Source organism: Pezoporus flaviventris, unplaced genomic scaffold, assembly GCF_033815535.1.
Source record: "Pezoporus flaviventris isolate CSIRO_AGI_PZ_B2104156 unplaced genomic scaffold, CSIRO_AGI_Pfla_v1 ptg000193l, whole genome shotgun sequence".
Classification (NCBI taxonomy): domain Eukaryota; kingdom Metazoa; phylum Chordata; class Aves; order Psittaciformes; family Psittacidae; genus Pezoporus; species Pezoporus flaviventris.
This window is the reverse complement of record NW_026892741.1, coordinates 419,974-492,062: the sequence shown is the minus strand read 5'-3', so window position 1 is coordinate 492,062 and position 72,089 is coordinate 419,974. Positions and strand designations below refer to the sequence as shown.

The window sequence follows — 72,089 nt, the reverse complement described above, 5'->3', positions numbered from 1 at the left end:
TGCATCTCTGCCCTGATGGCCTGAAGTGCCATGGGCCCACCAGGCTTAAAATAATTCACTGTCCCCTCCAGCAATTTCTGCAGCTTGTTGCTGGGGACTCCATACAGCTGCCTTCCATCTCTGATGCTTCTAAAGCACTGGAGGGGCCCAGTGGACTAGATACTTGCCCATACTGTCCCACACACCCTGCCACTCATGACTGTCCAGCCTTGGAGAAAATCTCTTGGTCCTCCTATATCGTCCTCTAACCCCAGACAAGACCCAAACCTGACTCTGCTTAACTTTTGAGATCAGACAAAATGGTCGTGGGTAAAACACAGTCTATTTGTGTGCCAACATGCTGATCCCCATCACAACCAGCAGGCAGGTCCCAAGGATACCCAAAGGCCATTCAAAACCTTCAGAACTCTCAAACGATGCTGCTGTACTTGTCACTGGGGCTGGTGTAGCTGCTGTGCTTGCCGGCTCTCCCACCACCAGCTTCTCTTTTCCTGAGTCCAGCTCTTCCTCCTCTGCCTTGCTGGGAAATGCTGCGTGGTCTCCTGCATCCTCCTGGGGCTCGGCGGGCGGCTGCCGGGGAATGCTCTCGACCGTCACGGGGCTGGGCTCGGCCGCGGGGCTCGGCTCCTCCGCCCCCTTCTCCCGCTGCTCGGCAGCCGCCTCCTTCCTCTCCTCGACCGCCCCGACCTCCTCCACCGGCAGCCGTCCCCTCGCGGCCTCTGGCCCCGCTCCCGCCGCCGGTTACTCCCCGGGGCCGCTCTCCCAGGCCGGTTCGGCTGCCGCCGGCTCCCGGGGCCGCTCCCCCTCGGCTCCCCGCAGCCTCACGAAGATGGAGAGTAGGGCGAGGGCCAGGACGGTGAAGAGCAGCCGGACGGCCAGATTCAAGTCCACGGCCACGTCCGTCCCGCCCTGCTGCTGGAGCCCACCCGTATTACAAGCCATTGCCATAAAGCACAGTGAGACAAGAAGCTTAGCCCAAGCCCCACACTTGATAAACACTAACACAGCAAATACCGGCTCTAAGTAAGTTACAACATTCTGAAGCTGTGAGATCAACAAGAACAACTCTGAGAGCCAATAAATCAGCATTGTGACAAGTGACTATTAATCCAGTCAAATCTGTCGTTATCTCAACCCTTCGTGCCCCACGTTGGGCGCCAAAAAGAACTGTCGTGGTTATACCCAGTCAGGTAACTCGTTCACTCACTCCCCCCCTTCTTTCCCTCCCCCTACTCCCAGAGGGACAGAGAGGAGAATCAAAAAGAATGCAACTCCCACAGGTTGAGATAAGAACAGTTTAGTAACTAAGGTGTAACACAGATCACTACTGCTACCACCAATGATAATAATGATAAAGGAAATAACAAGGGAAGAGAATACAACACCTCAGCACCAGCTGACCGATAACTCGCCCCCCAAGCCCGAGCAAGCTCCAACCAATACCTCCTCCAAGTAAAAGCAGTCCCCCAGCCCTTCCAGCTAACTCCCAGTTACATCCCAGGCATGACGTGCTGTGGTATGGAATACCTCTTTGGTCAGTTTGGGTCAGGTGTCCTGTCTCTGCTTCCTCCCAGCTTCCCCTCCTCCCTGGCAGAGCATGAGGCTCACAAAGTCCTTGGCCAAACCAAAACATCGCTATCAGCTCTGTTCCCAGGCCGAAAGTCAAAACACAGCACTGCACCAGCTACCAAGAAGGAGAAACATGACAGCTACTGCTGAACCCAGGACAGGGGCCCAAGGAAGCTTAAGCAAGCAAGATAAGAAGAAGCTGGAATTCACTGAGTTAATGAGAACTGTGGACTGTTGGCAAGCTTTCAAGGTCAAGTTCTCACACCTGTGCTTAACGAATTATATGCTAGTTGCAAAGGGTCTTCAGGACATGTATCCAATCATAATATGCCAAATCACTGTAAGTGCACGTAAGAAATAGTATATAAGGAGTTAAGGCTTTGTAATAAATTTGGCAATCGCTTGATCACATTGATCTTTTCTGCGTTGTTCATGACTCCCTTGTCAACAACTCAAGATATGCATTCGGGGTTGTACATGCACATGGAGCCGTTTAGAAAGAAAGAGGACTGTTGAACTCACAAGGAAAAAACGTGAAACATTCACGGGAAATAATGCGACTGTTGGAAGCGGTCCAACTACCTGAGAAGGTAGCAATAAAGGCACACCAGAAGGTGAGCTCAGAATTGGAGGAGGGAAATGAGCTGGCGGACAGAGAGGCAAAAGAGTAGCAAAAGGTGAGATAACAATAGAAGGGGCCCTAATTCCAGATGGGACAATTTCCCTGGAAGGTAAGCCAAATTATGATAAGGAAGATCAGAATTTGATTACAGATCAAGGCGGAACCTTCAATGAGGAAGGGTGGGCTAGCACAGCACAGGGAAAAATAATAGTCCCCTCTTCCCTGTTATGGTCCCTAATAAGGAATGAACATCAAAAAACGCATTGGGGGGTGGATGCCCTACATAAATATCTAATAAGAAAAATTATGGCTAGAAACCTGTATACCACTATCCAACAAGTAACTCATCAATGTGATCTTTGCCTCCAAACAAATTCCAAAAACAACCATAGGCCAAAAGTAGGCCAAATTGGGAGAGGTAATGGACCAGGACAACAATAGCAGATTGACTTCACGGAACTGCCAAGAACAAGGGGGTATAGATATTTGTTGGTGTTAACAGATACCTTTTCAGGTTGGCCAGAAGCCTTTCCAACTAGAACTGCAAAGGCCCAAGAAGTAACAAAAGCACTGTTACCAGAAATAATACCACGCTTCGGAGTCCCAGCCACTATGTCTTCTGACAGGGGACCACACTTTCATTTCAAAGCGGTATAACAAATTAGTAAGCATTTGGGTATTGATTGGCAACTTCATACTCCTTACTACCCCCAATCAAGTGGTCAAGTGGAGAAAATGAATCATCTAATTAAACAGCAAATTGTAAAATTAGGCCAGGAAGCCAGCCTACCCTGGCCCCAGATGCTCCCACTCGCCTTATTAAGGATTAGAACTAAACTAAAAACATGAGAAGGGTTGAGTCCCTTCGAAATTCTATATGGAAGACCATATGGGATTCAGCAAGGAACATCTCCCCAGATGGGGGAGGAAATCATGAATACCTATATAATAGAATTAGGAAAACAACTCAGAAAGATTGAAAAACATGTGGCTGGAACACGGAGCAGGGGACTGGATAGCCCAGTACATAACATACAACCTGGAGATTATGTATATATAAAATCCTTCAAACCTGCAGGCAAAGAAGATCTTGAACCAAGGTGGAAAGGACCGTTTCAGGTATTACTTACGACTGTCACTGCTGTTAAAATCAAAGAACAGAACACCTGGATTCATCATACTCAAGAAAGCTTCGAAGGCCCCTTGGAAAGTGACACCGGGCGGTAATAAGTTAAAACTAAAATTTATTCGAACAAGATATATAGAAATGCTAAAAATTGTTTTATATGTAATCATTATATGCCAAGGGGGGGGGAGGGATCTGATCTGTGGGGCCAAGCCCTCCCTGGATATACTGGATATATGGGATCGCAATTAAGTATTCAGCATCTAACCCTGTCTGTAATAGTTTTACATGGTAATCAAATGGACTACACATCTCCTCCTAAACCGGAAGATCAAAGAATAATTCAAGGGACTGTGGGAGAGACAATCAGGGTAGGATGTCGATTGTAAGAAAGAGGATATAGTATGTAGAACACTAAAAGGCAAGAATAAAATTACCTATAGGAAACCAACTCAAATTAGTATAACTACCCCGACTAATAAACAGGTAACGATTTGTAACCAAATAAATAAAACAGATTGCTGGCATAATTTTACATTAACACAGAATGTCGAGGTAGTTTGTCTCTGGGCTCAAAAGACAAGAGGAATATCATTTAAATTTAAAATACATGTTAACTCAAGCACTACCACTACAATGCCAATTAAAGTAGTTACTACTACTATTCAAACTCCAAAAATTAGCACCTGAGTCCCAGTTAAGTTTGAACCCAAAATCTATGAAATAGGCACATATGTAGGAAGGAATACAGGCCAACAACAAATATTGTTTAACCCAGAATGGTCCCTTAAGCGTGTTGAGTTAACAACGCAAATCAATATCTCCAAAATCCAGGTTGTTTGCCTTTCATAAAGACGTCCTCTGAAGGCTGGACAACATGGTTACAAAAGCAAGCACCTTTCAAGGATAGGGTACGAAGAGATCTAACTGGAATACTAGGAACAGGTTTAGGGGTCCTAAATGGGATTGATTCAGAAATACTAATGAATAAACTGGCCACTGCAACTAGCGAATTAACAAAATTAAGGCAGTCCCGGCAGTCTTCCTTATTGGCATTAGGAACTAGCCAATGGCAGATCTCAGAAGTACTACCAAAATGGAAAAGAACTGAGGAACAGGACCATAAATTAATTCTAGACGCACTTGGGATAGCTCAGGATAATATATCCTTAGCTCTTAATTGTATACAAGCACAACTGTGGATGCAGTCTATAGCTGCCTTAATTATCAGGGAAGGGAGTGAGGGCATTTTTCCTATTGAATTTCGAAAAGTTGTCTGGGATAATGCTAATGATTTGGAAAGAAAGCTTCAATCTTGGTGGACCCTGGTAAATTTCACCTATAACCCCACTACAAACATAGCTATGGCTTTTGTGCTCACTATACGAAATGCCACTATCTATGTTATTTACCCCATTATTGCATTAGGATTAAACCATGAAGAAGCAGTTCTTTACCCCTTCGAGCATAGAATGTGGGCTCGAATGGTAGGTAAGAAATGGCAGACTATAAATTTAGAGTCTTGTATTACGCGAGAATAACAAGGGTTTATTTGTGAAGGTAACACAATTGATGCTGAGGACATATGCCTTGATGTGGAGCAAGGCATCTGTCATTTTGAAGCTCATCTAGATATTACTCAAAAAACTGTAATTATATACATTGGCCAAGGCTGCGTATGCCTAAGAACTGCTTGTACTTTTATAAGGATAGATAATAATAATATAACTGCTAAAAATCATTCCAATATTTGCATTTTTTAACTTTGTTAAAATTATTGGATGTGACTTGACGTATTTAGCACCAGTTGTATCCCACCAGTTACTAAAATCTAATTATACTATGTATCACAAATTATCGGCTACACCCATTGGGATGGACCTCACATTAGTAAGACAACTAATAAAACACCAGAACTTGATTGATATTTTAAAAGAGGTCCAAGAAAGTGGAAAGAAAATCTTAATTACTGTTCATCATGATACAGAGAGAATAAATAAGGTTCTTCTAAGGATAAGGCAAGACACAAATCATCACTGGTGGGATGTACTTTTTGGATGGTCACCCACCACAACTGGTGTTCTAAATACGTTACTTCGCCCTATCATTGTTCTTTTAATATTAGTTGGTATAAGCTTCATATTCTCTATTGTGTTATTTGTTTGGAATTGGAGAATGTTGCAACGAGTAACAGCTCTGACTTCGTTGTCAAAGGCATATAGTAAAGTGCTAAGAGATACCTTTCATATAAGCTCCCTAGGAGAAAAATCTATGTATTAGTAAAAGAATTTACTAACTTTATAGAAAAGGAGGGACTGATACAAAGGGTTAACAAATGTACAGTGGGGTTAGGGTTGAGCCACTTGCTTAACAATGTTACTGCTTGCTCATGCTTACCGTACATGGCATTTGCAATGCACAAAGGGATAGGTCAAACCACTTACTTAACAATGCTACTGCTTGCTCATGCTTATCGTACTTGCAATGTACAAGGGAACAGATCAGGATGCTTGCTTAACAATATCATTGCTCACTCATGATTATGCTAGGACAAGATATAAGGACATATTGTCAAGAAGTAGGGACTGTGTCTTGATTCCTGTCCTTTGGATGCCTCCGTGTATGCTAGAACTAGACATAAGGACATAGCTATTGTCAAGAAGTAGGGACCGTGACTTGATTCCAGTCCTTTGGACACCTGGGCCAGCTGAAATTGGCTCTGCACTTTGGACAAAGACCAAGCCTCCAGGGAGCATGCGTAACCACCAGAGGTGAAAATTTCAGGCTCAAGGAAGACTCATTTACTTCATCTCCAGACCCTCGTTCATGACCACTAGGAGACACTGCGCAGGTGCAAAGGATTTCTTAGCTCATTATAATATGAAGCAGGAATAGGGCATGAATATGTATAGGCGTGCTGTGCAACCTCATGCATATGTATAACTTTAGAGGATAAATGTAAAGGGGAAACAACGCTGAGGCGCGCATGCTTTTGGAGGAGTTATCCCCCATGCGCCTCAGCGCTGAATAAAAAGCATGCCTACTTTACAACTTTAACGAGTTGTGGAGTCTACCCGCGCATCAATTACAGCTAATGGAAAATTTCAGAGGCCCCCATGTTCACTATCAAAACACTACTCAGACATTTAATTGGCTTGGTTCTCATGTATCTGATATCTCGTTTTTTTCTTCTGGAGTGCATCAGGCCTGTATCTACAGATAGAAACTTGGATGTGCTTCTCTGTCTCTGTCCACCAGCCACGAGAAGAGGGATGAAGCTTTGCACAAATTAAGCAGTGCAGGAGAATTGTGGTGAGAAACAGGTCTGACTTGGGAAGCTGTATCATTTCAGTCTCCATGTTCCCCCAGTTCTTCATGAGTTCAACTCTAGAACTACCAAACAGCCATATGCTTACAGCACCAAAAATACTGAGAGTTAAACACAGGGATGAAAATTGTATCTGGTGATGAAACCAAAGGGTGGGTTTGGTGCTTTGGCAGCCATTGCAGGTAAAATTGCCTTCTCTCTCACACATGGGATCATTTTAAACAAACAGGTGGTTTTTCACCCAAAACAATTGGCTAACTGTGGGTGACCCAGTGCCACATTTATATTTTACGTGGAATTACAGTATTGCCCTCACGTCTCCGTGCCTCCCAAGTTGCTGCTGCTGCCAGACACCAGCACAGGACCTGGTAAGCCCTACAGAGCTTAAGAAGACTGAATCCAATCTGCCTTCAAAGCAAATTTGAGACCAGAAGATGGGAAAGAAGCAAGTTCAACACAGGGGAGGTGAGCTCTTCCCTTCTCTTTGCTGGTAGTGCAGAGATGGGGCCAGGAAGGCCAAGGTGTAGTTTCTCTTCAGATGCTTTAGCTCTCTTTTAGTATGCTGCCGTTTGCCTTTGAGAAGTACAAATGACCCTTTCAAAGTCAGGATTTGATGCTGATGATGACAATTTGATAACACTAATTTTTTCATGTTTGAAGCACTTTTCATTCAGAGGGTTCTCAAATTGATTTTCAAAATCATACAGCTTCCCTTCATCCACCACCAAAACAAACCCACCTTGAAGGTGGAACACAAGTCAATCTGGCAGAATACATATCCTGAATGAGAGCCTAGACAAAACATCATTGCCAGGACTTGCATGCTCCGACTCATGAGGGAAAGTGCCACAGGATCATTACTCACTAGAAAAGGTCAGAGCCCTAAGTTTTATTTCACTTGATGTTACAGGGGAAGGGCCCATTGTTAAAGCACACATTCAGAACTGTCTCAAAAGAAAAAATAATAATAAAAAAGTCTATTTGATGACTTCCATTTCTGATCTGAAGCCTTTCCTGAAAAAAAAAGGCATTATGAGCTTTCTGCCCCCTGCCCCCTGCCCCCCCCCGTTAGAAAGGAAAGGCTCTATTGAACTTCAGTCTACACAGTGCTACACTTTACAGGAAGCACAACCCATTTTGAAATTAATATGAACTGCAAGAGGAGGCAGCAAGGTGAGAAACTCCTGAAGTGAGTACAAGACTATTCATAAAATAAGTGAGAAAAGGAAATAGGTAATAATAAAAAGTCAGTAGAAATATCATCTTCTCAATGGCACTGTCTGTAGGGAAGTGTAACCCACTGCAACACAAAACTATTACAGCTAAACTTGTAAAGGACAACCATAATCTCGATCTATCTCTTCTGTTTGGAAGCTTACATTTAGGAAGCTTATTTCATAACATCATGCCTCCAAAAATTACACAAGTCCAAAGAATAGGGATTTATCCACCCAATTTCCATTTCACAACTACTATTACTTTAATTCCAACCAACAGATGAATGAAAATAAAACAAACAAAATTCCCAGCCACCAGAACACAGATGCTTAACACTAGATTCAGCAATTACCAGAGTACAACTGCTATGAAATTGGGAGGTCCAGAGAAAAGGCAGCTGATGAGTCCCTCGGTAAAATACTGCTTGTCTCCAATCAGATCCCACTGAGAGCAAGAGATTTCGAGCTTGGAAAAAAAAAGAAAAAAAGAAAATTTTCTGACACGGCAAGCTGTGGGCAATCCAAGAGACTCCTGGAGTGCATTGAGGAAAACTTATTAAGCCAGGGAATAGCCAGCCCTACCAAGAGGAATGCAATACTAGACCTGATGGTCACCAATGCAAGCAAGCTAATCAGTGATGTCTAAATTGGAGGCAGCCTGGGCTACAGTGATCATGCACTTGTGGAGTTCACAGTCCTGAGGGAGGTGGGACAGGCAAAGAGTATAGACAAGACCCTGAATTTTAGGAAAGCCCACTTCCATCTCTTCAAGGAGTTAGTCAATAGGACCCCCTGGGAAACTGCCCTCAGTGACAAGGAAGCAGAACAAAGCTAATAGATCTTTAAGGATGCTTTACCATAAAGCATAAGAGCTCACGATTCCCAGGTGTAAGAAATCAGGTGAGGAAGGCAAAAGGCTGGCATGGCTGAGTTCAGACCTGCTGGTCAAACTAAAGAGCAAGAAGGCAGTGGAAGTAAGGACAGGTATCCTAGGAAGAGTATAGAGACACAGTATATAAATTGCTGAGGTGAGCAACTTGAGAGAGGACGCCTTCAACACCTGAGCGGGGGGAGGCTCAGCGTCCAGGAACCTCAACTCAGAGCAGCAAGAGCCACCGAGGGAGCTTCAGGTCCTCGACAGGACTCGCCCAGGAGCCCGCAGCTCAGCTGACGCGAGCAGCTGACTCACAGAGGGCGGAGCCAGGAGCAGCGGCACCAGCCCTGACTGGTTAAAAACCCGGAGTGTGATTAAAAACCCCGGGAGTGCGGTGAGCTGGATGGTTAGTACTTGCTCTATAACTAGGGCCCGGTCTGGGAGGTCTGCCCGGGTGGTGGACAACGTAGGTACCCAGAAAGAGCCGTTGAGAGGAGAGACTGCAGTGCAGAGCTCGGAGTAGAGTGCCTGCATTGATCTTGTGAAGGAAGAGTGCACAATGGGCAGGGCTCCCACCCTGGTGGGAGGTTTTCCTGCAGCAGGGGCTGAGCTGCAGGATACTATTAATAGGCTGCAAGATGTCAGGGAACCTGAGAGGAAGTAAGACTGCTTGCTCCAGGCTCAAATTGTGCGGCAACCTCAAGAGTCCCCTGTATTTCATGGAGGAAAGAAGGAGGCCGTTAACCTAGGAAGCTGGGAACAGCAACAACAAAAAAAAAGCAGGAAGAGGACAATTAAAAGCAAGGGGCTTCCTCCTAAATCTGTTGTCCCTACCCGGAACTGCTTTGCTGTCTTGCAGGAAACTGATGAGGAAACACACTCACACCAGAAACAACCAGCTGGTGCACTGCTAAAGAAAATCTCTACTGGTACTGCCAGGAAAAAGCAGTGGGTCATAGTAGTAGGGGACTCTACTGTTAAAAGCACAGAGGCACCCATCTGTTGTCCTGACCCAGGCTCAAGGGATGTGTTTTGCCTACCAGGGGCACAGATCAGGGATGTTGCAGAGAGGCTGCCTGCTCTAGTAAGTCCTGCTGACTATTACCCAGTTCTAGTGATCCATGTGGGTGGTAGTGATATAGGTAGCAGTAGCCTGGAGAACATAAAGAAGGATTACAGAGGCCTGGGACAGGTGGCTAGGGGCTCTGGAGCTCAGATTGTCTTTTTGACAATTATCCAGGATACAGGGGAGGACCCTAAAAGGGCTAGGAGGATTGGCCAGGTTAATAAATGGTTACAACAGTGGTGCCATAGTCAGGGGTTTGGGCATCTTGAACATGGGACCCAAATTAGTAGGCCAGGTCTACTGGAGGCTGGTGGAGCTGGCCTGACAAGGGGAAGAACAGTTTTGGTAGGAGGCTTGCCAGACTAGTCAAGGATGCTTTAAATTAGATGTGTTGGGGGAGGGGGGCATCATTCCATCCCAACACACCCAGTCAGTTGCCAGCACCTATAATAAATGCTTGGAGCAATGTAGAGATATTCCAGCTGCTCCAGCCAATGAGCCGGCTTCATTTGGTGCTCAGCTCAGATGCCTCTATACAAATGCCCGTAGCATGGGGAACAAAGAAGAGGAATTAGAGATGTGTGCACCTCTATGGGGATACGATATAAACAGAAACATGGTGGGATGGCTCCTGTGACTGGAGTGTTGGAATGGAAGTGTTGGAAAAGGGCAAAAGCCTTTATGATAAAACAATTATATAAAATAGTAGAAATGATTATGTTTGAGAAATTTATAAATCAATAGTGGGGTTTTGTATATTAGAAAATGTTGTAACTTTGCAATTTTGTATCATGGCTATTCTGTAACCAGTGTTGCAATGATAGTCTTAGTAGCAAAAACCTATGCGTATGGGTGGATTTAGAAAGGTATGTACTGGAGACTATACCCAAGTATAACCTATGCATAAGGTAGCCAGAAGAGCATACCAGAAGCTGATAAGAAAATGCTAGCGTCCACACAAGGGTTGGGATATATCCAAGTAAGGAAAAGGTGAAGAGGACAACCTGAGGAAGACTTCTTACTTCATCGGAACGACCACCAGAGGGGGCTGCGCAAGCGTAGAAGAGGCTGATGTCGTAACATTCCTGATGTGGCAATCCTTAATGCATATGCATTAGCTAATGTTGTAATCCGTGCTAAATGTGTATAAATTGTGAACGCGATGTGACGAGGTTGGAACCAGATTTGGGTGTGTACTCCTGGTTTCCCAGCGCTGCAATAAAGCACCTCATATAACCATTCTGGTGGTTATGGATTTGTTCCCATGCTAACAGGTTACAGGCTCTTTAGAAAACACTGGCCCAACAGACTGGGAGGGGGAGTGTTGTGATTTAAACTTTGTCAGCCATGTAGCCTCCCTCGCTCATTCCCCCCCATCTTCCCCCCACTCCCGGAGGGATGGGGAGGAGAATTGAAAGAATGTAACTACCACGGGATGAGAACAGTCCAGTAACTAAGGTATAACACAAATCACTACTGCTACCACCAGTAATAATAATGATAAGGGAAACAACAAGGGAAGAGAATACGATACCACCCGCCAACCAATAATACCCAGTCCGACCGAGCAGTGAACCAGCCCTTCTGGGTAACTCCCAGTTACATCCTGGGCATGACGTGCTGTGGTATGGAATACCTCTTTTGTCTAGTTTGGGTCAGGTGTCCTGTCTTTGTTTCCTCCCGGCTTCCCTTCCTCCCTGGCAGAGGATGAGACTCAAAAAGTCCTTGGTCAGAGTGAACATATGAGCAGTAACTAAAAACACTGGTGTTGTCAGTGCTGCTCCCAGGCTGAAAGTCAAAACCACAGCACTGCACCAGCTACTAAGGAGAAAAAATGACTGCAACTGTTGAACCCAGGACAGGGAGTTGCTATTTATGTTAGGGATAGGCTGGATAGTATGGAACTCTGCTGGGGACAGGTGAGCAGTCAACAGAGAGTTTGTGGGTCAGGGTTGAAGGGAGAACAGCTATGGGGGACATTATTGTGGGGATCTGTCATAGACCGCCTGATCAAGAGAACTCTGTGGATGAAGCACTCTACAGACAGATAGGAACAGCCTCATGCTCGCAGGCCCTTGTCGTCATGGGGGACTTTAACCACCTTGATATCCATTCGAGGGACGGTATGGCAATCTAGGAGGATCCTCGACTGTGTAAGACAACTTCCTTCTGCAAGTAATAGAAGAACCGACAAGGAGAGGTGCCATGCTTGACCTTGTGCTCACCAACAGGGAAGGGCTGGTTGGAAACGCCCCAGGGCAGCCTTGGTTGCAGCGATCACAAGATGGTCAAATTCGAGATCCTCAGAACAGTGAGAAGAGCGTGCAGCAAGCTCACTGCCCTGGACTTAAAGAGAGCAGACTTTGGCCTCTTCAGGAACCTGCTTAGTAAGGTTCCATGGGATACAGCCCTAGAGGCAGGGGGGCCGAAGACTGTTGGTTGATATTCAAGGATCACCTACTACAAGCTCAGGAGTGTTGCATCCCAACTAGAAGGAAGTGCAGCAGAAGGGCCAGGAGACCTCCTTGGATGGATAAGGAGCTGCTGAGGAAAATGCAAAGGAAAAAAGAGGGTTATAAAAGGTGGAAGCAAGGACAGGTAGCCTGGGAAGAATACAGGAATGTTGTCCGGGAAGCTAAGGACCAGGTTAGGAAAGCTGAGGTCCTGTTAGAATTAAACATGGCTAGGGATGTTAAGGATAATAGGAACGGATTTTATAGGTATGTAGGGAATAAAACACAGACTAGGGACAACGTAGGCCTCCTCCGGAAGCTATCAGGAGAACAGGTTACCCTGGATTTGGAGAAGGCTGAGATTCTTAATGACTTCTTTGCCTCGGTCTTCACTGGCAAAGGCTCTGACAAAACCACCCAAGTCTTGGAAGGCAGACACAGGGACTGTGAGAATGAAGACCTTGAGCCCACTGTAGGAGAGGATCTGGTTCGAGACCATCTTAAGAACCTGAACGTACACAAGTCCATGGGACCTGATGAAATCCATCTGCAGGTCCTGAAGGAGCTGGCAAATGAAGTTGCTAAGCCACTATCCATCATATTTGAGAAATCTTGGCAGTCTGGTGAAGTTCCCGATGACTGGAAAAAGGGAAATATAACCCCCATTTTCAAGAAGGGGAAAATGGATGACCCGGGGAATTACTGACCAGTCAGTCTCACTTCAGTGCCTGGCAAAATCTTGGAGCAGATTCTCCTGGAAGGCATGCTAAGGCACATGAAAAACAACAAGGTGCTTGGTGACAGCCAGCATGGCTTTACTAAGGGGAAATCCTGCTTGACCGATTTGGTGGCCTTCTATGATGGGGCTACAGAACTGATGGACAGGGGTAGAGCAGTTGATGTCATCTACCTGGACTTATGCAAAGTGTTCGACACTGTCCTACATGACATCCTTGTCTCTAAATTGGAGAGACATCAATTTGATAGGTGGACCACTCAGTGGATAAAGAACTGGCTGGATGGCTGCACCCAAAGAGTTGTGGTCAGTGTCACACAACCAGAGTGTGAGGTGTCCCTGCCCATGGCAGGGGGCTGGAACTAGATGATTTTAATGTCCCTTCCAACCCTAACTGTTCTATGATTCTTCCTTCCTCCACTCCCGGAGGAATGGGGAGGAAAATCAAAAGAATGTAACTCACACAGGTTGAGATAAGAACAGTCCAGTAACTAAGGTATAACACAAACCACTTCTGCTACCACCAGTAATAATAATGATAAGGGAAATAACAAGGGGAGAGAATACAACCACTCGCCACCCACCACTGCCTGACCCAAGCAGCGATCTGGGCCTTCCGGGTAACTCCCCAGAGTTTATATACTGGGCACGATGTGTTTTGGTATGGAATACTCCTTTGGCCAGTTTGGGTCAGGTGTCCTGTCTCTGCTTTCTCCCGGCTTCTCCTTCTCCCTGGCAGAGAATGAGACTGAGAAAGTCCTTCTTCAGAGTAAGTATTACTTAGGAACAAATAAAAGCCTCAGTTTTATCAGCGTTGTTCCCAGGCTGAAAGTCAAAAAGACAGCACTGCACCAGCTTCAAAGAAGGAGAAAAAATGACTGCTACTGCTGAACCAAGGACAGGTCTGTATTGGGAGACCAGTACTGTTTAATATCTTCATCAATAACACAGTGGGATTGAGTGTGTTATCAGAAAGTTTGCAGATAACATGAAGCTGAGTGGTGCATTTGATACGCTTGAGGGATGGGATGCTATCTAGTGGGACTTAAATTGTTTGAGAGGTAGCCCCATATGAACCTCATGAGTTTCAATGGAGCCAAGTATAGGGTCCTGCATCTGGTGCCGGAACAACTCCTGGTATCAATACAGGCGGGGGGATGAAGGGATTGAGTACACCTGAGGAGGACTTGGGTGTAGTGGTTGATGAAAGATTGGGTATGAGCTGGGAATGTGCACTTGCAGCCCAGAAGGCAAATCATATCTTGGGCTGCATCCAAAGAAGTGTGGCCAGCTGGTCAAGGGAGGTGATTCTGCTCTAGTGAAACCTGACCTAGGGTAGTGTGTCCAGCTCTGGAGTCCTCAGTACAGGACAGAGATGGAGCTGTTGAAGAGGGTCCTGAGGAGGGCTGCAAAAATGGTGAGAGGGCTGGAGCAGCATTTTGTCATGATTTAAACCCAGCTGGTAACTCAGAACCACGCAGCTGCTTGCTCACTCCCAGAGGGATGGGGAGGAGAGTCAAAAGAATTTAATTCCCACAGGTTGAGATAAAAACAGTCCAATAACTGAAGTATAATACAATACTACTATTATATCACTACTAATAAAAAATTTGTGGGTAGACATATAATATGCATATTAGAGGCATGCATAAGCTTGAGAACTAGAAGTAGCAGAGTGCTTCATAATCTCAGCACATGCAGTTCTTCTTTCTCAGGATTGAGTTTTATTTGTTTTCTGTTGCTTCCCCCAAAACATAGGCGGCTCATGAATGTTTAACTGCTCTTATCCTTTGATTTTATATTTTTTTTTTTTTTTTCTCTTTATTTAAATTTTCTTGTGGCTCCTGTGAGCTCAAGTGTCACTGAGAAGTCAGGTCCTCCTGTCCTTCTGTATGTCTGTTTTTTATTTTAATATGACAAATATATGCCCTCTCTGGAAATGGTATCCACGCTGCAGAGTAATTATTTAGTGAATGGTGAATATAGTTCATGTTGGCAAGGATCAGGTTAATCATTATTAATCATGACATTTTGCTTTCCTCAGAAAATACACAAACAAAATCACTCCCCAGGAACCATCTTTCCTGCTTTATGTTAATATACTACTTAGCACAAGGAACTCTTAATCCAGGATTGCCATTCTTATGCAACAACGCACCTCAAATAATAAGCAACAGTATAATAAAAGCATCACCTTTCACACACACCAAAAAAAAAGGCCAAAAAATATCTGGTTAGACCCAAAACTTTAAATAGTTAATGGTTTAAAAGCCACATACCTATTTATGCATTCATTCATGAAAATGAAAACTAAGTTGCATTTTCACACAACTTTACAGAGGCATCACAGGAAAACACAAACCAAGACCGATAAAAAAGAAAGAAAAACCCCCAACAACAATAATGAAAGCAAATCTTTAAAATCTGAGACAGGATGCAGGAGGAGGGGGTAAAGCTCTGCAAACAAAACTAAATCTAATGCAGTGTTTTTCCCCTTCACAAAGTGAAACAAGCTGTTCCTAAAATAATGCTTCCTTGCTTTTCTGGTAGTTAGTGTCCTGAAGGATTAGCCTACAATCATTGGCAAGTGTTTACCTTTCCTAGCTGATGTCTGTGTTTATCTATAGGGCCCAGGGGATAATTCATAAACTGAGATGAGGTCCTGCATTCACAGACATTCCACACTGCCACCCACCCTCCTGTACTAGTTTCCTCCCCATCCACCTCCTGTCCCCTGAATTACAGACAAGACCCTGTCAGGGGCATGACAAATTAGTTTTCCACTTGCCCAACAGTTTATGCTGATACAGCAAAAAAGAGTTACTGAGATGGTCAACACATCACTAGACATTAAAAATTAGATTTCAGAAAGTAACCAAACACAAAGAATAATTTATCACTGTGCCAGAAACTTAAAAGAGAATGGGATTTTTTTTTCCCTCCAAAAACTATTGCCTACTCTATAATTAAAGTATTGAGATAAATGATTTTTAGGTACAACACTCAGAGTTTGTTAGAGATAGCTTTTGTAAAACCTCTCTGCAATCAAGATATTCCCATTTAATTATTAATCTCTACCACAAGCAGTTTGACACTGCTCTAGTCCTGTTGTAAATCAAGAGTGATTCAACCAGAGTACATCAAAATAACAAAAAAAAAAACAAATTTGGTAAAAGCGTTCATTTCTAAATCAAATTTCTCCTGATGTGTTAGAACGTCAACATGAGAAAATTAAGCTTGTGTTTGAGAAAATGGGTAGCTATTCTTTAAAGAAAAGTTATATGAATCCTTGTCTTGATTGTGAACTGATAGTATAGCTCATGACAATAAATTTGTCATTTTGAAAATACTAATTAAAGAAAAAAAATCAATGAAAGACTCAATACTACAAAGCATTTATAAGTGTGACCAATATTCCTCACAACAGAGCCCGCTGCAGGATAGATAGATATTAACAGACATTAACAAAATGAGGCTCAGAGACACCATTATTAATTAGGGTTGATGAACATGCATGTTGAAAATGAAAAACATATTTCCTCCTGAAAATTAATCTTTTTTCCCATCAGTAAATTATTGGGAGTTCCTGGAGCTTTATGGACACTGAATCTGCTTCAGGTCTGTACTTGGTCACAAGGTACATGAGAAAGCAAAGTTATTTGATATGAGATCAACTGCTTCACTCTACTACATTTAACACTGGATGACCCAATATTTATAAAATGTTTCTGCTCAAATCAAATTTTGTTTCATCCTTGGAAAGAATGATCTCTGGATTCAAACTTCTCTTTAGCCTCAAAGCCAGAAGGCCATAACTGAAAATTTTGACAGGGACAAACTTGACTGGTCTGAATATTATATTATCATATTATTATATATCATATCATATTATTCTATGAATAAGTGCAAAATAGTAGGAGGTAGTAAGTGGCCACCAGCTGGCTGTCATTCAGAGTGCAGCCCACCTTGCTTAAAGTTACTGAACCCTAGAACTGGTATTACCGATGTCAATTTGACCAATTTTAGAATAAGGGGCCATTCATTCCAAGTAATGAATATTGAAACCTTGCCATCAGTTTATGAAAAACTTCTTGCACATATATATCATGAGGAACCTCAATAAAGAGTGTTCTTGTGATGGTGTCACTTCAGAACAAAAGTATGCAACAAATGGCATGTTTCTCTGTAACTATCACACATCCAGGCAGCTACGGTATGAGACCAAAGGTTGCATGCATTTAGCCAGCAAGGAAGTGCAATATTCTTTAAGAAAGGCATTGCCTAGAGTGGATTTTTATAAAGAAACAGAATCAACGAATAAATAAACCAGATGGGAATAAGTCGGGCTAGGGCATTAACAACTCCTAGTGCAATGAATCCTTGATCTTGCTTGAGGGTTTCTCGACAAATAACAAATACAAAAACATTAATGTCATTGTCAGTCATACCAAGAACTTTGTTTGTGTCCAGTAACGCTGATATGCAACAGCACAGTTCAAATCAAACAGATGTTAATACATTCTTATATTTCTACCAGTTAAGGTAGAATTGACTGACCTGATCCAAGTTTTTCACTTGAGCATTTTTCCCTTTTCTGCAACCCCAACTCCTAAGCAGTTTTGCATCTCCAATGACTTTTCCCTATAAGAGATAAGGCAAGAAAAACATCAGCACAATCTGAACCACTGAAAACCAAGAGGCTTCTATTTATGACCAGAAGCAGGGGAAGAAAGGACATTAGGGAAGCCTGTGTACTCATCTCGTGTTGCTGGCAGATACCGTTCCACAGAGGGGTAGCTCCCAAGCTGCCAAGGAGACTTCCCCAAAGACCAATGTCACAGCATCAGGGATGTCACATAGAGGCAGAAGGAAAGCAAGGTGTGTGGAAAAACACAGTGGGAATACGGGCAAGTCAAGCTGAAAAGGAACAGGCTATTTTAAACCAATGTTTTCATACACATACATAAACAGGAACAAGTCTATCATGCACCAGAATTTCTGTTCACCCTCACCAAGTTAGTGCTTATTTGCTTCTAGTGTAGCTAGATTTGGTGAAATAAAGTCTACAAGTGTGACTTGCCCTCTTTAGGACAACTGGTCCATATAACCACCGACAAGTCCTTGCCAAAAATTCAGCAGTCCACCCTCACCCAACACTACTGGTGCAGACACTGCAATGTTGATAACATGCTGGGGCCAACAGAGATTTACAAAGAAACAGGGTATCTTCATCCTCCTTTTGCCTACAAACAACAGTTTGGGAAATAATCTGAGCTCAAACACCCTTTCATTGACAACCCATCAGACTGAGTGTGATCTGAGCAGCAAGGTCCCTTGTGTTTATTTGGTTCTTTCTGGGGATTATATGAATCACTTTGGCTCTCCCCCAAAGACTTTTTGGAGCAGATACTGTTATATAAACTTTTTGGAGCTTATCAGGCCTGGACATCTTGATAAATCACCATGGCAGAAAGGGGCTGGGATTACAAGTTTGGTCAAAATGATACTTGAGCTCAAACAGTAACACAGCCAACTGGGTTCCCACAAACTGAACACAATTACTTGCTTACCCATAGACACATACACAAAGTTATTGCTTTTGTTTCAGAATTTTGCTGTCCACAGCTAAAAAAATAAACACTCTCGGCATCTGCTGGTCAACAGAGGGAGAATCTGCTCATGTGCAGCCATGGAGAGTCATATTTCAGCTGGATAAATTTATATGGAAAAGGAGACCTTAACACTAAAGCAGTTAATGAGTTTCACCAAGTGGAAGCACTCTAGCCTAAATGATGAGGAAGGGAAAGGGCACAATTAAAAGGAATTGCAGCCATTGCTCAATACCAGGGCACAGCAGAGAGATGACCCTTGGTGACAGGAATTAAAAACAGGCAGATAAACTTCTAGTCATCTCAGAAGAGCCTGCAACCTGCCAGGTGTGGTGAGATCTCTTACTTGGTGACCCTAGCATCTCACAAGTCCCAGCAAGGTCAGATAAAAATTATCTTTTCTCTGCTTTCCAAAAGAGACAGTGGAGAAACAAAACAAAACACAACACTGAAAATGCTGTACCTACACCTGATACCTAACCAAAACACCCGATACCTAACCAAAACACCCGGTGTTTGGACTGCTGATTGCAACCTGTCAAACTTTAAGGTTTTCAGGGGACTACTTCCAACTGGCATCCTCTGCCTGTGACTCCCATCTATCAGATGTATTTTGCTCTTGCCCCATTACTACAGTCCTTCAACAATTAGTTTGTAATCTCTTAAACTCAAAAAACATTCCCCAGAAAGAAGTGATTAAACTAAAATTTAAAGCAGGGAGAGATTTGTCTGTCTAACCAAAGGAGACTTTCTAGACACCCAGTATATGAGTCAGGTTAGAAACACAAAGGACCTAAGGGAGATCCACACATTTCCTAACAGGCAACAGATGAAAAGCCAGGATGCCTTAGGGTGCCTATAGCAGCAACATACAAGTGTGTTTAGGAAACCGGATCCATACATGACTTGCTGATGGTCAATTTGTCACAGTATCCACTGCAAAGCCATTATGTTGAAAAAGATACTCCAGCCCTTTTTACACCACAAACTGAGGAACAGATCCCATTTTTAGACCCTTCTCTGGCTTCTAGGATATGCTGTCATGCAACCTGAGCTCAGGGAAAACCATGGACATGTTCTCCTGTCTGGCTGGAAGTATCACCAGCTTTATTTAACAGAGAGAAATTGCAACATGTTGCCCATAATCACATGGAAAATCAAGAGCAGAGGGGAATACAAGCCTAAAACGTGATACCTTTTTCTTTTTCCCTGACAGTACAAGAATGCAGGGGCTCTTCCATTCCCTAAAAAAGCAAATGAAAGCAATGCACTGGATGAATAATCCCACCTCCTTTTCCAACTGCAGATGTGCCTCTCCTTAATGCCCCTCACCTGAATTACCTACTACCTCCACCTTCTTTTAGGAAAGCTTATTATGAGCAGATACTTAATTTGAGGATAGGTGTCTAACATTAGGTAGCTAAGTTGAAAGGCAAAAGAAAAAAAATAAAAGCATATGAACAATATTTGCAGCCTGCCACAACTCCATTCAAGAACAGATGGAGACCTTGTCATTTAGGGGTTTCCTCACATACATCAAGCAGTTTGGTGGGGATAGGAAAAGGGGCTGCTGTTTGGATGCTTGTCTGGAACCAGATTAGAAGAAAGCACGCTATTCCTCAGCGCATGCCTTGTGTTACACTAAACATGCATCTGCAACTTGAGCTTTTATTCAGCGATCTGAAACAGAGCCCTCCAGGGTGCTAAGGGTCAATGAGTTGTTTGTTTATCTATATGTTATTTTACAGTTTATAGTGCCCAAGGAGTTTGTTAAAAAATTAAAACACCTAGCTGGGGCCTGCTGTGGTTGTTGCTTCCTAATATATCCCTCCCTCCTTTGTCCAGCAGTGCCTGATACTTACAGGGGAGGGAGAGGACAACACTGCAAAGACGGGAGCCTCATCTCACTGAGTGCTATAGATGTCTGGTCTTAATGTTTCCATGATTTGTGGCCTTTAAATAACAGGATTGGGAAGGAGCACAGTGATCTTGAAAGCTCACAGATTTATTGCTACTAAATGATACTGTGCTGCCTGCTATTGATGTGAGGCTCTGGTTTAGAAACAGGTAGGCACAAGGATTTCCAGTGTAGGAGCTCACTTTGCCTTCTGCTTGCTCCCACCTGTCGTCAAGACAAAGAATAAGAAGGTTCCTCAGTGAGCACTGAAGAGTGAAGCACATATGTCCCGTTTTCTCACCTCTTATAGGGAGTCTTGTTGGCCTCACCCTCCCTGCACCACTGGCTCCAGCAGTTGGTCAAAGTTTGTAGAAACAGAAGAAAAATAATAATGGTCATAGTAACAGGCTTAATTATCTCAGCTGCATGGGTGACAGGAGCTGATCACTTGCCAGTTTTCATAGCCTGTGATTGAAAAACACCAAACTGTATCACCCAGAAGTCAAATGAGGGCCAGTTACAACTTGCTTCATGCCAATGACTCCAGGGGTACATACAAATCAGAGGCTGTGGAGAGTCCTGGCGCTGCCATATTGCCTAGACTGGTTCTACACAGAGCTGCCAGACCTATTTAAAGGAGTCAGACATGACACATATGGCACTGGCAGACCTCTGTAGATCTTCTGTGCTCTGGAGGAGCTGTCTGAGAATAACTGGAGAATCCCACCTTCCTCCCACTCTCCCAAGTCTGGGGCTGGAAAGACCAATTTAAGAGGTGGGCTCAACTTAGCAGTACCATGCCATGCACCTTGCAGCCACTGGCAGGTCCAGCTGGGTTCTGACCTGCTCAGTTCTTCAGCCTTCCTCGGTTCTGAGCAGCGGTCCTTGAAAATACTGGCAGTAGCCTCACCCCAAAGTAGCTGGTGTAACTCATCTCCACTTGGCCCCTGGAAGGTCTCACTGGCCAAACCTGGCCCTGGCTTTTAGCTGTTCAGGCTCTCTCCATCTCTCCTGTCTTGCAATGCCCTCAAAATGTCCCACATCAACAGACAAAAATGTGAGGTGCAGACAGTATAGCTGAGCCTTGGCCATGGCAACCTTAGGAAGAGCACAGTTTCCAGTGTGGCCTTTCCAAAGCTTTTATCAGTATTTCAGCTGCTGAAGCAGCCTGACTCTTCACAGAGCAGTACTTTTCTGAAAGAGCTTTGTGAAGCTGAGCTAAGCAGCCCTTCACAGCCTCTTCCCTTTTCTTCCTTTCCTGTCTTACACCACCAAGAGAGCTCTCCAGCATGATACCAAATAAACACAGTGATCGTGCCAGCTCAGGAATGACAAGTGTGTAAAGAGGCTATACCATCTTTCTCTGACTCCTTCTCCATCCATCCAAATATTCTAACATTTCAAAGACCAGAGAGCACATTTGCAGCCACCTCCCCTGACATCCTGCACCAGGCAGGCTGTGCAATTCAGTCTGCTATCCTGCCACTGAGCTTAATAGTTATTTCTAAATAAAATCATTACTGTTTTTCACTACAGGCTACTTTTAGTAACAAGACAAGGACATGGTAGGTTTTGGTTGGGTTTTTTTTTACCCTAGGGACACAGTTAATTTTTTCACCAAGAAGAAAACATGCGTATAGTGTTGCAACAGTGAACCCTAAAAAAAAATCCCCACAGGTACATAAATGACATTGGGAAGATCAACATATTTAGTATTTATGTTTTTATGCTGTTCTGTCAGGGTGATCCATGCATCTTGAAGAACTGGTGCCCAAGTGCCTACAGTGGTAGAATAGGAGAGGAGGGGAAACAAGGGGAAACAAAGGGAAACAAGAACTGAATCCAAGGTGGAGGCAAGCTGCAGTACAATAGACAGCTGGTGTTTGGGTGGAGGTAAATCACCCTGAAATTAGCCTTTTCCCTCAGCTCAATGAAGCCTAAACAACAAAAGAAGACACAGCTTGCAGCCAGACAGTCTACTAGCCGACCACAGAAACACATGACAGCTTCATTCAGGAGTCTGGAGACAATACAAAAGCTTCGAAATCAGTCCAACATTCTGCAACCTCAGACAATGGGCCAAATATCAGAATTGGAGCCCCAAATGAGGGGGAACAACATTCAAGGGAGATCAAACCACAGGGCAGGCACTGAAAGGGACTAAAAAGGAGAACATTCCCAGTTTATTAATGGTGAGGTCTGGCCAGCTGCATCCCAGCCACCATAGGTTATGTTCATTAAAGGGCAGCACTTTGTATGTATTATGCAGAGTGCGCAGAGAGTGTGTGTGCGCATGTGAGACTGCCTCTCACTTGCTAGAGATCAGGATGTGCCTTTCTGCTTAGCACTGTGTAAACCACAAATGTGGCTTTTTCCCACTTGAGCAACTGTATGGGTGCAGATGCATGCTCTCACTCATTCCTGAACCTGAAAGGCATAAAGGAACTCAGGCTCTTTCCAAGTAAAAGAAAAAAAAACCAAAAGGAAAAAGAGAAGCCAAATGCTTCACATCTCCTTCCTTCCTGGACATACTTTAATCTCACACACACACAAAAACTATTACAAAAGGCTGAAGCATTATGGGATTGCCACTGCTGCTGCTGGAGTTCATTGCTCCATAAACCCTTGCCCACCCCTACATGCCATAAAGGCCCCTGTCCCACAGTACAACAAACCCACAAAGAGGAGAAAAAGAAGTGCTTCAGTCCCAGGAGATACCCCTCTGGGTAGGATTGCCCCCTCTAAGGTAGTTTCACCTGCAGCATGTGTCTTGTAGCACTGCATACAAATGGCATCCTTCCCCCTACAGCAACAAAAAGGCCAAGCAAATCCTTTTCATCAGCTTCCCTTTGAAAGCAGGTGGAAAAGAAGAATATAGACACAAACAAAAAATCAAATATAAATACCATTTGCAAAAGTACTGTTTGGATTTGCCTGTCCTAATTATCTTCTTTTCATCCTTTTCATTTCTATTTGAAAGAGTCATACCTTGCAAGTTTTCTCCTCTGCAGCTGTACAGCCCAAGACAGAGTGCTTGCTAGAGGTGGTCAGACTTGAAAAATGCTTATTTTTTTGTGCTGAAATGCGAGTAGATGAAGAGAAAGTGTTGAATTTTTCAAAGCTGTCTATGGATTTTGATGCATGTTTCCCATGCATTTTCACTGAAGACATGACAAAGTCCAATCGCCTTTGCTTTTGAAGTACCACACTGATCTTATGTTCAGAACAGATATGGCTGTGGGAGCTAGTGACCTCTCTCAAATTTGGAGAAACTTAGGTGCACAGAAACTGAAAACAGTAAGTGTTCCTTTGGTTGCAGCAATTCCAACACATTTTATTTTCAAAAAAAAAGGGGAAATTAGTGTTGTTAGGGCTCAAAAAAAACCCCAAACCTTTATGCTTTTTTCACCCTTTACTTCACTAGTCTACACTATTATTGCCACAACTCTGGAGTCCTTAGAGACCACATGCATAATCCCTATCTCCTCCTCTGAGAAGACAGGCTCTATTTTTACCTTGTGATAATGTTATGCAGATGCCAGAGGGCAACTGGGCAAAGACAAGTATAGCAGATTCAACAAGCTTTTTCTCCAGCTCAGGGTAGGATTGAAGATCAACTATGAAAGACAAGATGAAGTGATATTCAAACCCCAGGCATGAAGACTGGAGAAATCTCCGTCCAGTTTATCAACAGTAAGACAAAATGCCTCTCAATTAGCATTCATAGAAAAAAGAAAACTACAGCCAAGCTGGGTGAGCACCCAAAGATGTGGTAGATGAGTGGTAGGAAACAATGGAGGGCTGCAACAATTCCTAGCACTGTGTATGAAACAGAGTCTGCAGGGATCAATTGGAGGTTAAGTTTGTTGGATTGAAAAATTTAATTTTAAAATATGTTTATTTTCGCACTGAGATAGCACTTTTTGTTTCAGATATCTAGCAAGTCCAAACACACATTTTTCAAATTCAGGAAAACCAAGCTCTTATTTGGATGAGCTACCTTTTTTGTTTGGTTGGTTGGGATATTTTTTTCCTTCTTTGCCTGCTTTAAACTCTGCTATTTCAATAATTTAACAACCTATCTTAAATATTTCACCAATAAATCAAAGGCTTGTGTTTCTACTTCATGTTAAAACTAATCAGTGGAAGAATGCCTGAGTTAGAAGTTAAAATTCTGTTCCACCAAGCCAGCGATGCATAATCATTTCTCTGTAGACTCTCTGGTGAATAAAAACTTCTTTGTGGAATTAATGTCATATAAAAAGTTCTTTGTTCGGGCATACAGTGCAACCATGGTCCCGGATCATCTGTATCCTGACAACAGGGCTTGAGATTTCCAGAGCTAATTTTTAAAAATGCCTCTGGGATGAAGAAGATGAGAGCCTGTACCAAGGAACCCCAAATTGCATTGAGCATCAACAGGAATAAAACTTCTCAAGTTACTAAATTGTGTGGACATTTTAAACTTCATTTCAGTGAAGTTTGGATGCAAAATCAACACATTTATGAAAACTAAGAAAAGTACACCTACCCTTCCTCAATGTCTCCCAGAATCCCAGTTCATCAAAATGAAGCCAGGAAGCCTCACATATATATAATTGAGTGCAACTGACTCTAATTTTGTTTCTAAATCATTCAAGGCAAGACCCTCTTTGGTCTCAGTCAGATAAGTCGAAAATACATGAACAATGTGAATAGATAGCAAGAAGTTGATATCTGACACATTGAATATTGAGAGAAAAATGAATGCTAAAAAGGAAGGGAAAAGGGAATAGCTGTAAACTACATTATTACTAAGATGCCTTTCATGTTTTGTGTCAACTTTTTACTTAGTTTTGTTACAAAACTTTTAAAGTCATGACTTTTGCTTTAAAGACATCTACAGTGAATGATCTCACGTTTGTACCCATAATAAAGTATGACCAAAATATACACAATCATATGCACAGATAAAAATCATCTTGGCCAATATGATTCCTCTTCTGCAGCTGGGCAAATGTCTCTGCATAGCAGCTCCTAAGACTGTCTGGAGCTTGTCTGGGCAAGGGTAGGCAAGGTAGAAATCAGAGACATATCCTCCTCCTCATTTGAAGACAGACATCTCCATCTTTCCTCCCCATGTGCAGCTGACAAGACTTCCTTCACAAACTGACACAGAAACAGCTAATTTACTGCTTTGTGTCAGGAATGTAGCCAGGGCTTCGGTCCCTTGCACCCTGGACTCCCTTGGCTGAGCCTTGGTCTCCCCTTCCTCCTGCACCTCTCCTCCAACACACACTCTTCCTCTACTTCTGCTTTTGTAAAACTTATCTCCCAGCAAACTACTTCCCAACTGGAGTCAAAATTAAAAAGGCTGCCCGTACGCCATGGCTCACTTGTCTGTTCCCCTCACTGCCATCTGGCCTATTTGCTCAGCCAAAAGGAAAAGAAAAAGCAAACAAAAACCAAACAAATGGGATGGGGGTGGGGAGAGGAGGAGAAGAAGAAGAAGGATAAAGCCAGACACAATGAGGATGAGGAGGAAGGTGATGATGCTGTCTCTAGCATCTGCTCCTTGACCAGGCTCTCAGATAGATCAGTAATGGAGATCAGCAGAACCAGTGACAATTAACCCAAACACAGTCCTGTTTATTTGTTTATTTAACCTGTTCAGAGAGATCAGCTCATGTGCACCATGCTCCAGCCAGAGGAGGCGAAAGGAGATCCTCAGCTCCTGAACCAGGCTGGAGAAAAAAAACCCAGCAGATTCTTCAGAGCATAACAACTGTGCTGCTTGGCTGAAATTTTCCTTAACTTTACAAATCACCTTGCAGAAGAGCAAGGAGAGATGTGACTGGGTGTGGGGGGAGTTGCAGGTCTGCCCTGGTTTTGATGCACACTAATTTCTAAAGCTCTTGACCCTGCAAAACCAGAGGAAAGGAAAGAAAAAAGGCCTTCAGGATGCTGAGTGCAAAGATTCAAAGATTTATTTTTTTTTTTTTTTAATTAAATAAAGGAAAGAAAAGAGAGGTAGCTCAAGAAACTGCATGGCTCACCATCACTAAGCATTTGTGCCAGGGTGGGGAGAAAGTCTGGGAGCAGAGTTGTGGGAATAAAAAAATTATATTTGTTTTTCAAGCTGAAATGAAATCTTCAAGATTAAAAAAAAAATAAAATAGATTAACCTGAAAAATAGTTTTCTAATAAGGACAGCTACAAAGCCATTTATATAGCAGAATGAAAAGGGGGTAAGAAAACTGCTTTTTCAACACCTTTTACTGCTTTTTCTTTTTTAATTTTCAATGAGACATTGCATACAGGTGCTGGTGTATGTGCTGATAAGGAATTAAATTGCATTCCAGTCCTATTACCTAGCTTTGCACATATTTACCTCCAAGAAATGGGAGCAGAATTCAGCTCATGTTTGTCTACAGAGTGCAAAAGGTGAGTAGCACAGAAGCATGTGCATGAAAACACACGCCTCATGCTGAGATAGGTATCAAAAGCCCTACAGTTAGTTTGTCTCAAGGCAGACACCACTGAGCCATGAGACAATAATAATTACCATTAGAGGTCCATGAGATCATGGTGGGAAAGCTCCTGCAGGGAGAGACAGCTGGGGAAGGAAGAGCAGACCTCCTTCTGAGGCAGCAGGGTTTGAGTGCAGGCACAGAGAAGCCCCCAGTGCTTCCCAGAAAGAAAGGTGTTGCTGCACAGACCATTAGGAAAAGAGCCCTTCCGTTAGCCGCATTCCTACACCTGAGTCCTTCACAAACACGGAGAAGAGACAATCTGGCATGAAGACAGTACCTTCTGATTCACTCTTGTGTTTTCCCATTGCAGCCTGACTCTACAACACAGCAAAATTTAGCAGGTTGAATATTTTCACGCATGATCATTCCTCTACTTGCAACCACTGAGCAAAATGAACGTTGCTTGTCTTAGGCTTCCCATTTTTCTACAACTGCATCTGCACATATAGGCAGGTAACATGCAAAGACAGCGGCAACAGGTGTCCCAAAGCAAAGACTGCATTGATTTTTCCAGCAGTTGGGCTTGTGGTTCCTAGTAATACAAAATGACTCTTTCCCCATCCAAGCAGACTGCTTGCAGCCTTTAGAAAGGAAGAAATGTTTTGTGAATGCAAAATACTTTCTGACAGTGGAAACAAACCAGAAGTGCACCTAAAACAAAAACACGACAGTATTTCCGACTAATGCTACTGCAGGTTTACTGCAGGTTTACCGCAGGTTTACCACAGGTTTCATCTGACATCATCAGCCCATCCACGCTCCACTCTTGTGGTTTATGATCTCTCCACAGTACACCTTGTGGAGTCATTCCCTCCTATCTTAGTGACCCATCCATTATCCTCTACCTAATTGCTTCCACAGCATCACTGCAAGAGAAATATTTCCTACAGCTAAACATTTGCATTCCCAAGAGCTGGCACGTGCCAGGTCAAGTTCCTCAGACTTTACATTTACTACAATGGGAAGATGTTCCAGTGAACAGAAAAGCATATGGAGACAGCAAACAACCCGATTACTCCATCCAGATTTTCTTTTAAATAAAGGGTGATATAAGGAAAGCAAGTGCCTGGAAAACATAGGGTTAAAATACTTTTAACTTAACTTAGGTCTAAGACAGAGAACAATGTTTGTGTTGTAAGCCTGTGGTGTGATAACGGAATTTAGCAGTCTTACTAACAAGAGTGAATTATTTCTTTCCATCCTTCTAATGAGTGAATTATTTCTTACCATCCTTCTAATTATCAGTTAGTTTGGAGACAGTGACTCCCGAACATCTGGTAGCTTAGGATACTCCTTGTCTGCTCATCCTGTTCTGCTTGCAGTAAATTTTGTACGAAGGTCACACTGTTCTAAATTTTTGCCAGCTGTCAGAAACTTGCAGATATGGTTGGTTTCAGCTAATTTGTGATTACTGGGGCATCCAACTGTGCCAAAGGTGAAAAGTGCACCCTGAGGAAGACTGCTTACTTCATCTTGAAGACCCCTGCCCACATGAGGAAGACTACTTCATCTTGAAGACCCCTGCCCACGACCATCAGAGGGCAGTGCACAAGCGCCAAAAGGGAGGAGACTTATGATAATGAGTACCTAAACACCAAACTCTCGGGAACCTAATGAATATGCATGTTTGTGTGTAAAAAATATCTGCTTGCTTAACCCCTCTGTGTGCAAGTTAGGAGGAGAGATCCCCCTTGCACCCAGTGCCAAAACATACCTGCTTTATAACTCTCTCTGAGTTGTAGAGTCTGATTCTGTGCTTCAAGGGGACTTGCTAAAGATCATCTTACATTATGGAAATAGGACCAAAGGAAAAGGGAATGGTGTCAAGCTCAATCTGTCCAATGCACCATTAAATCAGAATTCCACAGTTAGGGATAACAATGAACTGCAAGAAAGTCAACAGGAAGGGGGTGCAGTACAGAAAATTGGGAAAGGGGATGGGGGATGGGTTATTTTGTGGTTTTGCTTTGAGATGTGGGAGCTGGGAGAGACCAACACTGAGCTAATGACATCTAAGCTGACTCCTGAACACTGCACACACCCCCAGGGTCTCAGCTTCCCAAAAAAAAAACAATTCATCCTGTGAAGAGAATGAGGATGCTCCCATTTTGTAGTTGGCAGTGAAAGTCCCAGCAGATCCCCTGACATGCCCACCTGAAGGTGGATGGCATCTTCAGCAGGTCAAGGAGCAGCAGATACCATCTTTCACATCTCTGACTGGAGCTTTTAAGCTCCAAGCCACCTCAGAAATATCATTTCACATCTCCACTTTACATAGCAAGGTTCTGAAATACTTTGCATCTGCATGTTGGGCTGGAAGATGCTGTCCTCTCATGACTACACTTGGTGTGATGCTGAGAAATTTTGGGTTCCTCAATTTGTTTTCCCTCTGCAAGATTTTTGTATTTGGAAAGTCCCTTTAACTCTGTGCTTCTTTCCGTCCTCCCATGTTTAAGGGTAAGAAACCTTTTCACTATAGAACTTCTCCAATGGGCTGGAGAGAAATTTTTCAAACCAATATTAGGACCATCTCTAATCTAGCATACCCAAAGTGTTCAACCATGACTCCTTGACTTATGCCAACAGAACCTAAGGCCTTTAAAAGCTTTCCCATCCAAATATTGGACTAATCCAGGCATACTGCATCCATCAATATCCAGATAGTTCAACCTACAGCAGGTACAAGGCCACTAGTAGTGACACTCAAGGGATTGTGTTTGCCCATCTTAGTTTCACAAAGGCCAAAGAACTTTTGTTATCTTTAAAGAAGAGCACTACCTGAGTGCCATATCATGCCTAACCATACCAGCAAGAGGGGGAACACACTCAGGGACTACTGTGGCCTGTTGCCACCACTTGTTGGCGAAGGAAACCAACCACATCACTAGTATGAACTTGCTAAGCCACTGTCCATCATATTTGAAAAATCATGGCAGTCAGGTGAAGTTCCCGATGACTGGAAAAGGGGAAATATAACCCCCATTTTCAAGAAGGGGAAAATGAATGACCCAGAGAACTACGACCTGTCAGTCTCACCTCTGTGCCTGGCAAAATCTTGGATCAGATTCTCCTGGAAGGCATGCTAAGGCACATGAAGAACAACAAGGTGCTTGGTGACAGCCAGTATGGCTTCACTAAGGGAAAATCCTGCCTGACCGAAGGAGGTGATCCTGCCCCTCTGCTCTGCTCTTGCAAGACCTCACCTGGAGTATTGTGTACAGTTCTGGTGTCCTCAACATAAAAAGGACATGGAACTGTTGGAAAAAGTCCAGAGGAGGGCCACGAGGATGATCAGGGGACCAGAGCACCTCTCGTATGAAGATAGGCTGAGAAAGTTGGGGCTGTTCAGCATGGAGAAGAGAAGGCTGCATGGAGACCTCGTAGCAGCCTTCCAGTATCTGAAGGGGGCCTACAAGGATGCTGGCAAGGGACTCTTCATTAGGGACTGTAGTGACAGGACAAGGGGTAATGGGTTAAAACTTAAACAGGGGAAGTTTAGATTGGATATAAGAAAGAAATTCTTTACTGTGAGGGTGGTGAGGCACTGGAATGGGTTGCCCAGGGAGGTTGTGAATGCTCCATCCCTGGCGGTGTTCAAGTCCAGGTTGGACGAAGCCTTGGGTGATATGATTTAGCGTAAGGTGTCCCTGCCCATGGCAGGGGGGTTGGAACTAGATGATCTTAAGGTCCTTTCCAACCCTAACTATTCTATGATTGTGTGAAGAGTCAAAGATGTAAGAGCAGTCAGAAGGCTTGAGCCCCTCCATCCTGAGAGTCCCACATCTCCCAGCCATGAAGTGGATGGGTGTTGGTGCAAGGCCACAGTGCTTGTCTTGGTGGTTCTCGTTAGGTTCTCACCCTCAGCAGTGCTTTAAGGCCATTTGCCTTTCCCAGCTCCTCATATCAGCTGTCTCAGCACCCAGGTTGGAAATTCAAAAACCCCCAAGTCACAGTGGGTCACAAATCCACTATTTATGACTGGACCTAAGCCCATGCCTTCATACTCCTCAAGACCTGGTCCCAAAGTTACAGGAATCAGAGTGGTAATAGGCAAGGCTGTGGTGAGCATGAGGAGATAGCCAGCAGCCACAGAAACAGCTTAATTTACAGCAAAGGAGACAAAGCACAACTAAAAGCCCCTTAATTCCCAGCAGGAGGCCAGGGGCAGCCCAGGCTGAGCAGCAGGATGAGGACAGTGTGGTGGCAGCTCTGGCTCCTGCCTGCTGGAGCCAGCTTCCTCCCTGGCCTGCCTGGAGTTTAAAAGGCCTAATCCAGCGGGAAGAACTTGGATGCTTATAAATCTTTAGTTTGGACTTGGTTTAATAATGGTGTCAATTTAAAAAAAAAAAAAATAATAATAATCTCTCCTGTCTAGCCAAATGTAGCCAGAAAAAGCATGTTTATTTTCATTTAAATTCCCTAAGGCAATGTATATTTTTCTCTGGCTGTCTGAATCCAGAACAACACTTCAATTTCTGCACATTTTCATTCTTTTACAAAAAGAATTACATTTTGGGGGAGGCAAGGACAACTTTGTTCAAAGTCTGAGGGAGATCTTTCCAACCAAACTTCATTTTCTTCAACTCCCACCAATGTTATTTCACCATCTTTTTAACATTTGATGTTCACTTTCACCTAGGCTCCCTTATCGTATTTGCCTGAGGGGTAACATGTAAAGTCAATGGGGGAAGGATGAAGTATATCTGTAATTCCTAAAATATTACAAACACACAAAGTATCCTGTAGGAAACAGAAACAATCTGAGCTGCTAGCCCAATTGCAAAATGTTACATCAACAGGGCAAGCAACTGAATGCTGCGATGTTGATAGCTCTTACTGTAAAATACCATCCCTCCTTTCAGCCCCAGATGCTAGGAACTGCATTTCTTTGAACTGTTATCAGCCATCCCTCCCACCCACTCATTTGAGAAGATAAAAATCAAGATGAATCAGATTACAAACACCCAAACAAGACATTTACCCCAACCCAGTTGGTTTTGATCACTTCTTCACTGAAACTCTGTGTCATGGGGCTGGCAGGAAGCTCTTTTAACCTCTTCCAGGGAAATGAGCCACTGAGGACCAGAAACCCTCCACATACAGGGAGGAAAAAAAATATATAAACTTGCTTTGTGAACAGGGCAAATTTCTAAATGTCTGGTCAGAAGCTGGTTCTTCTCAATATAAAATTCTGAGCAACTGAGTAGACAACCCTGGAGAAACATTATGGCCTGGAGGATAAAGCACTAGCCTGGAAATTTAAGCTTTTTATACCAGTGATGTCATGCATGAATAACCTGCGGCAACTCAGGATACAGCTGTGAGCCTCAGTTTCCCCAAAAAACTGATATCCAAAGCAATTTGGATATCCCCACAAAAAAAAAGCTCTACAGAAAGATGGTGACATTATGGGTATTATTTTAGAAACTACTTTTGAGGTTTCCATTTCTCTTGATTGTCTTCAAGTCTCCTTTTTCGTTTCAGATTATATTTCTTGTCTCACTGCCTCTCCCTCCCCCCCCTTTCATTTTGGGGGCTTCAAATTGAAGAAAAAAAAAAAAACAACAAAACAAAAAAGCATAACTGACTTAAGATCTTTTTGCATTTCTCTCATTTTGACTAGAAACCAGAGAAAGCCAAATAAAGTTAAAGGATGCTTAGGTATCACTTTGGACTTCAAGATGCTTTGTAGACCTTAGGAACTACCTCCTTTATCTATGCTGTCATATTCCTTATTTGCAAAGAAGGAAGCCAAAACAGAGGAAGCTTAATGGCTTGATAATTTCATTTAAGCACAAATCCATGTTTCCAATTGCTTGGCTTGCATACTGAATACCCCTGAGTTTTGAGGTCCAAATCCCTTGGAGTTTAAGCCCCAAACCTTCATGCAAATGTGATGCAGCAGATGTACTGAAAATATTAATGATTAAATAAAACCAAACCTCCCTTGCTGAACACAGAATAGAGAAACTTCCCTTTTGGAGGTGAATGGGGTGACAGCTGAGAACTGTGATCTTTGCTGTAAGACACAGTTTCCTGTTGGTCTACTACTACTGGCCTCTTGACATCCTCAAGACAAATAAACAATGAGGGGTTTTTAACTGATTTTGATTGACTTCTCATACTCTTGCTGTTTTTTCTGGCAGGGCTAAAAATGAATGATCAGCTCTTTAGTGATTGCAGCTAGAGAAGTTAAAGATCCCTTGCTCCTTGCCTTGCAAGGAGCACAGAAGGCAAGTGCTCACATCTGTCTCCAAATTTCAGCACCTGAGAATTGTTTCCCTTATCCTGCAGTTTTGAGCTGTTTTTTTTCTTTCAGTGCCACTTGCACTCAGAAAACAAAAATCCAGTCCCCAGGGAATATATGGGACATTTTATATCCCAGGACAACACTTTCAAAACTTAGTTTTGGCACTAAAAAGGGAGGCAAGACAACATCAGCTTAAGCGAACTCTTTGGACAAGGCGAACAAGTGTCACTTTGTTCTCACCTGTGCAACCCAAGCAGAGACTGAGGGGGGTATGGGAAGGTCAAGACAGACCTGTGATTTAAAGGTAGGAGGATGGTTTGGTGGCTGAATGAGCTGGGGGCTTGACTTTCAGCTCATGCTGACACAAAGCATTATGCAGAGGGAGACATGTTAGTGCCTCAGTTTCCCCACTGTATGGTTGTGACTGTGGTGCCTACTCCCATCACAAGGCTCCTAATAAAGCACTCATGTATCAAGGCACAAATCTGCAGTGCTGAGCAACCAACACACCAGCCGCTTCATAGCCATAAAGCTAGAAAAGAGTTGTCCCTTACCTTGCTCCAGGAGCAGTATTGCCCCAATCCTCTCACCTGCTTTCCAGGGCCAGCTGTAAAGTAAGGCCAGCAGAAGGGAACCCTGGCAGACCTCAGCATGCCTCACTTGAGGATGACCCACAAAGCAAAGCAAGGTCTTTTTCCCTTTTCTTAACAACAAAGTTTTGAACATGCTGATGAATGCTGAAGATTTAACCAAGCCCATATTTACTATAAAAAAAAAAGCTTCCAACTGCCTCTTAGGTATCTTTAAGGAGCACATAAGACTTAAAGGGACCAAATGCAACACAACTTGCTGGCCACTAATAGGATATACTCCTGCCAAAACCTTCTTTTGCTGCAGGTCTTACCATAAAAGTCAGTCAGAGAAACTCTCTAAGACTCAATTTGGAGTTTTAGAAAGAAGGCATTCTTTATTGCAGCACTGGGAACACACACAAATGATTTCGCAAAGGTGAGCATACCCAATACTTGCCAATAGTGGCTATTTATTTAGCATATACATGCATATTAATAGCTTTCCCAGGAAAAAATTATAATATTTGCATCCTAATTACGCATCCTGAATCATGCAAGGATACAGACACAAATTGTTACTATAATGATCACAAACAAGTTTTTTAACAATATCCAATTTGATAGCCAAAAAGTAAGTCCATGCCATAATTCTTCAAATCCCCAGTTAGTATCATCTCTAACGGCCTGATGCAAGATCTTTGTCTGCTTCCAGATTTCTGTTAGATCTGTGGATATTCTGCCACTCTGGTCTATGTATGTGCAGCAGCCTGTATTTATAACTGTACAAACACCTCCTTGGGAAGCTAATAGCAGATCAAGGGCCATACGGTTTTCCAATACTACCTGAGATAAGCTGGATACCTCAGTCAGTAATGCCTGTATAGCACCTGGGAATAAACCAACCAACATATATTTTTGTCCTGGGTTCACAACAGTTCTTTTTGGCGCCCAACGTGGGTCACGAGGGGTTGAGATAACGACAGATCTGACTGGATTAATAGTCACTCGTCACAATGCTGATTTATTGCCTCTCAAGGTTGTTCCTCTTGATCTCACAGTTTCAGTTTATCGTGACTTACTTCCATCCGGTATTTGCTGTATTAGTGTTTTTCAAGTGTGGGGCTTGGGCTAAGGTTTTTGTCTCATTGTACTTTATGATAATGACTTGTAATACAATAGAATCATTGATCATGAAACTGATCTGGCTTATGTTCCCAGTGTGGTCACCACCTTTATACTTCAGGAGGTATATAATAGAAGTGCTTAGCAATTACACATCTTTTTTCTCCTTCTCAGGTGCTCAACCTATGAAGGAGACATCCTTTTACCCTCCCAGTCATCCCCCCAGACCATTTACATTTGAGAGTTTTGAAGTTTTTGAATGGCCTTTTAATGCTGTTGAAACTTGTTTGCTGATCGTGATGGGAATCACCATGCTAGCACGAATAGAGAGTGTGTTTTGCCCACTACTGATTTCAAGAGTTAAGCAGAGTCAGGTTTGGGTCTTGTCTGGGGTCAAACAACGATGTAGGAGGACCGAGAGATTTTCCCTGAGGCTAGACAGCCATGAGTGGCAGGGTGTGTGGGATAGTATGGGCGAGTATCTAGGTCAGTGGGCCCCTCCAGTACTTTGGAATTTCACTACTGAACAACTGCAAAATCCAGAAGAATTAGTAAAACACTTAAATGAGGTGTGTGGTCATTCTGGCCATACCAGAGATGGACAAATCATGGCAAGGTGCTGGGGATTGACCTATGCTTACAGGGCCTTGTTCAACACTATCCAGCACCTTCAAAAGGAAAAGAATGTTGGCGGATCTGAGGGCAAAGCAACAGTCGCTACTCAAACTTTGGCTGCAATGAACAGCACAGCTACCCCAGCGGCAAGTACAGCAGCTGCTCAAACTTCAACTGCAACAGACAGCGCGGTTACCCCAGCTCCAAGCACAGCAGCTGCACCACCCCCAGCAACAAGTACAGTTGCTACTCAAACCACAGTGATAATCACTGCAGCCAAACCAGAGGACCAATTCGTACCAATATCGATTGCCCCTGTACGCAAGAGAACAAGCAAAAACGAGGCAAGAAGGGTGAAGCGAGATGAAGAAACAATGAATTCACCACTCCCAGATGGAGTGGAAGAGCTGATTTTACTCCAGCTCCTGTGACAACGAAGAATAATCCCTTTTACCACGACTTAAGTGTCCAACACTGTGATGACCATTAGAGGGGCCCTGCCCCCAGCCAGGTGGAGGTAGGGGACAATCGGATTTACTGGTCTGTGTGGATCATATGGCCTGGCACATCAGTCCCACACAAGTATAAGGCTCTAGTAGATACCGGTGCACAGTGTACCCTGATGCTATCAAGCTATCAAGGGGTGGAACCCATCTATATTTCTGAGTGACAGGAGGATCCCAAGAGTTGACTGTGCTGGAGGCTGAAATCAGCCTGACTGGGATGGAATGGCAAAAGCACCCTATTGTGCCTCGTCCAGAGGCTCCATGCATCCTCGGCATAGACTACCTCAAGAGAGGGTACTTCAAAGACCCAAAAGGGTACCGGTGGGCTTTTGGTATTGCTGCTTTGGAGACTGAGGAAATTGAGCAGCTGTCCACCTTGCCTGGTCTTTCAGAAGATCCCTCTGCTGTGGGGTTGCTGAAAGTTGAAGAACAACAAATGCCAATTGCGACCACAACAGTGCACCGGCGGCAATATCGCACCAACCGAGACTCCCTGATTCCCATCCATCAGCTGATCCGTAGACTGGAGAGTCAGGGAGTGATCAGCAGGACCCGCTCACCCTTCAATAGCCCCATATGGCCAGTGCGAAAGTCTAATGGAGAATGGAGACTAACAGTAGACTATCGTGGCCTGAATGAAGTCACACCACCATTGAGTGCTGCCGTACCGGACATGCTAGAACTTCAGTATGAACTAGAGTCAAAGGCAGCCAAGTGGTATGCCACGATTGATACTGCCAATGCATTTTTCTCCATTCCTTTGGCAGCAGAGTGAAGGCCACAGTTTGCTTTTACTTGGAAGGGTGTCCAGTTCACTTGGAACCGACTGCCCCAGGGGTGGAAACACAGCCCTACCATTTGCCATGGACTGATCCAGACTGCACTGGAACAGGGGCAAGCTCCAGAACACCTGCAATACATTGATGACATCATTGTGTGGGGCGATACAGCGGAAGAAGTCTTTGAGAAAGGGAGGAAAGTAATCCAAATCCTGCTGAAAGCCGGTTTTGCCATAAAACGGAGTAAGGTCAAGGGACCTGCACAGGAGATTCAATTTTTGGGAATAAACTGGCAAGATGGACGTAGACAGATCCCCACAGATGTGATCAACAAGATAACAGCAATGCCTCCATCAACTAATAAGAAGGAAACGCAAGCTTTCTTGGGTGCAGTGGGGTTCTGGAGAATGCACATCCCAAATTACAGTTCGATTGTAAGCCCTCTCTATCATGTGACCCAGAAAAAGAATGATTTTAAATGGGGCCCTGAGCAACAACAAGCCTTTGAGCAAATTAAACGCGAGATAGTTCATGCAGTAGCCCTTGGACCAGTCCGGACTGGGCCAGATGTAAAAAATGTACTGTACACTGCAGCTGGGGAGAACGGTCCTACCTGGAGCCTCTGGCAGAAAGCTCCAGGGGAGACTCGAGGTCAACCCCTCGGCTTTCGGAGTCGGGGATATAAAGGATCTGAGGCCAGCTATACCCCAACTGAGAAAGAGATACTGGCAGCCTATGAAGGGGTTCGAGCTGCTTCGGAAGTGATTGGCACTGAAGCACAGCTCCTCCTGGCACCCTGGTTGCCCGTGCTGGGCTGGATGTTCAAAGGCAGGGTCTCCTCTACACATCATGCAACTGATGCTACATGGAGTAAATGGGATGCACTAATTACACAATGAACTCAAATAGGAAATCCCAGTCGTCCAGGCATTCTAGAAGTCATCATGGACTGGCCAGAGGGCAAAGATTTCGGAATGTCACCAAAGGAGGAGGCGGTGCGTGCTGAAGAGGCCCCACCATATAATAAACTGTCAGAAAGTGAAAAGCAGTATGCCTTGTTTACTGATGGCTCTTGCCGTATTGTGGGAAAGCATCGGAGATGGAAGGCAGCTGTATGGAGTCCTGGACGACAAGTTGCAGAAACTGCTGACGGAGAGGGTGAATTGAGTCAATTTGCCGAGGTGAAAGCCATCCAGCTGGCCCTGGACATTGCTGAACGAGAAAAGTGGCCAGTACTTTATCTCTATACTGACTCATGGATGGTGGCAAATGCCCTGTGGGGGTGGTTGAAACAATGGAAGCAGAGCAACTGGCAACGCAGAGGTAAATCCATTTGGGCTGCTGCACTGTAGAAAGATATTGCTGCCCGGGTGCAGAACCGGTGGTAAAGTTACGTCATGTAGATGCCCATGTACCCAAGAGTCAGGCCACTGAGGAACACCAGAACAACCAACAAGTGGATAAAGCGGCTAAGATTGAAGTGGCTCAGATGGTCTTAGATTGGCAACATAAAGGTGAATTATTTTTGGCCCGGTGGGCCCATGACACTTCAGGCCATCAGGGCAGAGATGCAACATATAGATGGGCCCGTGACCGAGGGGTGGACTTAACAATGGACACTATTGCCCAGGTTATTCATGAGTGTGAAACATGTGCTGCAATTAAACAAGCCAAGCGGTTAAAGCCTCTTTGGTATGGAGGACGATGGCTGAAGTATAAATATGGGGAGGCCTGGCAGATTGACTATATCACACTGCCACCAACCCGCCAAGGCAAGCGCCATGTGCTTACCATGGTGGAAGCAACCACCAGGTGGCTGGAAACACAGGCTGTGCCCCATGCCACTGCCCGGAACACTATCCTGGGCCTTGAGAAACAGATTTTGTGGCGACACGGCACCCCAGAGAGAATTGAGTCAGACAATGGGACTCATTTCCGGAATAACCTTATAGATATTTGGGCCAAAGAGCATGGCATTGAGTGGGTATATCACATCCCCTACCATGCACCAGCCTCTGGGAAAATTGAATGGTACAATGGGCTGTTAAAAACTACACTGAGAGCAATGGGTGGGGGAACTTTCAAGCATTGGGATACACACTTACCAAAGGCCACCTGGTTGGTCAACACCAGAGGATCTGCCAACAGGGCCGGCCCAGCCAAGCCCAGTCAGAACTTTTACATATTGTAGAGGGGGACAAAGTTCCCGTGGTGCATATGAAGAATTTGTTGGGGAAGACAGTCTGGGTTATTCCTGCTTCAGGTAAAGGCAAACCCACTCGTGGGATTGCTTTTTCTCAGGGACCTGGATATACTTGGTGGGTAATGCGGGAAGATGGGGAAGTCTGATGTATACCTCAAGGGGATTTGATTTTAGGGGAAAACAGCCAGTGAACTCAATTGTATGCTGTTGCCTGCTGTGTAATACTTTTATAGCCCATCAACTAGATGTCTTCAGGTCACCAGCGACTGGCCCTGACTTCCCTCCAACTATCATCCCAACAGAGAATGAACTTTGATAGAACCAGATGAGTTCCGCAGTAAAGGAACGACCAGCATCAGCAGGCAACGATCCAATACTGCACACAGCCTTTCCTGCCCTGAAAGATTGTTACCAGAGGTGGAACCTGACATCATGGACCGAATGGACTCGGCAGCATTATAGGGATTGGTCCATGCACTAAGAAAATGATCTTTTTCTCTTGGTCTGTATGTATATGGATGTATATATGTGGGAGAGCGATGGTGTATTGAAAATGTGGGATCTGAGCATGACGTGAATGGTATGGAATAAGGGGTGGATAATGTCCTGGGTTCAGCAGTAGCAGTCATGTTTCTCCTTTGTGTTAGCTGGTGCAGTGCTGTGTTTTGACTTCCAGCCTGGGAACAACGTTGGTGAAACCGATGTTTTCGGTTGTTGCTAAGTGATGTTTACCCTGACCAAGGACTTTGTGAGGCTCATGCTCTGCCAGGGAGGAGGGGAAGCTGTGAGGAAGCAGAGACAGGGCGCCTGACCCAGGCTAGCCAAGGAGGTATTCCATACCACAGCACGTCATGGCCGGGGTGGGGGGTAACTGGGAGTTACCCGGAAGGACACGGGCTTCCGGGTGGGACTCATTTCTTGGCTGGTGGTATTGTATTCTCTTCCCTTGTTATTTTCTCTTATCATTGTTGTAGTTGGTAGTAGCAGTGGTGATTTGTGTTGTACATTGGTTGCTGGACTGTTCTTGTCTCAACCCATAGAAGTTGCGCCCTTTCGATCCTCCTCCCCGTTCCTCCAGGAGCACGGAAGGGGAGAGCCCCGGTGGGGGGGGGGGGAGGGGCTCAATTTTTGTCAGCCCACCACCACTCACTGGGAGTGAGTGAACAAGTTGCCTGGCTGGGTTTAAACCACGACAATTTTCCAGTCCATACTGGGGGGAAGGGCCCTTCTAGCAGTATTATTACACAATCAATACCACCCTTTCCCTTCTGGAGCATTCCAATTGACAGTTTGTGGTCCCTTAGTCCAGATTTGCATTGTCCAGCTAGAGTCTGGGTAATGTCCTAACAAGATATTACCAGAGTTAAGAGTTGAGACAAGGGGGGAGCACAAAATCACAACATGGAATATAGAAACCTTTGGAATCAGTTTTAAGTAATGTTAAGTTTGATGGTTTTGTAACAGTAGCAATGGAAAATTACTGAGGTCCATGATACATAGAAAAAAAAGTAGAGTACAGCTAGAGAACATACTGAGAATTCTTGTACAAGATAAATTGTTAGAGTTGACGTAGTTTTAAGAAAAACAGTCTAGAACAGGATGCAAGGATAAGGAGTATCTGGGAATGGCAGGTGTCCAGGATGGGTAGGAGGATAGGAGGATTATTATGTCTCTGGTGCTAATGAACCAATTAAGCTGGTATAAGCATCCACCATGTGTGCTTCAAAGGCTGCCAGAAGTGATGAAGATTGTTGGAAGAAGTAAACAACCCTCAGAGACCAGCACCACAATTCTGTACGCATGCAGGGAACTTTCTGCAAAATGATGTAATCCATACGTAGCCTCATGAATATGTATGTATGCCCAGGGACTATATAAGGACGGCTTGTGTAGCAAGACAGAGACACACGTCAGAGGGAGCTATCCCCCGTGTCTCCCAGCACTGCAATAAAGAATACCTGCTTGTCAACTTGAAAACTTTGTTGGCAAGTTTGTTCCTGGAGTTTTCTCTGAATCAGAGTTTTACCCAGTGCCACTAGGTATTGTCAGAGATCCTGTTTTCCCTGCAAAAAAATATCACCAGGAACAAAAGGCAGTTGGTAAGGCCACCCATACATCAGTTCATATGGATTCACGTGATTCCTTCCTGGATGTATTTGTATCCTACCAAAGCAATTGGTAAGGCTTATAAGCAAGTTAAAGAAGTTTCTTGACATATTTTAATTGTAACTCGAGTATCTGATTCATCCATTCCACTTCCCACTAGCCTGAGGTCTATATAGGGTATGCAGATCCCACTTGATTCCCAAACACTCTCCCACCTTCCTAACTACTGCAACAAAATGCAGACCTGAGGACAAGCCTGCTGGTACACCATATCAGGGTATTATTTGATTTAATAAATGTTTTACTACTTCACGAGCCATATTGGTGCAACAAGGGAAAGCCTCCAGCCAACCAGAAAACATATCTGTTAGTACCAATATATACATATATTTGAGCCCATTGTGCTGTGGCAATTTTGTAAAAACCACTTGCCAATAGTCTTCTGGACAGCTGCCTTTGTTGTTCCAGGTGGGGGTCTCTTAGCATTGTAAACAAGGTTCACACTTCTTTGTAACACTTCTATAGTTCCAGCCATTTGCATACTCAGAACTTGGAGCTTTAAAGCCTCAGTCATTGATTCTGTTCCCCCATGAGTTGCCTGGTGGTTTTCTTCTCATAAGAGGCTGGGCAATTATTACTTGCCTGTTTGGTATAACCCACCATCCTTCATCATGCTTCTTGGATCTTAATAGACTAGGTAATTTCTCATCCTCTGTTTGATAACTTGGAACTTCATTATTCAAGCACTGATACTTATGCGGCAATATTAATAAAAGGTCCACACCCACAGTTTCTTTGGCTGCTTTGTCAGCAACGTGATCACCAATATTCACTGGAGTGTTATCAAACTGATGTGCCTTAAAAGCAAATTTTGACTTTCTGACAATTCCAGAAGTCTGAGTAGCACCATCAGCTTGGTTTTCTGTGCTGATGTGTTGGGGGGGGGGGGAAGGAATGCAGGGCTTTAGCATCTATTATCTTATGTTTGGTTACCACAGCGTATCCTGCTTTCTGGTTTCCATTTTCATAAAGCTGCTGCTGTCCATAAACAGTTCTCAAACCACATCCTTCAGGGATGTATCTTGCAGGTCAGTATGACTGAAATACACCTGCTCAATAGTTTTCAAACAGTTGTGAGACAGCTCTCCCGCTTCTGGATCACTTGTCAAAAACCACTGCTGGGTTCAAAAGGTTAGTCACTTTCAATTCTACATCCTCTTGTTCTAAAAGCACAGCCTGATGTTTTAACAGCCTGCCTGGGGAAAGCCAGTGTCTACTTTTCTGTTCCAGAATGGTTGTTAGTCCATTTTTGTCACCAAGTATTTGATAAATTTTTCTATTGGAGTCTCTAGTCCTTTTCTTGCTTCATGATCTTCCTGGTGCTCCAGCAGCCCATACTTGTGGGATGTATTCTCCACTTCTTATGGTATATCTGGCTCAGTGGCTGGTTTCTGTAACATAAAAACTCATGTCTCCACAGCCTTTTCATCAGGAACATGTAGCTCAATTTTCTTTCTTTAAACCTAACTTATGCATGTAATATCCAATAACAGCATGGGGTACTCAGGCATGCAAAGAAATTGATGGGCCAACATCTGTTAGACAATTTTAAAATTTTAAAGAAGGGCCGGGTTCCTGTCCACCCTGTGGCACCAATGCCTGAAGCTGTTTGTTTGCTTAATTACTCGTTACAAGTACTTATAACAGAATAAGCATGTTCTGTTTCTACAAGAAATTTTATCTTATCATTCCCCAACCTAACTGTAGCCAGGGGTTCTGCTGGGGAGGGATTCGAAACTTCCCCCAGTCCTCCTCAATCTTCATCTCAAGTAATCATTCTCTCTGACTCTCCTGACATTACAATAAATCTCCAGTGTTTATTTTGATTTTGAAGGCATTCTCACTTCCAGTGGAGTCTGTTCACAAACCTTTCTATGTAATCCTTCTTTCCGACCCTTTCCTCTCAGGCTGCTCTCCCCTTTCCTGCTTTCCTGGGTGAGAGTTACAGACAACAATATTTTCTTTTTTTTTTTTCCCCCTAAACAGTCCAAGTTTACTCTGGAGCTTATTTTATGCCCCCACATATCCTATAAGATATTCCTAGTTGAAACCTGACACACTATAACCCACAATACACAATATTGTATTATATTAATTATATTATTAATATATATATTAATAATCAGGGACTCGAAACCCTTCCCACCACCATTAGAACCATTTCAGGGAACTTGCACCAGAGCAATGGTGGTCCAATTGCGACAGATCTCCCAGGCCACATTCATTATCTTTCCCAACTCATAATGGTCCTTTCCTTCCTTCCTTCAATTCAGGATCAGTAGTAGTATATTTATGCATCACCTATTTTAATCTTTCCATGAATCCAAAAGGTGATTCATTTATATCTTGCTTTATTTCATATAACTTAGACCAGTTCACTGCCTTGGGGACCACATTCCTAATACTGAATAAAATCCACCTCTGATACTGTTTCAAAGCCTGCCTGCCTGTCCTGGGTTCAGCAGTAGCAGTCATTTGTCCCCTTCTTAGTACCTGGTGCAGTGATGTGGTTTTGACTTTCGGCCTGGGAACAGCACTGATAACACCAATGTTTTTAGCTGTTGCTAAGTAATGTTTAGTCTGACCAAGGACTTTATGAGTCTCATGCTCTGCCAGGGAGGAGGGGAAGCCGGGAGGAAGCAGAGACAGGACACCTGACCCAAACTAACCAAAGAGGTATTCCACACCACAGCACATAATGCCCAGGATGTAGAACTCCTACGGGTTGAGACAAGAACAGTCCAGCAACAAATCACCACCGCTACTATCAGCTAAAACAATGATAAGGGAAAATAACAAGGGAAGAGAATACGATACCACCGGCCAAGAAAGCGAGTTCCACCTGGAAGCCCCTGTCCTTCCGGGTAACTCCCAGTTACCCCCCCACCCCGGGCATGACGTGCTGTGGTATAGAATACCTCCCCGGCTAGCCCGGGTCAGGCGCCCCGTCTCTGCTTCCTCACAGCTTCCTCTCCTCCCTGGCAGAGCATGAGCCTCACAGAGTCCTTGGTCAGGGTAAACATCACTTAGCAACAACCGAAAACATCGGCTTCACCAACACTGTTCTCAAGCTAGAAGTCAAAACACAGCACTGCACCAGCTAGCACAAAGGAAAAACATGACTGCTACTGCTGAACCCAGGACAATGGCCTTTGGGTATCCTTGAGACCTGCCTGCTGATTGTGATGGGGATCACCATGTTGGCACACATACAGAATGTGTTTTACCCACAACCATTTCATCTGATCTCAAAAGTTAAGCAGAGTCAGATTTGGGTCTTCTCTAGGGTTAGACGACAATATAGGAGGACCAAGAGATTTTCCCCAAGGTTGGACAGTCATGAGTGGCAGGGTGTGTGGGACAGTATGGGCAAATATCTAGCCCACTGGGCCCTCCAGTGCTTTGGAAGCATCAGAGATGGAAGGCACCTGTATGGAGTCCCCAAAGACAAGTTGCAGAAACTGTTGAAGGGGAGGGTGAATTATTTTGAGCTTGGTGGGCTCATGACACTTCAGGCCAATAGGGCAGAGATGCAACATACAGATGGACTCATGATCGAGGGGTGGACTTAGTAATGGACGCTATTGCTCAGGTTATTCACGAGTTTGAAACGTGCTGCAATTAAGCAAGCCAAGCAGTTAAAGTCTCTATGGTATGGAGGACGACGGCTGAACTACAAATATTGGGAGGCCTGGCAGATTGACTACATCACACTCTCTCTCCTGCTCTGAAAGACTGTTACAAGAGATGGAGACTGACATCATGGACCGGATGGACTCAGCAGCTTTATAGGGATTGGTCCTTGCGCTAAGGAATGATTCTCTCTTTGTGGGTGTGTGGATGTATATATGTAAGAGTGATGCGATATCAAAAATGTGGAATCTGAGCATGACATGAATGGTATGGCATAAGGGGTGGATACCATCCTGGGTTCAGCAGTAGCAGTCATTTGTCTCCTTCTTAGTAGCTGGTGCAGCATTGTGTTTTGACTTTCTGCCTGGGAACAGCGCTGATAACACCAGTGTTTTTAGTTGTTGCTAAGTAATGTTTAGTCTGACCAAGGACTTTGTGAGTCTCATGCTCTGCCAGGGAGGAGGGGAAGCTGGGAAGAAGCAGAGACAGGACACCTGACCCAAACTAGCCAAAGAGGTATTCCATACCACAGCACGCCATGCCCAGGATGTAGAACTGGGGGCAGTTACCTGGAAGGGCTAAATCACTGCTAGGTTGGACTGGGTATCAGTCCGTGGCTGGTGAGCGGATGTGTTTTCTTCCCTTGTTATTTCCCTTATCATTATTATTATTGGTGGCAGCAGTAGTGGTTTGTGTTATACCTTAGTTACTGAACTGTTCTTATCTCAACCCGTGGGAGTTACATCCTTTCAATTCTCCTCCCCATCCCTCCGGGAGTGGGGATAGGAAGGGGGGGGGAGTGAGAGAGAGACTGCATGGTTTTCTGAGATACGTTTGGGCTTAAACCATGACACTGCCCTGGTCCTGATTAGGGTCCCAGTTAGGATCACGGTTAGGTACCTGAAGATTCACTATACCTGCCAGTGTGCCTGCTCTTATTTGTTGCTCTACTGTGGTCCGAGCTGTACAAATAATCGTATTCCTGTCAACATTCTCAAAAGCATGATGCATAATTACCCACCACTTGTTTCCAAATATTCTAATCTATAATGGTAAAGGGAATCTTTATCATGACCAGACCATCATTGCCCACAGCTTGTCTTAAAGGTGCAGTGACAGTTTCCCCTTGTTTTCCCCTAGTTTGCCCTGCTGTAGGGCAAAATCCTTCAGCCCCCTCTAATATCTCCAGGGCTTGTGCTTGATTCTCATTGTCAGAACCTTCAGCCCCATTATTCACAATACCCCTTTCTCCAGGGGGCTACCATCAAATCCAAATCCTCCTCTGCATTCATCAAATGCTTAGTGCATAACTATCCTATGCTGCACAAAGAGCAACAGCGTTTAAGCAAATTTTTCTCCAAGGACAATACTAACAGGTCCTGGGGTGCAAAATTAAAACTACAATCCTTTTGCCATTCCAGACGAAATCTCAAAGTGAAAAACATTTCCTCATAAGCTACTTCATTCCACTTTCCTTTTCATCTCAAGGATAACAACCACCATTGATTACAGTGTTTTACCAGAGTGTCCCGAGTAACTGAACCACCCAGGGGTCCACCACTTTGTTTGAAAATCTCCCAGGTGACCAAGCCACTCAGGGGTTCACTGATTTGTATCCAGTGTTGCAAAATGCAACCCAATGGGGATTTCTTCAAAACCCCCTATGGAGGCAGTGGTCCTGACCTCCACCCAGATTCCAGACTGTTGCAAAATGCAACCCAGTGGGGACTTTTTCAGGATCCCCCCTTTGGAGGCAGTGGCACCCATGATCCTGACCTCCACCAAATACCAAAGTCTGGTTGACCAAAACCAAACTACCTTTTACCCACTGTGCAAAGCATCCCCTGTGCCTTACGTGGAAAGGAACCAGAAAGAATGCCTTTTCAAATAAATAAAATCAGGGTCTTACCGAGGTCCCGAGTCGGTCTGGGTAGCTGTGGTTCCTTTCAGGGAAACTCCCCTGATTGCCAGCATGAAGGTCCCAGAGACTCCCCAGATCCACGGAAAACATGGCAGGTTGTCCCTGTTTGGGCACCAAATTGTTACCACAGAAGTCAGTTGGAGAAACTCTCTAAGACTCAATTTGGAGTTTTAGAAAGAAGGCATTCTTTACTGCAGCACTGGGTGCACACACACAAATCATTTCGCAAAGGTGAGCATGCCCAATATTTGCCAACAGTGGCTATTTATTTAGCATACACATGCATATTCATAGCTTTTCCAGGAAAAAAGTTATATTTGCATCCTAATTACACATGTACTTTCTTGCTGAGTGGAGGCCTTTGGTGGTCCTCGACAGTCTTCCTCACTGTGTTTACTGAATGACCTCAGTGTTTGTGCACACTTGCAAGGTCCTAGTGCCGAGTTAGCAGTTGGTATGTTCTTGCTTCTGTTCTGTTCCAGTCTCACTCCATGTTGGGCACCACTCTGCTATCTTGAAGGCTGGTATCCTTGGTCTTATTTACTGTCTCCTTAGTTATCAGTCCCGTTATGTTCCTTCCCCCATCAGCCAAACATTCCTTTCTCTCTACTCGTTAGTAAGTTAGAGCAGTTTGGCTTATTCTACTATGTTAAAGGCACACACGCTATTGTTAGGTTAAGATTTAAGGTTACGCAGCTATGACATTCTCCAGAAAACATTTTATAAGCCAGTCTCCAAGTTTTATGACATAAGCATATAGAAGCAAAAGAAACTCTGCTGACCCTCATGCTGTTTTTTGGCTCAAGGAACTGCTTCTCTTTATGTCTTTCTTCCCCTTCTCCCTCAGCTCCTTATTTAACCAGGGATTTCTAAGTAAGAAGGAAATTATGTTAATTGAAACCTTCCCAGTACATTATCAGCTTTAGCAGGAGTATTTGGGGAAAAGGGAGGCAGAAAGCTTAAGGCAGAGGGGATATCCAGGATTAAATCACCCCTTGGAGGAAGATAACAGAGTGTGAAAGATCAACTAACTGCTTTTGGTCACATCAGGCTGGGATTTCCTTCTCCCAAGTGCACTGGAGCCTTCGACCCACATCCAAGAGCAAGCAAGGGATGCTAGAGGACTGGGCCAAGGCAGGACACAGCGCAGCTGACCTCTGATGCACCAGACAAACACAATTTCTCTCCCTTTGCTTTCACAGTGACTGTAACAGCCCTGCCTGAGCACACAGGCATCCTGCATCAGTCAGGCTTGTAACACAGCTGAGTATTCTCCACACTACAAGCAGACATACTTGAGGGTTGAGTAGTTGTCATGTTTTACTGACACACTATCAAATCTCATCCACACTATCTGCTGAAACAGCTCATTCACCTCCTGACCAGCAGATGATAGCTGTATCCTCACAACACCCAGATTTTACATGATAGTACCTTCATGCAAGAAGCTAGACTTGCAAAGCAAGACTTCTGTGGCCACAAAAACATCAGGAATGGGGCAAATTCTGCTTGGGAGACATTTTGAGTTCAGAGGGGGGATATTTTTATGTGGCAATTGCATGGGAAAAATGAACAAGCAAAATGTAAGCACCAGGCTCCAGGGATTTTCAGGAGTGTAAGTGCAAAGTTTGCGGAAACAGGTTTAGTGGGATTGGAGCTTCCACTTAGGTCCTCCCCTCCTTCCCCTCCCCAGCTAGATGACATTCTCAGAGTTATGATTTGCAGCCTGCCTGAATACCACTAAAACTATTTTCTCAATTAGAGGAGAAAACAGGAATTTGGCCCTTGTCTACCTCTATTCTGCTGCCTGTCAGCATTCAGCATATATTTCAGTCATAGCCTTTTGGATGCTGCTAGCCCCACTCATTTAAGGTTTGGCCCTTTCCTAGGCTGATGCACTGGCCTTTACCTTCAAATCTTTACAGCCAAAGGCTGACCACGGGATGGGCTGGCAGGGAAGGGAGAATGAAAGGGGTGTTGGGGTGAATAACTTATGTCAGACTCCATTGCAATTTGGGGGGGGGGAGCAGAGAGGATGCAAATCCCTGACCATGCTCCTTGAAGAATTTGTTTACCAGCAGCTGGGATTTGCACTTCCACATCTGAAAGATGATGAGAATTAACACATTAAAGGAAAAAAAAAATAAAAAAAAAAAAAGAAGGAAGTCCTCTGTCATCTCAGCTCTCCTCCATGTGGCCAGCGGCATCCTGAGGCAGGTACCTAATTGCCCACAGAGCCTTTGCTTTTCTTCTCCTGCCTCAGCTGCTCTCCTCTGCTCAGACACAAACTGAGCAGGTTTAATCCTACCCTCTCCCTCTGCTTTCAGCAGAAAGGGATAGAATAGGAAAGAATAGGACTTACCTTCTTTCTTGAGTGGGATCTGTCCTCCTCTTTAGCTGTTTTGCTATTTTTCCCAGATTGCTTGATGGTGATTTTGATCTCAGGAGGGCAAATATAGTTCTCCAAGTTCTTTGGGGGCTTCTTAGCTCTCTTAGTGGTCTGGATCTTTAGTTTTAAACTCCCCTCCGTGAAGTTAGCTTCCTTGATGGAAAATTCCTGCTCCTCTAGGCCATCTCCCGCCACCCATTTCTCACTGTCTGCATTGGAACTGGAATCCATATCTCTCCCAGAACCATCCTCTTCCTTGGGCTCCAGCCTCTCACTGCTTACCAGAATCCCTTTCCCCGAGCCCGCCGCAGGCAGCATCATCTCCTCTACACAGCTGGCGGTAAGTGGAGGCTTCACAGAGACCACAGCAGTTGGCAGAAAGTCTGCTACACCTCCCCTTTGCCAGGAGCTGCCCAAAGTCTCCCTGGGCTCCATAGCAATACTGCAATGCCCTGGAGTTTTATCAGAGGGAAGGGGAGTGTGGGAGGGGATGAGGAGAGCAAGAGCAGGTACAATCCCAGGGAACAAATGGTAACTGTCCACCAAATTCAATGTCCAGAAGCTGCAAGTTTCTCAGAAGAGACCAAATTTTCCACTGTCAAAATAAAGTAGAAGAAAAAAAGGAAGTTAGCATGCACACACATATCAAACATGAGTGTGGAAATGACTAAAACAGAGCACACTTGGGCTTCCCCTGCAGCATCTCAAGGGCCTTTCTTGAAGCAAAATGAGAGGCAAGGCTGGCCAGCATTTCTGAGGGCTGGATCTAGTACCGCAAAGCAATGAACAAGAGCCACATGTATTGCTAAATTGACAAAAATGGATATCCAAAAAACCCAAATAATGGTATATAAATATAAAAGCCTTCCACTCAAGACTTGTGGAAATATATGAGGGGGCAACAAGCTCTCTATAGCCATGAACCCCCTTGTTACTTCAAAGTACTTGCTGTCAGGGTTTTTTAGAGGGAGAAAAAAAATAATAAAAAAATAGAAGCAGACACTTGCCTCAGGTTAAACATTAACACAGTCATCAGAGTACAGAAAACATGGTATTGCCCTATGAATCAGGCAGCAGAGATTCAAGCCCGAGATGCTCCCTGGGATGCTGGAACTGCAGGAGTCTCCACCTGGGTCTCTTGTAGGGCGTATTAGAGACCTGAGTATTGAAAGCAATGGAAGAAAGCTAAACCTCAGTGCTTTCCAGAGTTCTTCATGCCCTTGGGTACTACTGCTCTTTGGCAAGGGCTGACTGAAGCAGACTGTGCTCTCATCCTTTCAAATGTCAGCTTTCTTTAAAAGATCATAGATTGAACCCTTTGAGATGGAAACATATTCAGGACCTTACAAAGTCTCAGCCAAAGTTAATGGGAGAAGCTGCTGAATGTTCAACTGAGGCAAAAGATGTATCACCATTCTATGTCATTAGACAAAGAAAACCAAATACTAAACATTTGGTTAAAAAATAACACTGTGTTTTAAAGGTGTTGAGGTGCTTTTGTTAGTAATAGGTGAAATTGTGTGTTGAAACAATAGTACAAAGAGAAAAGATGATTATATTTGAAAATCTGTTAATCAGTAGAGGGTTTCTTTTGTATTAAGAACAAGTTGAAATTCTGCTATTGTGTATCTTAGTTACTTTATAACTAAATATTACAATGGTAGCTATAATGATAAGCAATTAACATAGCCATATATGGGGAACTGTATATGGGTGGATTTAGGGGAGTATTGTGAAACTCTACCGAAGCAGAACTCACGAAGGTACCAGGAGTAGTCAAGTGAAAATAAGAGAATGCTGGCGTCCAGATAATGATTGGGACATGTCCAAGGAACAGAAAAGTGAACAGGACAACCTGAGGAAGAGTTCTTACTTCATCCGAGGAAGACTCCTTACTTCATCAGGACGACCACCAGAGGGGGGGGGCTGTGCAAGCGCAAAAGAGGCTGATGTCGTAATAGACTGATGTGGCGATCCTTAATGCATAAGTATTAGTCAGTGATATAATCTGTGTTGAATATGTATTAGTGACGACATTTTTAGTGTATAAATTGCGAGCGCGATGTAACGGGGTTGAAGCCAGATTTGGGCGCGTGCCCCTGGTTTCCCAGTGCTTCAATAAAGCACCTCATATAACCATTCCGGTGGTTATGTGTCAGTTCTTACGCTAACACTTTCATACATGCTCCCTAAAATCCCACGTATAGCCACATGGCAAGACAAAATTAGTAGAGCAGTACCTCAGAGAGAAGAAAAGATCTTTTCTGCTACTTCAGCAGAAACAACTCCCTGGTGAGTCAGAGGAGTATCACTTCTGGCAGACAAAGAAAACAAGAAGGCACTATCAGGAGTAAGTGCTGGGGGTTCAGACCTACTCTTTCAGCTGTAGCTCCCTGCTAGATTAGCTCTGCTACACAACAGCATTACCACCATAGACCTCTTTAAAGCACAGCTTACCAAGAAAAAGCACATAACCTTATACCACTGGCTTCTTGCTGCTTTTTAAAAATATCTTGCATGAACTTAAAATTCAAGAAGAATGAATAATAAGCACTTTTTATTAGTTATATATCCACATGTCCACTGGAGTATGGCCTTATCCTAGCACATAGGGCCATTAATAAAGTCCTAAGCATTTTAAAGCTCCATGAAATCACTGGGTGACCTCCACCCAGGCCCCAGCAGACACAAATTCAAATAAAGATCTCATAAATAGCACAAGCTGACAGCACAGCACAACCAGAAACAAAACAAACAAAAAGAAAAGGGGGGAGAACCATCATAGAGCCTGAACTGCCATTTGGCCTTAGAGATGATTTCTGTATCTCATAGTAGATAGAAGTACATCATAAAAAACACTTATGCTTAATTTGCACAACTTCTGACAATAGAGAAAAGATTCATTTCCTATAGCTGTTGCCAGTGGTCTCACTTAAGGTGATCTTGAAGAACTAACAGACCTAAGATCACCTGCATGCCTACCTTGACTCACCCTGTGATCAGCAAATCTCTCCCTTTCACCACCTATAAAACAAGGATTAAGCTTACCTCACCCAAACCCATTATAGGGTGGATGAATTAATGTCCTTACATAGTTTTGAACCCAAGTGTTTACCATGGGGTAGCTGCTAATTGCTAACACAATTAGTACATTAAAGCCACCCAGTTGCAAGGAACTGCTCCACATAATTGACCAACCTTGGGCCTTGCCTCTCCTTTGTGCCTATGGAGATGATAGGAGTAAGGGTTACCTTTCTCTTCCAACTGGTCAAATAAAAAAAATGGTCCTATTTATCTACCATTTTGCATTGTTAATCTCCTTGGAGAGTGTCATGGTTTAAGCCCAGCTGGTAACTCAGAACCACGCAGCTGCTCGCTCCCTTCCCACCATCCTTCTTCCTCCCCCTACCCACAGTTTACATACTGGGCATTACTTGCTGTGATATGGAATTTGGCTAGTTTGGGTCAGGTGTCCTGTTTCTGCTTCCTCCTGGCTTCTCCTCCTCCCTGGCAGAGCATGAGACTCAAGAAGTCCTTGGTCAGAGTAAGCATTATTTAGCAGCAACTAAAAATGTTGTTATCAGCACTGTTTCCAGGCTGAGAATCAAAAGCACAGCATTGCACCAGCTACTAAGAAGGAGAAAAATGACTGCTCCTGCTGAACCCAGGATGCATTGTACACACACTCCTAGGCTGCAAGACAAACATGAGGTGGTAAAAGCTCTGTGGTGCAGCATTCCAGGGAGTTACTGCTCTAGTATGCATGCATATACAATGGACAGTCTGTGCTGGCCTGTACCCACAAGCTTTTAACCTCTCTTACTGCTGGTAGAAAAGAGAAGGCTTCTAGCAGCAGCATCTAGCTCAGGAAGCAGGGCAGCAGGATGAGACAGTAGCCACCAAGAGTGTAGGGAAGAGACCACAGGCACTGGCACAATGAACCAACCTGCTTGAGACCCTACCTTGAATGGGAGCTGAAATAAAATTCATGGCTCTGAGTTGGGAAAGGTCTTTCAGGTTTTGAGTCATTGGGTAATATTTTATGAAGGGCGAATAAAAAGCCAGGTTTCTGCTCCAAAGTTTGGTTGTGGATCTCAGACTCAGACTCAGACATCTGGGTCACAATGCCCAAACATTCATCCCTGCTTAGCCATGTGCTTCCAGGTCAGTAGAAACAAGCAACAAATTAATGAAATCATTGCATTACACCATTGTCAGGTGAGTTCATACCAAATTCACCTTAAAAGCTCACTTTCTAATAATGGCCACCTGTTATGTTAAGAGCCTGCAGATGATGTCATGAGACCCACAGATAGCAACAAAGAACCCTGTGCTCAAATGCCAGGCAGAATTACCTGGGTCATTGTTTTAGGTATCTCCTTACTCTCCTCCAGGGTTGTTAAATGACTTGGTTGCAGGGACATTATACCTGTCTTCCTCATTTGGGCAGGCTAACTGTGCTTTGACTAATTAGGAAACCTCACTTCAGGCTTCTGAATGTGTAACCTCTTTTAGAAACCTCCCCATCTCCACTCTTCAGACTACCTGTAAACAGAAACATTGAAAGCATGGCAATGAATATTTTTCCTCCAGCAGCTCTTCTGCCTTAGCTGGCAATGTGCAGACCTAGAAATCTGGGGAGGAAATGGATTTTCCAGGAGACCTCAAGTTCTATTTTAAAAACCTGAGAGATGGGGGATGTCTAGACTTTTAAGTGCTCACCCAAACTGACCTCCCAGGCTTACCAGCATCAAGTCCCATTCAATAATCAACTACAGGGGCATTTTACCATCCAAATTAAGCTCCTGGAGACAGTGATACTGATTGCAGGCTTCCTGCAGTCAAGTTAAATTTGAGGAGAATAAGTAATAGGTGTGTCACAATTTAAGCCCAGCCAATAACTCAGAACCACACAACTCACTCCCCCTCCCTTCTTCCTCCCCCCACTCCTGGAGGGATGGGGAAGAGAATCAAAAGAATGTAAATCCCACAGGTTTAGATAAGAACGGTTCCGTAACTAAGGTATAATACAAAACTACTACTGCTACCAATAATAATAATAATGATAAGGGAAATAATAAGGGGAGAGAATACAATTTCTCACCACCTGCAGGCCAATACCCAGCCCGACCCAAGCAGCAGTCTGGGTCTTCTGGATGACTTCCCCCAGTTCTACATCCTGGGCATGACTTGCTGTGGTATGGAATACCCCTTTGGATAGTTTGGGTCAGGTGTCCTGTCTCTGCTTCCTCCCAGCTACCCCTCCTCCCTGGCAGAGCATGAGACTGAGAAAGTCCTTGATCAGAGTAAGCATTACTTAGCAACAACTAAAACATGGTGTGTAGTATCAGCTACTAGAAAGAAAATTAACTATCCCAGCCAAAACCAGGACATCACTTTATAGTCCTGACTGAATACTTGCAAGCATGAGTATTTGCCTGAGGCAGTACTACCTCAAGGTAGGTGTCTACTCAGCTAGGTAGTTGCACCTACCTCAAGGCAGGCAAGGGAAGTTATTCAGAACCCTTAATGGTAAACACCTAGTATGACCCAAAAGAAGGTTTTGTACTTCAGGTCTTTGTCTCCAGAAGTGTGTTTGAGGTGCCCAGAGGAGCTGATAAGAAACACTTGAGCAGCCAAGGCTGAGGACACAGATATTTGATTATTTCTCAGTACTTATCAGAGGAAGCATGAATTTCTCCCTAATTAAGAGGTAATGCCTAATTCTGTGAAATTTGTTGTTCTTCATCTGTCCTGGGTTCAGCTGTAACAGTCATTTTTCTCCTTCTTAGTAGCTGGTGCAGTGCTGTGTTTTCAACTTTAGCCTGAGAACAATGCTGATAACACACCCATGTTTTAGTTGTTGCTCAGTAGCACTTACCCTGATCAAGGACTTTTCAGCCTCTCATGCTCTGGCAGTGAGGAGGGGCACAAGAAACCAGGAGGGAGCAAAGACAGGACACTTGACCCAAACTAGCCAAAGGGATATTCCATACACAGGATGTCATGCCTGGTATATAAATTGGGGGGGAGTTAGCTGGAAGGGGCTGTTCACTACTTGGGTCAGGCTGGGTATTGGTCACCAGGTGGTGAGTAATTGTATTGTGCATCACTTGTGTTTATTGGTTTATTTTCCTTTCCCCTTTTAGTTTTATATCTCTCTCCTTGTTATTTCCATTATTATTATTATCATCATCATCATATTTGCTCAAGCACTGAGAGCACCAGCAGGAAGCTCAGAGCAATATTAAGAGGTGCTGCCCAAATCCCATAATGCACTCATTCCATCCATGACTGTAGCTCCTGAGACTGTTTTAATTTTATCCATAGAGTCCAAAATGCCTTAAGATGTAAAAGAAAACAAAAATCTAGTGAACAGGTTCAAGTGATGGGAAACGTAGTCACAAGTCTGAGAGTGTCATAGCGAACATGAAGTGGAGCCCATATCTTCTTGAACCCTATGTCTATCATGTTGCCTTTGGATCTTACATTGTCTCATGTGGCATACAGTTAAATCCCTAATCTATGCAAAATATCAGAAAGCCTCTTTATAAAACCATCTTTTTAAAACCATTCACCACAAAGCACTGGAGACTATACAGCAATATTTAATTATGAGATATAACCTTTCACTCCAAAGTTTCCTGGGTTTGTTAGAGAATGGTAAAATTTTACTCCATAATTCTGTGTGGTTGTTCTATCATAAAGCTTCCCTCTTTTAATATTAAGGAAGGATGGAGTTTTATGATGGGATAAACATATAGCATAGTAGAAAACGTAGCAAAATAATTATATCCAAAAGATTTATAACTCAATAGAAGGCTTCTATGCGGTGGCTGGGGTACGGAGCAGCAAAAGTTACAACATTTATAAAAGTTGTGATGTTGCGGTTCTGTATCCTAGCTATTCTGTAAAATCAGCAATAGCTGTGCCATCCTGTATCTTAGTAACTCTGTAGTTTTAGTAATAGAAACTAACATAACCATATACGGTACAGGGAGGATAGAAAGGAATGTACTGTGGAGCTATACCCAAGTAGAACCTAGGCTTAAGAAAGCCAAAAGGGCATACCAGAAGCATCCTGGTGAAGATAAGAGACTGCTAACATCCACAAAGCGGTTGGGGCCTGTCCAAGTAAAGAAAAGGTGAAGAGGACAACCTGAGGAAGACGTCTTACTTCATCTGAGGAAGACTTCTTACTTCATCTGAGGAAGACTCCTTACTTCATCGGAACGACCACCAGAGGGGGCTGCGCAAGCGCAGGAGAGGCTGATGTCGCAATGGACTGATGGAGCAATCCCTGATGCATATGTATTAGTTGATGAAGCAACCTATATTGAATATGTATTAGTTGCGAAACTTTTAATGTATAAATTGCGAACGCGATGTGACAGGAGTCGGAACCAGATTTGGGTGCGTACCCCTGGTTCCCAGCGCCTCAATAAAGATCACAGTATGCTAGAGATTGGAAGGGACCTCAAAAGATCATCTAGTCCAATCCCCCTGCCGGAGCAGGAACACCTAGATAATGTTACACAGGAATGTGTCCAGGCGGGTTTTGAATGTCTCGAGGGAAGGAGACTCCACAACCTCCCTGGGCAGCCTGTTCCAGTGTTTCGTCACCCTCACTGAGAAGAAGTTTCTTCTCAAGTTTAAGTGGAACCTCTTGTGTTCCAAGCACCTCATATAACCATCCCAGTGCTTATGTGTTTGTCTCGACGCTAACAGGTTGTAGCTGCCTCTGGGGCAGAGGTCAATGGACAACCTACATTATACCCGAGGGAAAGTTTTGGTCAGAAACCTGTTTTCATGAGAATTGTCAGTGAAACTTCAGAATCCATCATAGGACATAAAAACCCAGCAGCCTGGCATGCAGCAAGCTGCATTGAACTGAATTTCAAGTGTGATTGCAGTTGGTGCACTGCCAGATCACCAGCAGCACAAATCTGATGCAGATCAGGAACAGGCATCTAATCACGCTTCCATCAAATGGACCAGAGCACACAAGATGAGGGTTAAGCCTTTCTTCATACCAACTTAAAGGCAGTTCCAGAAGATGGGTAAAACTTGTCAGCCTTAAACCCATCGTGGTGCAGACAAGTGACACAGTATGATGCAATACAAAGTCTGTTGGGATAAAATTAAATCACTGCAAATTGTTTCAAACAAATTTGAACCAGGAGAATGTGTTTATAATGGATCAGTATCATGCATAAGCAGTGTATTTAATCTGCTGCTCAGAGCCCAGGAGCTAGATTTATTGCATCTTTGGACCACAGCCTTAGTTACTTCCTGTGGCGATGGTACTCAGAAAGAACAACTTGGCTTTGGCAGGGAGCTGGAAAAATGACTAGGATGACAGCTATTTTCCAACCACACTAGATCCCATAGGAAACACCCTCTCCCTTTCACCTTCCTTGCATCAGTCAGGACAGAAACAAGGTGTAAGGGCTTCCCCTTCAAGCAAAACAAATGAATGTAATCTCTTAATAAAGAATCAGAGATGGCCTAGTGATGTCCAAATCCCAACCAGGCACAACCCTGAGCATCCTGCCCTAGGTGACCCTGTGCTGAGCAGCATGGTGGACTAGATGACCTCCAGAGGCCCTTCCAACCCCAGCCATTCTGTGCTTTTGTGATGTATTATTTGACCTCTATCTCCAGTGCCAGGCAAATTGGTCTCTCTGCTGCATGACAATTGTAAACACACTGCTAAAATTTCCATCTATGAGATATACCTGGATATAGACATATATAAAATAGATGTGGGTATTACAACAAATACAGTATGAGATCCTCAACTGATAAGAATAATTGCTAGTGGAATGACCATATGTGAATGCCTGTAATCCACAGATTATCTATAAAAATAACTGACTAAGCATGTGATTCGTTAACAGGGTGAATTAGAAAGCAGCTCCTCTCCACATGGTCCCCCTGCCTCCAACAATGCTTTTGTTCCAGTCCTTCTACCTCAGCCTCTGATTTTGCATGGGTTATCTCCCAGGTATGGTCTGTCCACATGAAAGCAAAGAGCAAGGATTAATGGCCATTACCAGACAACAGCATAAATGTAATCTTCACTTGTTTCCATCAGATTGCCCTGATTCCAAGTGCTACCAGCCCTCTGCACCTCCAGCAGAATGACTGAGTAACACTGACTGATGGCTCTGCCTTGGCGTGCCCAAGCCCTGCAAAGGGAGCCAGGAAAAGCCACGCTGGAGGGGAAAAGACAAGATAAACCAAAGATCTCTCACAGCCAGATGAGTCTGCAAGCATCCTCCCCAAGATAAAGAGACAGAATTAAATGAGAGCTCAAGCATATCCATAATTACGGAGGTATGTAAGTGTTCATATTACATATGTGTATCCATCTTCTAAACATAGAGACATTAAGAGTAGATTATGGAATCATATTTGACTCCATAATTAGGTTTGAGACTCCATAATTAGATCAGACAGTCACCTTTCTATGTAAGTAACTATCATACAGCACTGAAGGGAGGGCCAACTTAATGCATAAATAACTGTCATGGCCATAAATCACAAGGCCCTTAAAAGCAATACTGCCCAAGGTACAGCTGTGGCAACATCTGCGGTAAGAGGAGAGATGTCCATCATGTTGCCCAAGGACTTTTATAAGTTCCTGCCTGAGAACTGTGTCAAGGTTTTATAAATCTACTTACTCACAACCCAAAACTGTATCTGGGTGGGGGGAAGGGAGTATGATCAGACCTGTAAACACCTCCTCATGATGACTTCTGGTCTCTAAAAGGACCAACCTCCTCCCACTTGTGCCCTCTGAGACAAACACTGCTGTAGGACTGCTCAGTTCACTGTATTTACACCTCTCAATTGAGGAATAGTGTTTCATCCTAATGACATCAAGAGTTGGCATGTCATTTTTACCCATCACCCTTGTGAATATTAGGCCTCTGGGACACTAGAAAGCAGAATGAGGTGCCAGCTGTTCTCCAGCTCATTACAACACAAAAAGCCAAGACAGGAGATTTGCCTACATCAGGTCAACACCAGGTTGCTGAGCTCCCAGACTGTCAAAGTGCACAAGAACAGGACTTCAAATGCTTACTCTGTTCTAGCCAGCTCTTGCCAAGTGCACCATCCTGAACATAGTGGCAGCCACTCCAGGCTAAAAGTTGAAAGTTTAATGGGTATTTATGGAAAGGCTGTTGGCACAGAGATCAGCAACAGAAAGAAAAAACCCTGCACAATTCCATCATCTGTGTTACCAAACTTTCTTAGATTGACTGCTTTTGGAGAGCTACCATCAGACACAGTAGCCTCCTTCTAAAAGCATCATGGTAGAGCAATAATCTCTCCTCCCTCTGAGCAAACATTTCCCTCTGCACCCTGAAACATGTGGAAAATTATTTCTCTATATAAATCATTAACGAGAGGCTCGTTTATATTTACTGCTGCCACCACAGGACTCTTCCTTCCTCCTTTTTTTCCCCCTCTATTATTTCATTTTCTCTTGCACAAGTGCCAAATATACCAGTCTTCCCTCTCTGGCAAAAAAACAAACAAACAAAAAAAAAGTAAAATAAAATAAGCCAACACATCTGATAGGAAACATACCAGGTCTTGGCTCAGTGTCCAGTCCTCAGAGCCGTAAGTGATGGCACAAAGAGAACCAAAAAGGCTTTGGTCCAGGATCTATCTTGTGCCCAGATTTCCTGGTTTCATCTGGGACAGAGTTAATTTTCTTCTTAGTAGTTGGTACAGTGCTGTGTTTTGCCTTTAGTCTGAGAATAATGCTGATAACACACCGATGTCTTAGTTGTTGCTCAGTAGCACTTACCCTGATCAAGGACTTCTCAGTCTCTCATGGTCTGCCAGTGAGGAGGGACACAAGAAGCCAGGAGGGAGCAGAGACAGGACACCTGATCCAAACTAGCCAAAGGGATATTCCATACACAGGACGTCATGCCTGGTATATAAACTGGGGGGAGTTAGCTGGAAGGGGCCGATCACTGCTCAGGAGTGGGCTGAGTAGCGGTCAGTAGTTGGTGTGCAATTATACTGTGCATCACTGTTGTTTGATGGAGTTTATTGCTTTCTCTCTCTTGTTATTTCCCTTGTCATTATTATCATTAGTAGTAGTAGTAGTATATTATACCTTCTTTTAATTATTAAACTGCTCTTATCTCAACCCACAGGTTTTACCTTTTTTCCAGTTCTCCTCCCCATCCCACTGTGTGTTGAGGGGAGTGATGAGCAAGCCACTGCATGGTACATAGTTGCCGGCTGGGCTTAAACCACAACACCAGTCTAGAGGCTGTACAAACACATCCAGTGTTACTCAATTCTGCATGCTTCAAATGAGGCTAGAAATAAGAAAGGTTGGATTTTGCCCATGCAGGCTTGCACTGTGTGTTTCCATGCTGAGCAAGCAGTGGTGTCTTGTTTGGTGCTGTATAATGTACCAAGCATCCCCAGCATCAAGAGGGAACTGTGGGAAAACAGGGCATATAAAGGACATGCAAGAAGAGCAATAATTTGGGAAATTTAAAGGAAGGCATTGAGACTGCTTTTCCTTGCATAATGTATCAGTCTTTTGGCTTTGAGAGAAGAAAGAGTGTCTGGGTCAGCAAAACAAGAAATGACCTTAAAGCTTCATGGATTGCAGAAGAAAAAGCAGGAGGCAAAAGAAGCGCAGGATATAAGTGGATGTGGCCAGATGTGCACAGGGCAAAGAGCAGCCCATGGTGACATGACAGCAAGGTCAAGAGGCACAAATGTTAGTTGGGAGCATGCCAGTGGGAAGACTCAAGGTCAGGAATAAAGGCAAGATAACCAACAGCTGCTATGGGCAAAGGAAAGGAGTTTTGCTGTTAATGAGGCTGAAGAGGATGTGGTCACAGAAATGCTTGGAGAAGTTGAGTCAGACATGAGATAAGAGCCTGCTGAGTACCTGCACGCCCAAAAGGCCTCTCCAGCTGAACCCACTTCACTGTGCTTTTTGTGTGGTGTTGCATACATTGGACTCCCTGTCGTGGTTTAAACCCAGTCAGGTAACTTGTTCACACACTCCCCCCCTTCTTTCCCTCCCCCTACTCCCAGAGGGACAGAGAGGAGAATCAAAAAGAATGCAACTCCCACAGGTTGAGATAAGAACAGTTTAGTAACTAAGGTATAACACAAATCACTACTGCTACTACCAATAATAACAATGATAAACGAAATAACAAGGGAAGAGAATACAACACCTTACCACCAGCCAACTGATAACTCACCCCCCAGGCCCGACCAAGCACCAACCCATACCTCCTCCAACCCTGCAGTCTCCCAGCCCTCCCGGCTCACTCCCAGTTACATCCCGGGCATGACATGCTGTGGTATGGAATACCTCTTTGGTCAGTTTGGGTCAGGTGTCCTGTCTCTGCTTCCTCCCGGCTTCCCCTCCTCCCTGGCAGAGCATGAGGCTCACAAAGTCCTTGGCCAAACCAAAACATCGCTATCAGCTCTGTTCCCAGGCCAAAAGTCAAAACACTGCACTGCACCAGCTACCAAGAAGGAGAAAAAATGACTGCTACTGCTGAACCCAGGACACTCCCTCTGAGGCAGCAAATAGGATTGGGAGCACCAGATTCATGACACAAATCCCTGTTCAAGAACAACTGAGACTTTGGGTTGTTATTCCCTTGTAACGCCACTGACTTCAGGAAGCTGTAAAAGGCTGGGATGGGGTCAGAGTTTGGGGGATCTAAGGTCAATTCAGTCATGGGTGCCCCTTCTCTCCACTGATGACATATGGGTCTCTGTCTCCTAATCTGGGACCTTTGCTTAGGTCCCAAACAAGCAAAGTTTGGTCTGTGGGTTCCAATGAGTCAAGAGACCCTTGAACTGAGGCATCCATACCACTGCTCCCCAGCTGGTGATGGATGCAGGTTTGAATAGGGTCCCTGTTCCTACCTAGGGCAACACTGCAGCTTATTGTTGTTTTAATTGTTGCTCACGTTATCTTTTTCAGAGATTTTCCTTAAGGGCCCTGGAAGGTCTGCTCACTGAGCTAAGACTGAAGAAACTGTCCTGGCCTGAAAGCCACACTTAAAAGGCAGCATGTTTTAAGAGCAGATTTGTCTTTAACTCTAATAAGAGGATGGAGAAGCAGTATCTATATTTCTGTGACTAACTCCTATGACACAGAACTGGGATCTAATGAAACCTACATCTATAGCAAATGCCATTTATGACACTTATCCAGCAGGATTCGTAGGGAAAGTGCCTCTCTCTTTAAGGTGACAGACTAAAAGATCTCCATCAACTTTTGGATGCCTACAATGACACTTTTCATTTGTCGTGGCATAAAAAAACATGAACTCCATTATTTTGCCCCCTCACACACCAGAAGAGACCTTCAACAAACCCTAAGTTTATATCAATTTATCAGCTCAAAGTCCAGTGGGTTAGACTACTGCCCTGTTTAAAAGCATGTGGTTAGAATAATTTAAAAGGGAAAAGCATTTCCTCTTCTTCCTCCACTCTCACTTTTTCTGAATACATTGGGGGAAAAATGCCCTTACAGAAACAGGAATTCACTCCATCAGAGGCAGCAAGAAACAAAATAAGTCACCCCACAATGGCATTTAGCCACAACCCCAGTACCCCACTCTGACAGGCATTTGCATCCCAATATATGATGCCCTGCAGAGTCAAGCCTTCGGCCACACTGTGCTCTGGTGTTCACCATGACAGGTCAGAGCCTTGCCACCACCTTCCGACCTTGTTTTTGCATGGAGATTGGTCCCCTCTTGCATGGCTTTTTCAGGCATCAGACTTACCAACCCTACATAGGAAAGACAACTCAGGCTCATCCTTATCATCTGCAAAATTCCTTTTTTCCTTGCAAGACCCCTGTGCTGGATGGACACATACACAAGCCCCACCACTGCCCCACTCATAATCAAGAGTAAATCTGACCCTGGGATCTGTGAACAATACCAGTGACTGCCACCTTCCTGTTTTGTCACCTGTGCTTCAGCCCCATCACTTTCCCATTCATATCTGAAGTCAACAGGATCATCATCACACACTGGCACACAGTGGGTGGACAGGCAGCCGGGTAAATATCATGGAGATACAGAGAGAGACTGAGACCTTGCAAAGATCCCCAAATAGACATGGAAGTAAACTAGAGGCATAAAGATCAAGAGTTGCTGATAAACAAGAAATTACCACCCCCTACTTCTTTCACACATTTCCTCAGCTCTGAAAGACAAGCTGCATAATTCTCTGTCTGGTTTTACTCAACTTCAGCATATTTTTTGCCTTCCCTTCTGCCCCCCTGCCCCCCCATCCCCATCCCCATCCCCCATCCTCCTCACTTTGCTCTCTCTAAGACTGGCTAAATGTGAATGCAGAATACAGGTGCCTGTTGGGAGGCTGCACTTGTTCCCAGCAGCCAGCAGATCTCTAAGCAGGTCCATCACCATGAACTTTTGAAACTACATCAAGTGAAGCTTTCATGTTGGGAGAAGGAGAAAGAAACTTTCTCTAAGGGTTTGGGTGCACCTCAGAAGCAACTGTGCTAAGAACGCATGCTTGCAACCTGATTTCATAGACTCATAGAATCATAGAACGATTCAAAAATCTGGAAATCGTTTTCAGATCTGATAGTCCCCAAGGCTAAAACCTGGAGTTGAGGGGTTTTAAAGCCCATCTTTAATCAAGATGACAATTTCATAAAAGGATGACTCGTTTTATTTCTGCAACAATAATAACAGGAAACTTTTTTTTTTAATCAAGTTGGAAAGAGAGAAAGTAACAAGAATAGAACCTATAATAGCAACAAAACCAGTCCCAGTAGAAACCACAAGCCCTGCAGCAAAACACTGGGAACCTTCTCCACTGAAGTTCTCCAACAGACTTATGCCTTCCTTGCTAGGATTTGGATTAGCTCTAAACCTTGGATTGCCTCTGCCCTAAGAGTGCCTGGACTTCCCAGAAACAAGGCTAGATCTTGCCATGGATTTAATCTGACCACCTATTTTTTTTATGCACAGATTTGCTGCCCTTGTGCTCTGCCCTCATCAAATGCATGCTTAATTGCGGTACTTACATGCTCAAAACCCTGTGTGCCTATGTGTTATGGTAAGCAAAAATGACATGCTGAATGTTCTGAACATGGCTGAAATCTTATTCAGTTGACCCTACTGCAGGCCATGCATCATGGAGCACATTTTGGCAGTTATTAACTCTGCCTTTCAACATCATTGTAGATTCACAGGTCACAGATACTCCAGAGATGGGTAGTTTACGGGGAGCAAGAAAAACCACCTAAGCATATGGTTAAACAAATCACCCACTGATTCAGTGGGACAGCTTTCAATTCCATCACAGCAATCTGTTGGATCACAGAACTGTTTTTATATGCTTCATTAGACAATAGCCTTTCTAGCTACTAGTTGGGTCAAGAGTCAGAATTGCTGTGTAATTGCAATTTTCGGAGCACAAGGCAAGAGTTTTTCAGTCCTGGAGGGTGTTGTTCAAAGGGGAAAGAAAACAGAAGGGAAAGATTATGTGTGAGCAATTAAGTCCTACTGAGAGGACAAAAATAGTCACTGAAACTGGGATTAGCCAAATCTTGTAATGGAAAACAAGAGTCTGGTTGCTAAACTGGCACTTACACCTAAGAGATGTGCATGCTGGGGAAAAGTAGCTCAAAGGTCAGAAAAGACCAGAAGAGGAGATTAAGCAGCATCTAAAGCCAGAAGATGATGGTTGGACCTTTTGAAGTATTTAAGTCCTTGAGTTAATTAAGTACATGGCAATAGCAGTTGTTAAAGAACAGTTCCCAACTTAATCAAAGTACATTACTGGAAATGATACTGAGCAACTTCAGTAGAGAAAATCAGTAAATATAAAGTCAATCTAAATAGCTCAGTTATTATTTTTAAGAATAATAAATCATGGGCACTGTTTCTTTTGTTTACCAACAACTAGCATAATTTATGGCTCTGCACAAACCTAACACACCATTTTATTACATTTCAGAGACTGCATCCTCTTAAAATGTTAATGTGTTAATAATCTATGCTGGGATTTTTGGTAGGAACCAAAGAGCTCAAACAACTTGAAATAAGGCCAGCAAAAAGTTATTTATTCTCCATCCCTAGCTGTAGAGAAAACAGAGGTTTTCTTGGCTCGGTTACTTCTCAATAGATTTCTGGTTTCAATTAAAACTTTGAGTCTGAGAACTTAAAAAAAAACCAAACCAAACCAAACCAAAAAGAACAAAACAGTAAGAGATGGAAGAGAAGCCTCCATTCACTGAGTGTTTCTGCCTTTTTTTCTTCTTTTTCAATTTTCCTCTGCTTTTACATAACCCTTCCAAGCTAAAAAGCAGAGGTTAAAGTACAACTTCATTGTTTTGAGGGTGGTTTTGGTTTTTTCTCCTTTCAGCTGAAAACCAAATGGTGATGAAAAAAAAATATTCTTTGAGTAGAAGGAGCTTCTGACTCAGGGGAGTCATCTCAGCGAAGGCCGAAGAAGCACAGAAAGAGGCATGTGAATCATCCGCTTGCACATTTTCCTCGATAGGCATTTTTCCTCCTGTCTGCAATAAAAGGTCCTAGACACTTGTTTCCTCAGGCTCGTGCTGTCACTGCCCAATGTTAGATGGCTGATTATATCATTACTGTAGCTTGCACCAAGTTAGTCCTAGTTGCAGGGGCTGTCGGATCAATAATTGTTCCTATTTGGATCCATAATATTCAACGTGGGATTGGATTTGCCAGCAGTCCTTTACCCTTAAAAGCCTCCTTGTCGATACAGAAAGAATCGGATTACTCGCCCTGACAGCAGAGGACTAGCAGGCTCAGCACACCCTTTACGGTTTGACAGATGGAGGTACAAGGCGGCACTGCGGGTCCCGTCTGGCCCGGCCAGACCACCGCAGGCCCGCGGCTAATGAAACACGTCTGCGGGCGGGGGGGAATCCTTACCCGGCTCCCCTCGATCTCACCCCTCCCTCCTTCTCTCCCCTCCCGCCGGCCGCACTTGCTTGCCGCGGACTCCTCCCAGCGCCCGGCTCGGCTCGCCACGCTCCTGGCAGCAGCCGGCCCGCATCCCCGGCCCGGAGTGGGGCACCGGCACCCCTCTACACCGGCATGGGCGGGCAGTGTCGCACCCCCCAGCCACCTTCCAATGCACACCCTCCTCCCTCGATGGGGGGACCTGACCGCCCGGGGGAGCGAACTAGGGACCCCCCACTTCCCGCAGGGTCCAACTCCCGGCGGTGAAGTGCCATTTTAACATCAGGCGTCAGGCCCGAGATTATCAGCGCCGTTTATTTGAAGCGGAAACGAATCGGAAATCCTTCTCTTAATTGTATTTTTAGACACATAAATACACACAGGCAGGAGCAGGCAAAGTCGGGGACTGCCAGTGCCCGGTGTGAATGCACACACACCGGGAAACGAGGGCGGGAGGGGGTCCCCGCCTCGCCGGAGGGACCTGATCTCCCAGTTCACCCCGGGGAAACCCGGCGAGGAAAAGGTGTGTGAGCGTGCGTGTGCACGGAGGTAGGCAGGGCGCCTTGCGCCAGGGCTGGAATTGACAATAGCCTCCCACGACTACAGTCTGCGTTTTGACACCCCTCCCTCCCAACTAAAATTATCCACCCCCACCCCACCCCCTAATATCTGAACTCCACTTCCACCCGGGGTCCCGGAGGCGGCAATCACCGGATTGTTAATAACTCACTTCGCCACCGAGCAGGGGGAGCGGGAGGGTCCCGCACTGCTAATTACACACACCCTTTTTCTCTCTTCTTTGCTCCTGCAGACTGCCGCTTTTCGGAACTGCGTGTCCTTTTCAATGTCAAAACAAGCGCGGGGCCGCGGCGGCCTCCCCAGAACAGCCCTTCCCACTACGGACCCCGTGCACACGCACACAAATACCCACAAGGTTACAATGTTGCTCTCTAGCGCCACTTAACACACACACCCGCCTTTCCTCACGCATGCATATCGCTGTCACCTACCCCCGGCACCGTCGGGGAAACATCGGCTACGAAAGACGGGGGGAAGGGGGGGCGATATAAAGGGGGGTAAATACATTATGCAAACTCATAAAAAAAATTGCAACCCCTTCCCAGCAGCACGGTCTTACCCCCCCCCGTCCTCACATACAACACCCCCCCCAGCCACAAAGCATGGGAAGGGAAGGGGTCTGAGGGGGAGAGGAGGACTCGCATTCATTGCTTAACAGAGAAATATCCCCCCCCCCCAAAAAAAAAAGTAATAAAGCCCTTTCCGCGCCCTTGCAAAGTCACAAGACTTTTTTTTTTCTTAAAAAAAATAAAAAGAGACAACTTCTGCATGCAGAGGGGAAGGGTGGAGGAGTAAAACCCTCCCTGCAATCCGGATCATCAAGACAGACCTTTCCTGGATGGCTCAGATTTTTTGTTGCCTTTTTTTTTCTGTTTTTTTCTTTTTTCTTTCCCCCTTTACTAACCCATATCCCCAAAATGGCAACAGGGCCTTCTTAGCAGCTTCCTCTTCTTACTTCCTCCTTCCTCGGATTCCTCCCCTTCTTGTCTCTTCTCTTTTAAATCCCGGTTTCAATCCCTCACCGCAGACGCCAAAGGTGCTTTTGCTTGTGTGGCGGCAAATCCATGATGGTGTTCATCTGTCAGATTAGGGGAGCGCACGACCGCCCAGTATACGACGAGCGGAGAGGGAGGAGGGCGGGGGGAGGAGGCGCCCGGGAAGAGGGAGATGGACGGACAGATGGATGGATGGATGGATGGATGGATGGATGGATGGATGGATGGATAGAGATAGAGATAGAGAGAGAGAGATAGAGAGATAGAGAGAGAGAGAGAGAGAGAGAGAGAGAGAGATAGAGAGAGAGAGAGAGAGAGAGAGAGAGAGAGAGAGAGAGAGAGAGAGAGCGAGCGAGCAAGAAGGGGGGAAAATGGCGTCTTGTAAAACAGAATCCCGGAGTAAATCAAATTAACATGCAACACCCAGAACGGTCCCGGATAATTTTAGCAGGATCCAAAGTAAAATGAAAAGGGGGATGGGTAGGAGGAGAAGTGGGGGGGAGTGTGATAAAGTCAGTGCACTAGATAAAATACTGGATATTAAATTGATGGAGCTTGTCTCTGGCTCTCTCGCTTTTTCTTTACCTTTTTTTTTTTTTAAGGGAGCTTTTTTTGCTTTGTTGTTGTTAGTTGGGAGCCTTTTGAAGCGGGGCAAAGCAGGGAGAAGCGTTTTCGGTTTTGCTTTTCCCAGCGAGAAAAAGAAAAGAAAAGAAAAGAAAAAAGAAAAGAAAAGAAAAGAAAAGAAAAGAAAAGAAAAGAAAAGAAAAGAAAAGAAAAGAAAAGAAAAAGAAAGCAAAACCCCGCGACGAGAAAAGGGCTGCTTTGGAGGCAAGGAATTCTGGGTCTCTCGTCTCCGAAGCGGGCCCGTGCTGGTGCCGGAGCTCTGGTGGGATGCGGGGCTGAGGCCACCCGCTCCCCGCGCCGGGCCTCACCGAAGAAGGGCAAGGGGGAGGCGGGGGGGGGAAATACCCCCTCTTCCTGCCCGGTACTCAGACATAGACACACAACACCACCACCCCACACTCCCCCCTCGCTGAGGGTACAGTCTCGGGAAGGGTGCGTCCGAGTGCTGCTTTTTGCTCCCCACTGAATTTTCCTTTCCCTGTCTTTTATTTTGTCTTTTGGTCTGGTTCCCCGCTCTCTCCCTCTCTGCAAGGCGTGGCGATTTGTTTAAACAGATCTGGGGGCTGATGGCTATGTCTCTTTTTCTTCTGTTTCTCTCGATCGCTTCCGGAGTCCTGCAGCACTCGGGGGGGGGGGGGTGGTGTGTGGTGTATAAATGGTAATGATCAGGCGCGCACACACACAGAGCCACACGCTCGGTGTGGCTGCAATACTCAGCCCTGGGTTATTGTACTCAACAGTGCCGCTACCTGACACAACAGCAGCGATGGGGGCAGGGGAGAAAGCTCAGAGAAGGTGAGTCTCAGGTTAGTGGCATTTATCCCACTCTAATCTCAGTTTCCATCCCTCCCCCCTCCCCGCCGCCCCCTACAATATCTTTTTCATAGCACAGCCACTGTGGGCTCATGACCTATGCGGGGGATTTTTGGAATCCAGTGAGTGCTGTTCAGACCTAAGGTGAGGAATCCCTTTCTGGGGCTGGGGGAGACAAGCAAGGACTCCGAACGCCTATTTTAAGGATTAAAGAATCCCAGAGTATTGCAGGATGCTCAAAGTACACCAAGTTTCTCCCCTTTGCTTGGGGACAAATGGTAACTGCAGGATGTGACTTGAATTCAGGGTTCAACTGATGCAAGGATTACCTGGGTTGACCCCCACCAGCCATGGTGCCAAGATCCCTTAAATGTGTAGCAACACATCTAAGACACAGGTCCCAATCTAACATCAGCTGGGTAGGAGAGCTTTGTGTGCTCCACAAGCTGCCAGCTTAGCCCTTACCAACCCTCAGCAGACTCAACTACATGGGTGCGTAGTACCACCTTGTTTCCTCATCCTTTCTGGAAAAACCTCCTAGATAAAGAGCACATCAAGCCATTATTTCCCTTTGGATCTCTCCACATGACTGACCTCTGCTGTGATACTTACAAATCCCAAACTGATGAGCTTGGGTAGAGGCAAAAGGCTCATGGTCCTTTCCACCTGCTTCTCTCCATCAACATGAGAAAACAAATGATACGCGGATAGACTCCACAACTCGTTAAAGTTGTAAAGTAGGTATGCTTTTTATTCAGTGCTGAGAGGCACGGGGATAATTCCTCAAAGTCATGCGTACCTCAGTGTTGTTTCCCTCTACATTTATTCTCTAAAGTTATATATGTTCATAAGGTTGCACAATACGCCTAGACATATTCATGTCCTACCCTTATAATGAGTTAGAAGGTCCTTTGTGCCTGCGCAGTGCTCCCTCTGGTCATGGGCAGGGGTCTCAAGATAAAGTAAATGAGTCTTCCTCTTCTTGAACTTTTCACCTTTTAGTCTTCAGGTATGGCCTTAGGGTTTAGTCGGTGTCCCAGCCATAAACCATCTGCTGCTCCCCCATATCAGTAGATTCAGGCGTCTGCTTTTCCTTATCAATAGCTGCTTATCAGTAGAATCAGGTGTCTGCTTTTCCTTGTCAATAGAACCAAGTGTCTGCTTTTCCTTATCAATAGAACCAGGTGTCTCCTTTTCCTTATCAATAGAACCAGGTGTCTTTGTTCTGCTTAGTAGGCATTTACTACAGACAATACTTTTGTTTAAGCAAGCAAATTCCTCTAACCCCCCTGTACAACCCTTTGTACATTGGTTAACCCTGTATCACAAACAAATAAATAAAATGCACAAAAATCCCCTGATGACCAACAGATCAACCCAACCTCCTCCCAAACAAATACACAACTCAAAAACTTCTGAATCAGGAATGTCACACAGAAAAATGTTGACATTTCTGATTGAAACCAACTGAGAACTGTCATTTTGAATCAGCGCTTTGACATGGAAGGGAGGCTTGTTTGTTTAAATTAAATCACCCAACTGGAGCTATATTGTGTCATTCTGTATCCGAATGAAACAAAAATAAATAGTTTCAATGATTCTTGGCAGAGCTTCCAGTGACATTTTCCTGTGAAGAATTTTGGCTTAAAAAGCTTTTGGCAGGTAAACTCTGCGTCAAAGAGCTCCTTTGGCCATCATCTTCCTCCTTGAAATAAGCCAAAACATGGTTATAAAATGAAATTACGGACCAAAATACAATAAAAAAAAAAAAAAACCAACCTTCTGATTTTCCTTTGTGTCATGGTTTAAACCCTAGCCAGACAGCCTGTTCACTCACTCCCAGTGAGTGGTGCCGGGCTGAAAGCAATCGAGGCCCTCCCCCCCCGTGGGGCTCTCCTGTTCCCCGCTCCCATGGGGAGGAGGATCGAACGAGTGCAACTCCCATGGGTTGAGACAAGAACAGTCCAGAAACCAATGCACAACACAAATCACCACCGCTACTACCAACACAACAATGATAAGAGAAAATAACAAGGGAAGAGAATACAATACCACCGGCCAAGAAACGAGTCCCACCCGGAAGCACGTGTCCTTCCGGGTAACTCCCAGTTACCCCCCACCCCGGGCATGACGTGCTGTGGTATGGAATACCTCTTTGGCTAGCCTGGGTCAGGCGCCCCGTCTCTGCTTCCTCACGGCTTCCCCTCCTCCCTGGCAGAGCATGAGCCTCACAAAGTCCTTGGTCAGGGTAAACATCACTTAGCAACAACCAAAAACATCGGTATCACCAGCACTGTTCCTTGGCTGGAAGTCAAAACACAGTACTGCACCAACTACCACGAAGGAGAAATATGACTGCTACTGCTGAACCCAGGACACTTTGTTAGAAAATAGTGCTTTGTTTAAATTTAATAGGTTAGGGATAAAAAGAGTTTTGTGACCCTTTGCTCTTTTCATCTAGTATTTATTTTCTTCTGGAAAAGATACATGTACATATACAAATGTATTTAGACAGCCTCAAATAATTTCTGAAAAGTTCAATTTGGGAAGCAATTGAGATAATGACTTATTTATAAATTACTTATGACTTATTTACTTATGAGGGTACTCAGTTCCCTGAGCTGTATGACAGAAATGGGGAGCTGATTAAAGTCCCCATAATTCAGGAAGAAATGGTTAGTGGCCTCCTGCTCTACTTAGACGTATACAAGTCTATGGGGCCGGATGGGTTACACCTAAGAGTGCTAATGGAGCTGTCAGAGGAGCTTGCTAAGCCACTCTCAATCATCTATCAGCAGTCCTGGTCTAGTGGGTAGGTCCCAGAGGATTGGAAGTTGGCCAGCATGATGCCTTTCCACGAAAAGGGCAGGAAGGAAGACCCTGGAAATTACAGGCCTGTCAGTCTGACCTCAGTGC

The 72,089-nt window shown here is 44.4% G+C and overlaps 1 protein-coding gene across 5 annotated transcripts; it reads right to left on the bottom strand.

Annotated features, from left to right (window-relative positions):
* Positions 1-15,065: 15,065 nt before the first annotated feature.
* On the bottom strand, positions 15,066-67,857 carry LOC133262198 (SET-binding protein-like). Of its 5 annotated transcripts, none has more exons than XM_061441157.1 (3): positions 67,571-67,857; positions 49,139-49,760; positions 15,066-17,632 (listed from the first exon to the last, which is right to left on the bottom strand). In XM_061441157.1, the coding sequence occupies exons 2-3, from the start codon at positions 49,598-49,600 to the stop codon at positions 17,522-17,524; spliced, it is 573 nt and encodes a 190-aa protein (XP_061297141.1). In that variant the 5' UTR covers positions 49,601-49,760; positions 67,571-67,857; the 3' UTR covers positions 15,066-17,521. The 5 variants fall into 5 exon arrangements, with proteins under 5 accessions (XP_061297141.1, XP_061297144.1, XP_061297140.1 ...); XM_061441160.1 differs by lacking the exon at positions 15,066-17,632 and adding an exon at positions 41,571-42,613; XM_061441156.1 differs by lacking the exon at positions 15,066-17,632 and adding an exon at positions 47,376-48,878.
* Positions 67,858-72,089: the final 4,232 nt, after the last annotated feature.

What these genes read in the sequence shown, in the direction of transcription:
- LOC133262198 (XM_061441157.1), bottom strand. Translation starts at nt 49,600, where the DNA reads ATGGAGCCCAGGGAGACTTTGGGCAGCTCCTGGCAAAGGGGAGGTGTA. An exon ending in GATCCCACTCAAGAAAGAAG is followed by an intron (nt 17,633 to 49,138) that starts GTAAGTCCTATT and finishes TATCTCTTATAG; the next exon opens with GGAAAAGTCATTGGAGATGC.